This window comes from Mesoplodon mirus, assembly GCF_964341445.2.
Source record: "Mesoplodon mirus genome assembly, contig: SUPER_14_unloc_3, whole genome shotgun sequence".
NCBI classification, from domain to species: Eukaryota; Metazoa; Chordata; class Mammalia; order Artiodactyla; family Ziphiidae; genus Mesoplodon; species Mesoplodon mirus.
In genome coordinates, this window is record NW_028295758.1 from 1,777,952 (window position 1) to 1,850,040 (window position 72,089).

Sequence of the window (72,089 nt, forward strand, 5' to 3'; positions counted from 1 at the left end):
TTCTCGAACATTACTGGCAAGGCTACTTATAACAGACATCAAACTACTTATTATAACAGGGGAGATAAAAGTCAACTGGTACAGTTTGTGAGAATGAAGTCTTTAGACTACTAACAGGACAAAAGTGTAGACAGTAGGGATTGTTTATCAGACACTAAATGTAATACAGAGAGAAACTAAAGGATCTCATTCCAAAAACACATAAACTTGCCTCATGGATGCTGAAACAATCTTGCGGTTGGAGACAGCAATGATTTCACACATTTTACAATATTAGAAGGTCTGGCCCCCCTTCCTCTGGAAAAGTGAAGATGCTGATTTTTTTTTTCATCCTCTCTGCTTCAGATGGATCTGAGAAACTCAGACGTGTTTGGCATGACGTGTACCACCATTAAATATGCTTCAAGGAGTTACAATATCAACGGATAATGAATAACGTAAAATTAACCATGAGTAAAAGACAGACCAAATTTGATACTTCCACGAATTGAGAACTAAGAGCAAATTCACAGCAAGTAAGAGAAAACTCCAACAAAGGAACCTGGAAAAAGCTCCAAAAGATTGAGTTATAACGTAAAAAAGAATTTTCAAGAAAACGTGTCAATTAAGCTTTTGGCAAGATTTAAGAGCAGAGGCAAAGCTCTCAAGTTCATGGTGGTGTTAGAGGATCCAATCCCCCTGCTGTGCCTGAGGTAGGCAGTGAAGGAAGAAGATAAAGACATGATGCTTCGTGGGAGCAGGAAGATACACAAAGAGCTGCCAATGAGCTCCATCAGCAAGTGGCCCCCCAGCCCACTGGCAGCACAATGGGAACCAGACACCTGCGCACAATGCCTGAAGCACACACCAGAAGGATGCTCTGCGTCCAGAGACATGCCAAGCTTCAGCGGCAAAGACCTCTCCAGGTGGGAAAAATGTAATTGACCTATGTGCTTTTCTTCTTTTTATTCCTCTTTTTATTGATGTCAGGTCACTGAATATTCATATCATAAAAGCTATGTTCCATTTCATAGAGATAGCCATTTCAGGGTTTGGGATTTAGACAAATGATCTACTTCACAACAACCATCCATAAGACCCACATCACTTTACTTCTCAGTATTCAACCTTCCTAAATCCTCCCAGATGGCTACATTTTACCAAAAGACGTCTCTCCATTCACAGGAGCAGGGCTTCATGGGGGAGCAATTGCTCACACTTTCTGTGACTCGCCAACCACGTTTCTTGTGAGTAAAGGTCACCACGGCTTAATAACACTTTCTGTGTAGAATACAGAGAGGAACACAATTGCATTTTATAATCAGATCTACGTTTGTCCTTGTGACATAGCAACAGAGGAGAATAAAACATTCACTGACTGTCAAGCCTCAAAAGATGACTTTAAATCACCCAGCTTTATGTTTCAGTGGCCTTTTTTATTGAAACATAATCAACTCATATTTGATGAAACAGACACAAGACTATGGGAAGAACAACGATTCCAAATGTGGAGAAGGTCTGGACTTCTTACTGTTTGTTATTTCAGTAATTTAAGCATTTTGAGATTCAGGTCTATGAAACTCCTTTCTAACCCAAGTCAAGGACTTGGTCTCTCTCCAAAGTTTTTTAAAGAAAACACGGATTGAAAGTCAATGCACATCAGTCATGTGGGGGAAAGGCGGCTTTTGTAGTGAGATATGGATCTGAATCTCAGCCTTATCACTTATTAGTTACATGACCTGACATTCGTGTCGTTACCTCTCTGAGCCTCAATTTTCTGTCTGTAACATGGTGCTGATAATGCTTACTTCTGCTGCTTGCTGAGGATATTAAATGGGGTAATGAATCAACATTACCTGGCACAGAGCCAGGGGCATGGTCAATGTTTTAAAAATTGAAGGTAAAAAGAGGTTAGGACATTTCTGGCTTCTATATGTGCTGAGGAGAAGGAAGAAGGTGGGGAGAGAAGGAAAGAAAAGAAGGAGTATCACAGCACAATGCACTGATACCCCTAAGATACGTCACTATCCTAACATCCTTTCTAACAGAAACACAGAATAGAATCGAAGACCCATCTTATGCAGCCAACTCATAAAGCAGGTATAGGACTCCCACCATAACATCAGGAGTCCAACGGGTTCCACTGTAATTAACTTGGATTTGTACTCAGACCATTCAGATGTGAGGATAAAATCATTTCTTAAATAAACTAAAGGGAACTTAAAGCTATCCCTCTACCCCCAGTCTCTACTGCAAGGGCTAAAGAATTTCCATATTCGTCTCCCTTTCCCACTCACTTCAGACATGCCATGTCCCACCAAGATGCAGTTATCCTACTTCCCTCTCTTCCATCTCTGTTTGGGTGAAAAAAATCATCCATTCCTGTATTGGTTCAGTCTTTTGGACCATTTCTAACCGATTTTCTTCATATCTCATCACAGAATGATAACTTTAGGCAAGGCTTGAAGAGTAAACTGCAGCCAGCTAGCAAATTCAAAACAAGCCCAAGGTCAGCAGCACACCAGTGAGACCAGGGTTCATTACTTAAACGTTAGAATCATTTCACATGAAAATGAAAAGGGGGGTTAATCAGTTAATGAATCTGGCACAGCAGCATCCAGAGCAGCAGGGGAGGACAAAACACTGAATGAGTTCAGAAACCAAGGAGACATTATAAACAAAGAGGGCCATTGCCTACATGTCCCTGCTTCTCTCCTTAAGATCTGAATGTCCTTTGAATCCTAACATTTAAGAGTGCAACCCTTTCCAGCTCTGGGAGGCTTGAATGCCTCTAGTGAAATGCCAGCGTTAATGAGAGTCTAATATACCTTTCCACCTGCAGCACCTGTGCAGACAAATTGTACCAGGCTTCAGACAAGCTGAAAAGCCTCCGTGTGCTGTAGATGGAACAGCTGGTAGAGTCAGTGTTCATTTGCTGAATGGTTCCTCTAGTCCCAGCTTGAGCTGGATAGGAAACTCTACAAAGGTAGCTAACTCGGAGCTTCCACGCAAGAAACATCTGTCAACTCAACAACTTTGTGTGAGACGCCTGCCTTCTCGGCTGTGGCGAATGACGACAAAGACTGCCACCAGATAGACTGACAATGGTAGTCAACACGTCCTTTCTGAAATGACACAGCAAGACTCCATCGCCACTAGCTCCAGTTTTGAAACAACATCTGGCACAGAACCAGGGTCATTTACCCACCCCCCTCCTTGGAATAAAATGAACACTTGGTTATTCACAATGCATTTGGTCCCCTTCCATTGAGAGGTATTTTAGCTACCTATTTGTTCTATCTATTGAGTTTATTCTGCATCATTGTATCTACTCTACAAAGCCTGTAAGCATTATTATCAAAAAGAAAGATGAAAAACACCTTTTCAGGAACAGAGTGGTAGAAACCTTCAAACCACCCAACTAACTTCAAAGCATTATCTAACTCCCAGAATTACCCCAGTGGGTACAAGCACATACTATGGAGAGAGTGTATTTTTCAATAAAATATTCCCTTTGTGGGCTGAAACATGCCCTATCTTCTTATGAAATTATTAGTTCGTTATTAAAATTCTTCAATTGAACTATTTCTTGAGATCTGTTCCTCTGCTGACTCATACCCGCTATCACTGATCCTAATCCCACCCTGTACCAGAGATTCTCAGTAAAAGGAAACGAGAAGATTGTACATACACAAAGCCTACGTTCACACCTTCTCTCCAAAACTAATACACCAATAAAGCCAATAAACCAGTTGAAAATCAACAAAGAGAAAAAGAGATCCTTCCATGCTCCATGCCCACCTGATCTCACATTGTCCTACTTCTACTCTCAGCTTTGTCTTCCATTTCTAGATCTTTTCCTACCTTTTGGGAAAATCTGAACTTATCTTCTGAATGAGAAAACTAAATGCCTTTAGTGAATACTCACCCCTACATCTTCCTTCACTACACAAACTTCATCATGCATTTTCAAGGCAAGCACCTTATCTGAGCTCCCCCTGACTCTCCACAATGAGGGAAGGGGACTGTCCAAAATTTCCCATCAGAATGAAGTTGGATGCAAACAAAGAGCCATCCGAACTTTAAGGCTACAATAGGTTGTTCTGAATTTCACTCTTTGAGGAAAAGCATTTCTTTAAATGATGGTCCTTTAAAATGTTAATCTATTGCCAATATGCTTCAGCATCACTTTAGGGAAAATCAAATGACACTCTGTTTCCTATAGACACTTTACAGTCTACAAGCTGAGGTGATTAACGCTTGATATTCAGTACAACATGGTGGCCCAAAAGCTAATAAGAAGCTTATTATGAATGACTTCACAGCCTAAGACAGTAGCCTACAATTCCTTCCCATTACTGGTTCTGTCCTCCAAGTCTAATGAGTATTCCTGCACATAACTTTACACTTTGATTTTTTATCATTACCAAGCCATCAGACATGGATTAGGAGCAAAGTCAAAGTAATAGGAGGTTATATCCCAATATTATTTTTGAGCAACTAACAGTTCTCACTTGAATGAAATGAATTTTATTTTACACCAAACTCAATGATATAGCTGTCGTCTGGAACTTCAGTGCTATACTCTACTTCCTGGAAGTTTAGCTCATTGGATTCCTGGATTTCAGCACAGAAACCCTGAGTTCCACTCTTCAGGCCTGCCATTGAGTTACTATGTAATCATGCCTAAGTCATTTTTTGATTTGTTTGCTTTTTCTCCATTGGTAAAATGGCAATAATCCAAATTCTCCAAGCCAGGGACCTCATTTTAGGATTTATTTTTAAGCTATGTTTCTAGAAGCCCTAAAATTCTGCATAGTTGTTTCAGGTGTTACATACAAATAATTTAGTCCAAATTTTTTATTTTTAATGTATATTTTAACACTGTGGGAATATTCTAGGAGTCACTGACTCACAAGTGATATATATTAGGTTTTAACACATTTTGGTGAACCCCCTTGCAAGGCATGTCTGGTTAACTCATTCTTGTCTGCAAATCTCAGTGTAAGACTCCTACCAAATTTGTGTATATAAATGACCTTACTTTAAATATGTTAGTTATTAGTAAGTGTGTAGATTGGCCCTGGTCATTTTTTTAAAACAGCAGTACCTGCTTTGCTCTCATTTCTAAACATGTGTAATCAAGTCCTCATGTCTGTGAAAGCCTTTGTCAAAGCCTACATGCTAAACCAGTCCATATTGGGCATGTGCAGTACCTAGTCTTAGCATGCAACCTTTGGGCAATGAGGCAAGATGGTGCTAGTGGTATAGTGAGAAACTGCTAGAGCCAGGTTACAAGGGCTGCTTGATTAATGGCAGATTTTGCAATCATGTTGGGGAATCATGCTGGATTTTCAGGGTGACAAACAGTTTTCAGGATCCCAAAGGGTTAGATGAGACACCATTCTGGGTTTCATGCAACTGGATAGGACCTCAGAGAATGGAAAATCCATGTTCCTTGAACATCGCACAGACTGGCCTATTGGTACAATTGGCTAAGTACATATCATCTAAGTTTATCACGGTAAACTGTCCCTTCTCTAAGATTTATATAATAAGAGAATTCCGTTTTCCCCTATCAGTAACCCACTTCTACAATAACATGCCCCTCCAATTTCTATACCATGTAAAATTCAGACTCATCTACCTGGAACCCAGTCTTATCACATAATAGTCAATTACTCAATAACTAATTTCTAACAGATAATGTTTTAATATTACTTAGTTATAAATCTTTTAGTACTTATTAGAAGTTTTGTGTGCTTCTTCCCTGACTTTGATGCTTATGATAAGAAATACGAGGGCTTCCCTGGTGGCGCAGTGGTTGAGAGTCCACCTGCCGATGCAGGGGATGCGCATTTGTGCCCCGGTCTGGGAAGATCCCACATGCCGCAGAGCGGCTAGGCCCGTGAGCCATGGCCGCTGAGCCTGCGCGTCCAGAGCCTGTGCTCCGCAAAGGGAGAGGCCACAGCAGTGAGAGGCCCGTGTACCGCAAAATATAAAAATTAAAAAAAAAAATACAAGCAGTAGTTAGGCATTGTTGGTGATGCAATTTTGAAATGGGATTTCTTACTATACCTCCCATGGGTTTCTGGGTAAATAATAACTGCAGAGTGTCCTGAGAGCACACAGCAGTCCATTACCATTTTCAGCTACCTGCCTGTCAAATCAGTATTTTCATAATATAGTTTATACTTTGGAGTTCTAGAGAAAATTATATTTGTAAAAGGAATCAATCACTGGGGGGAAAAAAGTTTGAAAGCTGATATTTTGACGACACAACCGCTGGCGTCATTTGTAAATCAACCTGATAGATAAAACCAAAACATCCAACGTGTATTCCATGCTGTATTTTGTCTGAGTTATGAGTAGGCATACCCCCTGAGAGGGAGACTGCTTACTTCAGCCCAACTCAAAACACAGATGGAACAGCTCTCCAAAATCAATTATGCAGTCAATGCATGAAAATAGAAAAAGTAAGTTTTGTGGGGAGACAGAAAATTTGGGTTTCATCTGAATCAGAAAGAATACACAGAGGTCTCATGATGATACTATCATGTCACTGATATTTATTATAAATATTGGATGCCTCTGGCCTGGTTGTATATTTATGATAAGGAATTAAACCAGTTGTTAAATGCCGAGCTGTGATTACACATGGGTTCTGGTCAGATTCAATCTTTTCTTTTCTTTTCTTTTTTAACATCTTTATTGGGTTATACTTACTTTAAAATGGTGTGTTAGTTCATGCTTTATTAAGAAGTGAATCAGCTATATATATATACATATATCACCATATCTCCTCCCTCTTGTGTCTCCCTCCCACTCTCCCTATCCCACCCCTCTAGGTGGTAACAAAGCACCGAGCTGATCTCCCTGTGCTATGCGGCCGCTTCCCACTAGCTATCTATTTCACATTTGGTAGTGTATATATGTCCATGCCACTCTCTCACTTCATCCCAGCTTACCCTTCCCACTCCCCGTGTCCTCAAGTCCATTCTCGACACCTGTGTCTTTATTCCTATCCTGCCCCTAGGTTCTTCAGAACCTTTGTTTTTTTTTAGATACCATATATACGTGTTAGCATAGGGTATTTATTTTTCTCTTTCAGACTTACTTCACTCTGTATAGCAGTCTCTAGCTCCATTCACCTCACTACAAATAACTCAATTTTGTTTCTTTTTATGGCTGAGTAGTATTCCATTGTATATATGTGCCACATCTTCTTTATCCATTCATCTATCGATGGACACATAGGTTGCTTCCATACCCTGGCTGTTGTAAATAGAGCTGCAATGAACATTGTGGCACATGACTCTTTTTGAATTATGGTTTTCTCAGGGTATATGCCCAGTAGTGGGATTGCTGAGTCGTATGGTAGCTCTATTTTTAGTTTTTTAAGGAACCTCCATACTGACCTCCATAGTGGCTGTATCAAGTTACATTCCCAACAACAGTGCAAGAGGCTTCCCTTTTCTCCACAGCCTCTGCAGCATTTACGGTTTGTAGATTTTTTGATGATGGCCATTCTGACTGGTGTGAGGTGATACCTCATTGTAGTTTTGATTTGCATTTCTCTAATGATTAGTGATGTTGAGCATTCTTTCATGTGTTTGTGGGCAATCTCTATATCTTCTTTGGAGAAATGTCTATTTAGGCCTTCTGCCCATTTTTGGATTGGGTTCTTTGTTTTTTTGATATTGAGTTGCATGAGATGTTTGTGAATTTTGGAGATTGATCCTTTGTCAGTTGCTTCGTTTGAAAATATTTCCTCCCATTCTGAGGGTGGTCTTTTCATCTTGTTTAGGGTTTCTTTTGATGTGCAAAAGCTTTTACGTTTCATTAGGTCCCATTTGTTTATTTTTATTTCCATTTCTCTAGGAGGTGGGTCAAAAAGGATCTTGCTGTGATTTATGTCATAGACTGTTCTGCCTATGTTTTCCTTGAAGAGTTTTATAGTGTCTGGCTGTATATTTAGGTCATTAATCCATTTTGACTTTCTTTTTCGTATGGTGTAGGGAGTGTTCTAATTTCATTCTTTAACATGTAGCTGTCCAGTTTTCTCAGCACCACTTATAGAAGAGGCTCTCTTCTTTCCATTGTGTATTCTTGCCTCCTTTCTCAAAAATAAGGTGACCAAATGTGCGTGGCTTTATCTCCGGGCTTTCTGTCCTGTTCCACTGATCTATATTTCTGTTTTTGTGCCAGTACCATACTGTCTTGATTACTGTAGCTTTGTAGTATAGTATGAAGTCTGGGAGCCTGATTCCTCCAGCTCGTTTTTCTTTCTCAACATTGCTTTGGCTATTCAGGGTCTTTTGTGTTTCCATGCAAATTGTGAAAATTTTTGTTCTAGTTCTGTGAAAAATGCCATTGTTAGTTTGATGGGAATTGCACTGAATCTGTAGATTGCTTTGGGTCGTATAGTCATTTTCACAATGTTGATTCTTCCAATCCAAGAACATGGTATTCCTCTCCATCTATTTGAATCATCTTTCATTTCTTTCATCAGTGTCTTACACTTTTCTGCATACAGGTCTTTTGTCTCCTTAGGTAGGTTTATTCCTAGGTATTTTATTCTTTTTGTTGCCATGGTAAATGGGAGTGTTTCCTTCATTTCTCTTTCAGATTTTTCATCATTAGTGTACAGGAATGCAAGAGGTTTCTGCCCATTTTGTATCCTGCTACTTTACCAAATTCATTGATTAGCTCTAGTAGTTTTCTGGTAGCATCTTTAGGATTCTCTATGTAAAGTAGCATGTCATCTGCAAACAGTGACAGCTTTACTTCTTTTCCAATTTGGATTCCTTTTATTTCTTTTTCTCCTCTGATTGCTGCGGCTAAAACTTCCAAAACTATGTTGAATAATAGTGGTGAGAGTGGACAACCTTGTCTTGTTCCTGATCTTAGAGGAAAGGGTTTCAGTTTCTCACCATTGAGAACGATGTTAGCTATGGGTTTGTCATACATGGCCTTTATTATACTGAGGTAAGTTCCCTCTATGCCTAGTTTCTGGATGCTTTTTATCATAAATGGGTGTTGAATTTTGTCAAAAGCTTTTTCTGCATCTCTTGAGATGATCATATTGTTTTACTCCTTCAATTTGTTAATATGGTTTATCACAATGATTGATTTGCGTATATTAAAGAATCCTTGCATCCTGGGATAAACCCCACTTGATCGTGGTGTATGATCCTTTTAATGTGCTGCTGGATTCTGTTTGCTAGTATTTTGTTGAGGATTTTTTCATCTCTGTTCATCAATGATATTGGCCTGTAGTTTTCTATCAATGTGACATATTTGTCTGGTTTTGGTATCAGGGTGATGGTGGCCTTGTAGAATGAGTTTGGAAGTGTTGCTCCATCTGCTACATTTTGGGAGAGCTTGACAAGGAGACGTGTTAGCTCTTCTCTAAATGTTTGATAGAATTTGCCTGTGAAGCCATCTGGTCCTGGGCTTTTGTTTCTTGGAAGATTTTTAATCACAGTCTCAATTTCAGCACTTGTGATTGGTCTGTTTATATTTTCTATTCCTTCCTGGTTCGGTCTCGGAAGGTTATGCTTTTCTAATAATTTGTCCATTTCTTCCAGGTTGTCCATTTTATTGGCATAGAGTTGCTTGTAGTCATCTCTCACGATCCTTTGTATTTCTGCAGTGTCAGTTGTTACTTCTTCTTCATTTCTAACTGTTGATTTGCATCTTCTCCCTTTTTTTCCTGATGAGTCTGACTAATGGTTTATCAATTTGGCTTCTCTTCTCAAAGAACCGGCTTTTAGTTTTATTGATCTTTGCTACTGTTTCCTTCATTTCTTTTTTGTTTATTTCTGATGTGATCTTAATGATTTCTTTCCTTTTGCTAACTTTGGGTCTTTTTTGTTTTTCTTTCTCTAATTGCTTTAGGTGTGAGGTTAGGTTGTTTATTTGAGATTTTTCCTGTTTCTTGAGGTAGGATTGTATTGCTATAAACTTCCCTCTTAGAACTGCAGTTGCTGCATCCCATAGGTTTTGGGTCATCATGTTTTCATTTCACATAACTGATGTGTCTTAGATGCTTAACATGAAAACAAATATTCTAAAATCAGCAGTGTCCTTTTGCTTTTTGTATCACTTCTATATTATATCATTATTTAAACAATACTGTAGCCAATTAATGTGCATAGGGAAAAATCAATCGACCATAAAGAAAGCTTAAGTTTTTCTATTATTTAATATCTTTTCATAGAAGGCAACTTGACAACTGTTTTCTCTCAAGAAAATGACTTCCTAGGGGTTCTCCCAGAATCAAACCCAGTCATAAACATTCCAGTTCAAATAGTTAATATGAGAAATGGAAGAAACGCCAATAGGAAAGTGAGATAGGGAAGAGAAGGCAAGCATTAAATACTGTGTTATAGCCAGGTAAGAGTGTGGAAAAGTGGAGGTAATCCACAGAGAAACTCTGGGAAACACAAGCTTCCAACTTGAAGGGCCAGGGAGCTGGGGCATTTAGATACCCACTCCCATCAGTCCTTGGTTGAGGACTGCTGCTGGGAAGCTATTAATTCCCCTCACTTCCTTCCTGCCGTCTATACAGACAGAGCAGACTTCAACAGCTTCAGAAGTTCCTGGGCTGGAAAATGCCAAATAATGGCAATTGAAAGTTTGCCACATGCACAAAATGGTAGGGTCTAAGAAATATAGGAGGGACATTGAACAAATTGCCAATAGCAGGCAACCGGCAAATGCAAATTCAGAGGGCTTCACAAGTCATCTTAGCAATTAGAATAGATAATAAGAAACCTCTCTCAACAGGAGCCTGAGATGCACTATTCTTATCATTTGAATAATGAGTGCTGGTTTCCATTTATTAAACAGTTCTTATGTGCCAGGTACTGTACCAATGGCCCAACGTCCATGATCTCATTTAATGCCCACAACAATCTTATTAGTACATCACCAGTTTATAGAGGAGGAAGCTGGACTCAGAGGCATTAAGTAATTTACTGAAGTAACAGACACCAGCCCAGGTCTCTCAGTTGCCAAAATATTTTCTCTTTCTGCCTCCCACTGTTTTCAGCGTCCCTAGATGGACAGATATATTTTCTTTAGCTTGAGTATGTCATTAGCTCTGGAAATTCTATCTAAAAAACGTCACAGTCCGCCCCTTTCAGAGAAAGACCTGTGTCTTCATATCTTGGAAATTCCAGCCTGTGTACCAAACATGGAGAGACTTCCCACCTGGTGCCCCTGTCATCTCTGCCACGTGGACTTTTACGAGAGGCTCTCATTTGGTGCTCTGCACCTGCCCCATGGTGGTTAGCACTTTCAAAGAGCTGCAGGCTCCAGGAATCACAAAACCATCTCTGCTTCTATGTCCTTTCCCACCTGATTTCCATTTGCTCTGCCTGGTCATGATGGGAAGTTTCTTTTTTTGTAGCATCATTCCAGTCTGACTTTTCTTTCACCTCTTCACATTCCACATTCCATCAAGTGGCAATTTTATTCTACGATCACCAGTTAGAACTTTAAAATAGATTTTCAAAGAATATCTGACTGTTAGAACTTCAAATAGCTCAAATATAACCATTTTCTTCAATAAACCTAAATTGTAATCTCTTTTAAATAGTATTTTGAGCAAAATAATAATTCATGCTCACTTGTATTAGTCCCTTTTCACTCCTGAGTCTCCAAGTCATTCTTAAAACCTTCAAACTTTAAGTCCTCTAATGCTATCACAGCACACTTTTAATTACTGGTATCAAAAGAAAGGGACTATCATAGGGGAAAAGCCTTCTATGTTATTTTACCAGCTTAATTTCTACACAAAAGCTTTCAAGTAATCAACAAAAAGAAGAAATGCGAATCCAAATAAGCCACAAACTAGGAAGACAGTCCAAGAATGAACAATGAAGGTCAAATCCAAGTACAACAAACCCCATGGAGAATACTGATGTTTTGCTGCAGTGACATTTCATGGTTAATTGGTGGTTTGTTAAAGATTACATTTCCAAGATCAAAAAGAATAATGATAAAACACACTCAGACATGGAAAGCAAGGGCTCTATAAACAGTAGCTCTTTGGAAATTATAAATGGTACTAAATGACTAATGAGGAAGATAGAGAGCTTACCAATTCTCAGGGAATTTTGTAACTTTCAAACCACAGACTGTTGTGGGCAGGATTTGATCAAAGGTCTCTAGAGTACACTTTCATCCTCATGAGGTTGGGGTCAGGAAGAGGAGAAGGTAAAGAGGACCAGGAGCTATAAGGCTGTGACTTGGAAAGGCCTTTTGCAGTCATCTACTTCCAGCATCCTGCCCCAGAATTCCTCAAATTCCATGTTTTCCCATAAGCTGTTATTTCCATCCAGGTGTTACATGTACCAGACCCCTTTTCTACAGCAATGGCCCTTTCAGGTCTTGAGGGAATTTAAAATCATACAAAGAAAAATCTGCCTTGCAGAATCTTAGGAGATTTCACTGATTTCACATTGCTCTTAATGGAACGAAGGCATGGCATCATCTGCCTAGCCTCATATAAAAAAGGAGGAAAAAACCAAAAAACATTCATTGCCCCATTGAATCTGGTGCCCTACATAGTCCCATGTGTGACACTGGTCCCACACAGAAAAATTTGAGCTTACTGTCCACGCTGGTGCTCAGTTAAACCCACCCTATACACAGTCACCTAAGTGGCTTTTCTAGGACACAGTCTGATGGAGGCACTCCTCTGCCTTCACCTTCAATGAATCCCCATTGCTTACAGAACAAAGTCTAAATGACAGAGCCATGGCTCTCGTTCCAGCCATATCTCCTATCAACCCCCTTTCTCAGAGTTCATGCCCCAGCCATGCTGAAGAACATACAATATTCTCTTTATCTTAAGGATTTTGTACAGAGTGGTCCCTCTGCCTGAAACTTCCTTCCTTCCTTCCATCTTTGCCTGGGAAGGTCCTGGAAAATTGCTACTCACCCTGCTCATCTCCACTATCACTTCGTTCAAGAAGTCCCTCTGGGTCTCCCATTCCCGACCACCACAACTGGACTTAGTTAAATTTACCCTCCTGTTTACACCCACAAACACCTACTTCCTCTATCAAATGACTTATTTCCGATGTTGTAATTACCTATTTCTTTATCAGTCTCTCTGACTGAACTATACACTCCTTAAAGACCGAGAAGTTGTTTCCTTCACTATCGTATCACAAAACCTAACAGACTAACTGACACATGATAGGAACTCAGTAAATACGTGTTGGATGAATAAATGAATGAATGAACGAATGAACAACACACTAACCAGCTGTATGAGCTCAATCTCTAGTCCATGCCTCTGTCTCTTACCTGCAACCTAAAACAATCCCAGTACTTCTGGTTGTCTTCCTTGGTCCTGGAACATTTGTGAACTTGCAACATCATTCCCATCCCAGACAACGCCACTTCCAATAATTTGTTGTCCTTATCTATAGTAACACCAGTTACCAAATTTGGCCCATCTACTCCAACCACATCCCAAATCCTCTGAGCCAGGTGCAGCAGCTTCCTTTCACAATGCTAGGACCCACCACAAAACAGATGATAATCCCTTTGCACATGTCAAGGAGCAGCACCAAGGGAACAGTACCTGGGAAAGGCCATTGACAGCTCAGAATATCCAGGGCATTTCTAGAACCTCGGCACTGCTCTCGCTCTAGGAATGAAGGTCCAAAAAGCATCTCAGAGAATGTTCATAATTGTAAACAAGCTCCACCTTTGAAACACAATCTAGATAGAACCAAATATACAAGCCTGCACAATGGATGAAGCCAACGTCTCCTCCATGATTGCCCTTCTGACAACCTTATAGTCTCCTCAACCATAAAAGGTGAACTTCAAACTCACGACCTTGCCTTGTCACCAGAAACATCTAAGCTTGGATCAGTCTTTCCAAGACCAGATATTTGTTCTGTGAGCTACTAGAGACTTGTCACATACACAGAAGTATAAGAGGATTATTTCTATCTACCTGAGGACCTGGAGTCTTTCACATTGCTCCTGTTAAAACTCTCACAACAGCAAAACTTTACCTACAAAGGGTTCAAGCTATGACACTCCCAATTTCCACAAACCTCCTCAGCTCTTGTGAGTCACATGCAGCCAATTCCAGGAATTGGAAACATGGTTGTGAGGATGAAACTGACTTTGGGGCTCCCCTTGGATATGGTCTTCCAGACTTACCAAAAGGCCATTAAGAGGAAGGTTTACCCCACCTCAGGGAAACCCGAGGCAGTACTTGCAGTCAAGGGCTGGCCATGGCTTCTGAGCTACATCCAAAAAGAATTTCATACTGTACCTGGATATGCTGGAGCCATTTCTGACTGTCCGAGAGCCAGCATGTACCATTCCTGAACTGCCTCCATTGTGGATCATCAGTAGGGCTGTCAGATTTACTAAATAAAAATACAGGATACCCAGTTAAACTTGAACTTCACATGAATAGTAAGTCATCACTTTTAGTATAAGTAGATCCTATGTAGTATTTGGGGCATACTTATCTTAAAAATGTACTCGTTGTTTTTCTGACATTCATATTTAACTGAACAGCTTATATTTTACCTGTCAACCCTACTCATCAGAAATGATGGAGGCTTATAGAGATCCAAGAGATGCCTCAGAGCATCCTCAGCTTTTATTTCTATGTCCTGGACAGTGAGGACGAGCTTCCCACTCCCATTAATTGCCTGTAATGGCATATATTCTCCATTTTAGAGTCTTTTCTACTTGTCATTGTAATTATCTTCCTTATTTTAAAGAGATGTATGTTTTTTTCCAAACTTAATAGCTCATCCAAAAGTATTTGGAAGTTCATTCGACAAGGGAAAAACAACATGATTCTGACAAGCGAAGGAAGCCGCCTGGTGCTTAGTAAAGAAGTATTAGGGAGATTGAAAAAGCCAAACTTAATAAGCAAATCTCTCCAAGGGTATTTTCAGAGCTTGATACCCTCCCACACCCTGAAAATATTATTACATCAAGAATGTAGAACCTGCTAACCAAATGTAAGGCTCCCATATGATTCTATCAAACTGAGGATGCTTCTTTACTAAGCAGTGAGCACACGTGCTGCCCCAGGTACCTTGGCAGTTGCAACACAGAGCTCTTCCCTTTGGGATGGAAACAGCAAGTTTTCCTGTGGTCTTCACACTGGCCCCAAAAATACTACACTCCCAATTCTTGTCAACTTTAAGTATTTTTCTGCATATCTTCATTTTTCTGTTACTATTTGGACTACATCCTAGCCTTGACATTACATACATTGCATTCAAGAAGCTATTTTTAAAAGTTGGTAGGAAATCTTAAATCTATGGCTTGCAGTCCCTGGCTTACTTTCATCCAGGTGCATAAGGGTTTTCAAAAGTACTCAGGTTAGTTACCCCGTATCACAGTCCCACGCTTGTGTCACAGATATGAAAATGGAACATGATATTTAAGGTTTTAGTTGCCAAATCATCAAGCTTCCCAGACAGAGGCAATAGAGCAAAATGAGTACAGAGGCATGGATTTTGATTTGCTCCAGTGTATTGGGAAAGTCACTTGGCCTCTGTATTTATTTGTACTTATCTGCACTTATCTGTCACTTGGGGGTTATCATTGTACCTAGTCCATTGGTATGTTGTACAAATTAACTGTAACGTAGTTAGAAGAAACCGACACAGAGTAAGCACTCCACAGACATTGGCTATTAGCTATTGGAAATATTTCTCCATGAAACAGATGACTTTATCAGTGGATGACCCGGTGGGAGACAGTGAATCACAGAATCACAGCATGTTGAAGGTGACCTAGTTCACACTCTTATGTGAAAAAAAGAAAAGTGTGCATGGGTAGAAAATGTCTGAAACTTTACATAACAAATAGTACATCATGTTAACTTTGAGGATTAGAATAAATGAGGAAAGGAGGAAAGCAAAACTTGAGTGTAATTCAATTTCTACATCATTTGTGTTTCTACACAGAGACTCTGAATACACTGGAAGTGCAATTTTTTTTAATGTGGCGGGATAAAGGTTTTCAAGTTTTCCTGATCCATCCGTATTATTATTTCAGAATTGCTGGCATTTCTTGCCATCTTCAGATCTACACCCATTTGAGTCAGTGGGCCCTTCTGGATGGAGGAGATAATAGAGCAGAAGTGAAGTGAGAGAAAAGGACAGACAAGGTTTTCTCTTTTCTCTTCAAAGAGGAAAGGTCTTTGGAATGGGAACAACTCACAACCAAACTTTGGGGAAAGGATGTGATGGAAAATGAGACAAACATCCTACCCCTGTGATGAGAAGGATTCCCTGGGCTGGATGGAGGGAGGTCACAGGTGGATGGACAAGGAAACCAACTAGGGAGAAACACACACAAGTGCAGAGCAAACACCCCGAGGCCACTCAGCCTGACTCCATACAAACATGTGTCCAGCAGACAGCCCTTCACCTGTGGCTCCCCAGCAAGACAGGTACCTCGGGGGTGCCAACTCATTCTGAGTCCATTATGCCTGGCCATTCATAAACCGCTGTCTAACTTGTGAGGAATAAATTCTAAATGTTTATGAGGAAGTTGGGGAAGGAGATTGAAAGGTTACTTAAACGAAAAAAAAGAAGTTCAGGAAGGCAGGATGGTAGAGAGACAAGAAAAAGACCTTAAAAGATAGAAAGGATTTGCCAAAGAAGAGAAAGCAAAAGAAATGATTCCGAATGGGTTAACCTGCAGCTAGGAAGTTAAGGAAGATTATTGATGGGTGAAGACTATGGAATAAAGTGAATAAAATTTCTCAGAAGTTTCTGAGACTATGGTAAGACGCATGATTATCAAATTATGAATTGTCTGCAGTAGCATTCTAGGGGGACACTAGGAAGGGGAAGCAAATGTTCATGAGATGACAGTGGCAGGTGGAAAGTTGTTTCAGGGGAAGATCAGACGTGCAGAGTGTGTATCAGAGGAGGGCAAGTGTGAGCAAGCAAGGAAATACTAAGTGTATACGATTCCTTCACTGAGTGCACCCAGCCCCGTGGTCAGCCTTGAGAACAAGCAGGACTTCAGGTACTGGAGCTACATTTCAGTCATCAAGACTTGAGAAGACACCCTTAACTCAGGTCTTCTCTTCAAACTCCATCTTTCCTTCTTGACCTTCAATTGGCCTCTTCCCTTACCCTCAAGCTGTGGACTGAGGCCACAGAGCAAGATGGGTCACTAGTGTCCTCCATCCCCTGGTGACTGTGCTTCACATCAGTGGAGTACCAAAGGCAATAACCACGTAACAGACACAAGAGTGTATGAAGAAGAAGAGATTCTGATAAGGCTTTCTGTGACAGTGTGGGCCGAGTTGGCTGTATATGCCTGCTATCACCTGAATGATGAGCAACCTTAGGGGAGAAGTGCTCAGAAGGCAGAGCCTGGCTCTCGAGAGGCTCTGCGTCCTCACAGCCCACTCCAAGACCTCAGTTGCAGCTTCGGCCCCCAATCTCTCTCCTTCTGCCTACTCACAGTTTTTGAAGTCTTCTTTCCTCCACTTTTCTCTTGAGAGGTGGAGGAGGAAGATGAGCTTCAGGCCAGCTCAGACTCCCCTGGGATCCCAGCAGGATGCCTATCATTAACCTCCCACATTCTAGGAAGCTCCTAAGGTCTCCACACTTGGGGGAGTTTTCATTTCATCAGTGCTTCAAATTGCTGGCTGGAGATGGCCTGTTGAAAGGTGGCCAAAAGCAAGTAGGAACCTTTGGGCAGCCTGGCCCTTCTCGACTGTCAGACATCTTCAGGGATATTCTGGGAAACATTGCTTGTTTTAGAGAAGGGAGGGAAACAATCCAATTGTCCAATAATGCTTGAATGGAAAATAAATGATGCTATACGAATGTGACGAAATAATACCAAACAGTCAAAAATCAAAGACCTAGATCTATATGGACGGATGTCACTAAATCTTGAAAACATAATATTGTTTGAAAGAAAATAAGATAAAGAATCTTAGATTATGATAACAGGTATGTAAGTATTTAAATATTTAAATCAATTCAACATGTTGCTTCTATATATATAGATGCAAGAAAATAAATTTTATCCAATGAACACATTATTTACATTTAATATGTTCATTTATCTAGGAAACTCAAAATAACCCACAGATAAACTAGCAGGAACTAATAAGACGGTTCAACAAAGCACACACATACAAGATCAATAAATTTTAAAAGTCACTCACGCTCCTCTATACTGGTGATAGCAAATTAGAAACTGTAAAAGAAAATAAGAAAAAAAGAAGATCTAAAAATTGTCACAAGAGCCATATAAATTACTTAGAACTAAGCATACATAAAAGTAAATAAAACTGACAAACTGAGTACGACCACTTAAACTGCGCCCAACCCAAGGATTAGAAAACGACTGTTCTTACTTTATGAGAACACGCCCTCTTCCTAAGTAGCAGATCAGTACGTGAGAGTGAATCAAAGAAACACAGCATTTGAAAAGTCAACTAGGCCAAGCCTCTCGATCGCACAGACAGAAGCTGAAGCCCAGACAGGTTGAGTTACTTGGTAAAGGGCCCAATATCCTGACTCAAGGACTCGCATTTTTCACTCATTTTTAAGACACAATCAAATTCAGTACCTTGGAAAGAGATGGGAAAAAAATGAAGAAATCAATTATATAGTTACTCATCTTTAAGTACAGAAATAGCCGTGACAAAATTACACGTATTGAGGGAAAATTGAAGTGCAGAGATTAAAATGTCAATAATCCACAGGGAAACTGGAGACCATTTAAAATATTCATATTAAATCTCTCTAGAAAAGGCATTAAAAGATCTCCAATCAAAAGGTTCATTTTATAATAGATATGGTATCATACAACTTATAATAGATATGGTATGAACCTTTCCCTTTCACGGGAAAGCTTCGGCTGGGAAACAGGAATTGTTCTTGAAAATGGGGCCTGTGCTATTGCAGACACTGTGCTGAACTTAGGTCCACAGAATGCTCCGATGTCATCATTGAGGTCACAGAATCCTGCTGTGCGCCTGGCAACCTTGTAAACTTAACAGCCCTGGTGAGCACTAGGCAGTACTGCTGGTTCACTAAGTGGTACAAGTTTTTCAGCCATTTAGGAGACTTGACTATTTTTGTTTGTATTGAATCATTTGAACAGATTGCCCAAGAGGCAACAAGGGCCAACCTGTAGGGAAGAGGAGGAGTTGGACATCTCTTGAGGCATCTTCTAAGGGAGACTTCTAGTAGGTACCATGAAACGGCGACAAAAGAGGAAACATCTGGAAAATGAAGAGTCCCAGGAAACTGCCGAGAATGGAGGAGGTATGTCGGGGGCAACTTGCTGGGGCACATGGGTTTCTGCCAAACTAAACCTTCTCTAGGATGTGGGGGACTGAGAACGTGTCACCTGTGAAGCAGGGAGCGAGAGACCTCGTCTCACTGATGCTGCCGTATCCATCCGGAGGGTCCCTGTGGTGTGAGATGGCACAGAACGGCCAGATGCCCCCTGGGAGATGGGAGGTCAGCTCCGCTGGTCTGGGGACTCTCTCCTGGGGCTGCCGGGCCTGGAGCTTTGTCGGACTCACAGCAGGCTGCATCCTGCTTGCACAGACCTAGAGGTGCAGCTTTTCTCAGTCCCCGATTTCTCTCTTATGCTCTTGGATCTTTCCCTGGGGTCATGAGGTGGGGGATGTGAAGGATGCAAGGATGCTGAGAGAGACCCATGAGTTGCTTGGCCTCTTTTACCAAAGTGGAAAGAGAAGCCCCATGAGTTGAAGGCCCTGTTGAAAAGTATCTTGACAAGTGGAATGCATTTCGAAAGAAGATTGTTTGTCTAGGGATGGTGTCATATTGAAAGCAAGGAGGTTTTATTCCTTCAACAGGATGAATTGCCCAAAGGAGATCAAGGGAAGGGAAGGGTTTTCCAGAGACTGAGACCACGTGGGCGGGGGTGAGAAATGTCCTCAGGGTCCTGCAGGGAGCTCTGAGAGCCACGGGCCACGGGGTGCCTGCATGCATTAAATGTAGGCGAGTAGCTTGCCCTGGGCGGGGGTGGACACACCAGAGTTCCAGCTAGACGTCTCTGCCCCAGATTAGAGCCCAGTAGCTCCTACCAGGCCCAGGACACTGGAGACTGTAGGGTGGGCCCTGGCAATGGAGGTCTAGACAGCAGGTAAATTTTCAGGCAGTGGCTGGGACAGGCTGGGGAAGGCAATGACTGCCCCTGACCATTCAGAATATTTTGCTCTATGTTCCTGTGTGTGTGTGTGTGTGACTGTGTCTGTGTGTGTGTGTGTGTTGTAGTGCAGAGATGAGCAGGATGAATGGGGATAGAGTGCTTATCAGATATAAAGTCTGCGTGGTAAAGTTCCTGTCACCCTGCCTGGACCTGGCTGACACTCGCTGTATGTAAGAGTGTATACAGAACTCTTGTTAGGGGTGTTTTATGAGACAGTAACTCATACACCCATGTGCACTCTGATACAGCAAAAATATCACACACCCCACATATAACTTCCTTAGTAAACCACACACAGCACATGGAGGTATATACACGCATCCCTCCTGTACTACGTTATCATACAACCCATCTGTACCACAATCCTGTCCTCCAACACCAAACGCTGGAGATGAATATGTATATAGACACACACACTATATATATAGGACACACACACACACACACTATATATATATGTATCTGATCAACTCTCGCACAAACACAGCTAACTTCAGCCATCGCTAAATACCTCTATAAGAACCAGTCACGTGTCATACACACAACACTTATAACACATTCTTGAGTAATGCCAGACCCGCTTTGTACAAACCAGAGTAAGCCACAGTCTCAGTAACCCATGTCAGGGTTGCCAGAGAAAATATGGGCTATCCAGTTCATTTTGAATTCCAGATTAGCAACAAGTAATTTTTCAGTATCCGTATGTCCCACATATTGTATGGGCCATACTTACACTAAAAGTAAGTAAGACCAAATACTGCATGGGAATACTTACACTAAAAAATTATTCTGGCTTTATCTGAAACTGAAATTTAACTGGGTGCCCTGTATTTTTCTTCGCTTAGTCTGGAAACCCTTATATACTTACCACCAGCTCAGGTATTATATATTTATTGTAGTTTTGTTTAGTCTGTGTCTTCCACTACTAGAATGTGCAGCATTACCAGAGACTACAACAATGCAAGAGTGCCAGATACACAGGAGTAGCTGCTTACTGAATCTTGGTGAATGAATGAATGAACAAACACCATAAATACAAGCCACACCATGTAATGAGGAAAAGTTACATGTCCCAGAATTCCTGACTTGTGAACAGAAACCATGCACACAAAGGCAAAAGACACAGATAAGACACAGCTGCACCGTGCTCCCCATGCTAACCCCACACTTACCACAGACTTAACAGATACACATCACTCACTCTTCCCACATACTCACAGTCACCACCGAGGCCTACATTACCAACAAAACAGTGACAGAGTAAGTACTGATTGGAATTAAATCCTGGAGTATACACTGGGAATCACACTCTCAACTGTGTGTATTCACTGCACCTGACACGTGTCACACACTCAGTAAATATTTGTGGACAGAGAACTGATGAACCCACCCTGAGCCTTTCATTCCTCCCTCAGGAATCTCGAAGTCACAAGAGGATCCCCCTCGGCTTGGATCCACTGTGGTGGCCCAAGGCTGCAGCCCAGGGGCAGTGGAGGTCTCCTCTGCCCCTAAGTACTTCTTCTGTACTTCTACTCCACGCAAGCTCAGCTACGCTGGTAAGGGCGCGGGGCTCCTCAGGTGAGGGGGTGCTTGGCTGTGAGGCAGGAGGCACACAGATCCCAGGGAGGCTGAGAGGAAATCCAGGGTCATCAGAGGTGATGAGGGCTCTGTGGAGGAGCCTGGGCAGGATGGCTGAGCTGTTCCGAGGGCGTGGATGCCAGCTGAGTCTGGGGGGGCGGTGTGAATACTGCTACTACCATGGTGGGGAAGTCAAGGTGCAGGGTCCGGAAATGTCTGGGCTTGAGGTGGAGGGAAGAGGGACCAGATTAAGCATCTTCAGAGGAAAATGTAGGCTTTGTCTTTGCCTTTGCTTCCAGAGAAGGACAGAGTTCTGCATCATACACCTCCAGACTGAGAGCAGGACCATCCAGCTCAGGTCCACACAGCTCACACATACATCTGCCCTCCAGGCACAGCCCTTCTCAGAGCACACATAAACCCCAAGCACCACAGCCCCATTCCACATGTAATGCACCACCGATATTACCAAAATCACACTCCTTGTCATACACGCATCCAGCCGCATCCCTCACATACCACAGCCCTCACCACCATACTCCACACCCCTGTATACAGACACCGCTCCAGTATCCCCCCCACACACATGAAAAGCCCACAGATGACACCAGATACACCGCTCCATCCTACGGCCAACAGACACCAAGCTCACGACATAGCTACGTCATGCAAATGTCCCTCTCTCGTCTACCACACCTGCTCCCTCAGCTTCCGGCACGGCCCATGCATGTTATTATGGTTTTAATTTCCTTTTTCAGCAATGCGGAGATTTCGAGACACTGCCTGGCCTACAGCACCCCTAGCCCAGGTTCAGGAAGAAGGGGAGACCGCTCCCCCATCACACTGTGTCTCCTCCTCACTCTCTTCACCCTGTAAGGACTATCTGCACCCAGACAAAGAGGAAAGGGGCATGAAAATATACTACATGCAGGTACAAGTGAACAAGGGTGTCGCTGTCTCCTGGAAGACAAAGAAACCCTTGGAGTTGCCTGAAAAGCAGCTGACGATAGAAGAAGTGACCCTTCCTGAGGATGTGTGCACAGTAGCCACGGACACTTCTTCTGATGTGTCCACCGAAAGCCTCCTGTCTGACAGTGAGCCCACTGGGGAGGAGAAAGAGTATGAGGAAAGGGCAGAGCCAGGCAGCCCTTCAGGGTCACCTGCCGTCGAGGAGAGACCCAGGGCCAAGACACCGGACTGGATGGTGACCATGGAGACCGGCTTCAGGTGCATGGCCTGCTGCCGGGTCTTCCCCACCTTGGAGATCCTCCAGCAGCACGTGAAGGGCGGCATCCTGCAGGGCTTCAGCTGCCGTGTCTTTCATCTCAACATGGCCCAGTGGATGGGCAATGTGGAATCCGAGAGCACACCTGAGGAAGAGGACGAGGAGGAGGAGGAGGAGGAGGAAGAGAAGCAAGAAGAAAAGGAGAATGAGGGAGAGCAGCCCACGGGGGAAGGCCCCAGCCCAAAGAGACCCCGCAGGCAGGGTCTTTTCTCTCCTTTGTGTTCCAAACAGCAACTGAGATTCATGGGACAGAAGATCCTGGAAGACGGTGTGGCCGTCCCTTGGAAGAGGTAAGGCTTGAGGCTGGCAGTCTTCTGAGCCTATGTCACGAGGGCCCAGAGAAGTCTAAGGGAAGGGGCCGCACACATGTGCTGGTTGACCTAATGGCTCTGCAGTTGCATCAAATGGGACACACCCAGCACTAACAAAGGCATTGACCTCTGTTGACGTAAACAAGAAGGTGGAGCCTTTTCCTAGGAGTTTTCTCAGGGTCTGCACGATGGACCTCAACTCTTAGAGGACGTACTGCCAGCAGCTCCTTCTCGGCAGAGAGAGCCAGGAGTGGTCTCAAGAGAGGACAGGGGCCCTTGCAGGACCAGAACTTTGAGGTCTGAGAGCCTTGGGCCTGAGCCGAGATCTCACCCTGACCACTGGACCGAGCCTTCTGTGACAAAGGGGAATATGAAAGAGAGTCACGTGGAAATGAGGTCCCCCGAGATATGGAAATGTTCCAGAACCTTCGTTGCGTGGTAGTTGATCTGGAGCCAAGCTCACTGTGGTGTGTGTGGCTCTGAGCATTAAGGCAATGCTGGAGGGTAACCCTGACCAGCAGAGCTTGGAGTGCTTCTTGTCTCTTCCTGTCCTACCTCATTTGTTTTATCCCTTCCAGGGAGAAGAAAGGACCCTCGGGAGAGTAGCAGACAGAATGCCGTGGTCTGAAGGAGGATGAAGGGACCGGCACTCAGTCTAACATCATATGACAATAGAAGCGTCCTATGCAATAAAGGGCATTTTCCAAACCTTTCCTGGAGCTTTTATTTAATGACATTTTTCTATCTATGCATCTATCTGTCATCTACATCTGTATCTTTCAAGGTTTGTGAACAAGCTTTCACATAAGCACTAGAGACGTCCGCCAGCATTTTCCAGAAGAGGCCTGCAAATTGCTGGGGACTCCTCACAAATAGGGAACGGCCACAACCCCTGCCACACAGACTATGCGCGTGGCCCTCCTGACGTACTCCCACTCTCTCTCTGAATTTCCCAACGTCTGAGATGAGGGTGCTGGCTGGAGGCAATGATCACGTGCAGGCTGAATCTTCTCCAGATTCTGATTCTCTTCCTGGGCATATCGTCCTCAAGCACAGTCTCCATGTCCCTGGCCACACTGATCTCTCTCCTTCAGTCCTTCCCTCCCTCCCTCTCCTGCCTCCCAGTGCAGAGAATACTTTTTTGCATTTGAGACGACATTTATTTTTGGTTCACAGAATTCTCACCTGTTCTACTGTGGCCTCCGTTGTGAACATTCCAAAGCTGAGAATTTTCTTTTTTTCTCCCTCATTTCTGCTGAGTCTTTACCTTCCTAATGTAGTGAACTCAGAGTGCCTAGCTGACTGGATGGGGAAAAAGATCCAGGGAGCAAAGAGAAATAATAAAAGAATATATCAGTTAATTTTTCATAGTGTTATCCAACTACATATTTTTAAAATTTTGGAATAATATTAGGAATCTTCTCTTTATAAAAAACTGAATTATCGGGCTTCCCTGGTGGAGCAGTGGTTAAGAATATGCCTGCGAATGCAGGGGACATGGGTTCGAGCCCTGGTCTGGGAAGATCCCACGTGCCACGGAGTAACTAAGCCCGCGCGCCACAACTACTGAGCCTGCGCTCTAGAGCCCGTGCCACATCTACCGAGCCCACGTGCCACAACTACGGAAGCCTGCGTGCCTAGAGCCCATGCTCCGCAACAAGAGAAGCCACTGCAATGAGAAGCCCGTGCACCACAGCCAAGAGGAGCCCCCGCTCACTGCAACTAGAGAACGCCCGCTAGCAGCAACAAAGACCCAATGCAGCCCCAAATAAATAAATTAATTTTAAAAAATTGAATTAGTTTCAAGGGTACAATGTATAAAAGTACAATAAAAGCCCCCCTTCATAAACCCCCAACCCCACTCTCAAGATGGAATCGATATGCTGTGATACAATTTATAGTCGTAGTACTACTCCTCCTCCCACCACATCCGAAATCCTCTGAGCCAGGTGCAGCAGCTTCCTTTCACAATGCTAGGACCCGCCACAAGACACATGATAATCCCTTTGGACATTTCAAGGAGCGGCACCAAGGGAACAGTACCGGGGAAATGCCACTGACAGCTCAGAATATCCATGGCATTTCTAGAGCCTCGGCACTGCTCTCGCTCTGGGAATGAAGGTCCAAAAAGCACATCGGAGAATGTTCATAGATGTAAACAAGCTCCACCTTTGAAACACGATCTACATAGAACCACATATACAAGCCTGCACGATGGATGAAGCCAAGGTCTCCTCCATGATTTCCCTTCTGACCACCTTATTGTCTCCTCAACCATAAAAGGTGAACTTGAATCTCAGGACCTTGCCTTGTCACCAGAAACATCCAAGCTTGTATCAGTCTTTCTAAGACCAGATACTTGCTCTCTGAACTATTAGAGACTTGTCACATACACACAGGTAGAACAGGATTATTTCTATCTACCTGGGGACATGGAGTCTTTCACATTGCTCCTGATAAAACTCTCACAACAGCAAAACTTTACCTACAAAGGGTTCAAGCTATGACACTCCCAATTTCCACAAACCTCCTCAGCTCTTGTGAGTCACATGCAGCCAATGCCAGGAATTGGAAACATGGTTGTGAGGATGAAACTGACTTTGGGGCTCCCCTTGGATATGGTCTTCCAGACTTACCAAAAGGCCATTAAGAGGAAGGTTTACCCCACCTCAGGGAAACCCGAGGCAGTACTTGCAGTCAAGGGCTGGCCATGGCTTCTGAGCTACATCCAAAAAGAATTTCATACTGTACCTGGATCTGCTGAAGCCATTTCTGACTGTCCGAGAGCCAGCATGTACCGCTCCTCAACAGCCTTCATTGTGGATCATCAGTAGGGCTGTCAGATTTAGTACATAAAAATACAGGATACCCAGTTAACCTTGAACTTCACATGAATAATAAGTCATTATTTTTAGTATAAGTAGATCCTATGAACTATTTGGGGCATACTTATCTTCAAAATGTACTCGTTGTTTTTCAAACATTCATATTTAACTAAACAGCCTATATTTTATCTGTCCACCCTACTCAGCAGAAATGATGGAGGCTCATAGAGATCCAGGAGACGCCTCAGAGCCTCCTCAGCTTTTATTTCTACGTCCTGGACAGCGAGCACGAACCTTCCACTCCGTCATTGGCTAGAATGGAGGATATTCTCTGTTTTAGAGATTTTTCTACTTCTCATTGTTATTATCTTCCTTATTTTAAAGAGATGTTTATTTTTCCCCAAACTTAATAGCTCATCCAAAAGTATTTCAAAGTTCATTAGACAAGGGAAAAACAACATGGTTCTGAAAAGTGAAGGAAACCGCCTGGTGTTTAGTAAAGAAGTAGTAGGGAGATTGAAATAGCCAAACTTAATAAGCAGATCTCTCCAAGGGTATTTTCAGAGCTTGATACCCTCCCACACCCTGAAAATATTATTACATCAAGAATGTAGAACTGCTAACCAAATGTAAGGCTCCCATATGATTCTATCAAACTGAGGATGCTTCTTTACTAAGCAGTGAGCACACTTGCTGCCCCAGGGACCTTGGCAGTTGCAACGTAGGGCTCTTCCCTTTGGGATGGAAACAGCAAGTTTTCCTGTGGTCTACACGCTGGCCCCAAAAATACTACACTCCCAATACTTGTCAACTTTAAGTATTTTCCTACATATCTCCATTTTTCTGTTACTATTTGGGCTACATCCTAGACTTGACACTACATAAATTGCATTCAAGAAGCTATTTTTAAAAGTTGGTAGGAAACCTTAAATCTATGGCTTGCAGTCCCTGGCTTACTTTCATCCAGGTGCATAAGGGTTTTCAAAAGTAGTCAGGATACTTACCCCGTATCACAGCCCCACGCTTGTGTCACAGATATAAAAATGGAACATGATATTTAAGATTTTAGTTGCCAAATCATCAAGCCTCCCAGACAGAGGCAATAGAGCAAAATGATTACAGAGGCATGGATTTTGATTTGCTCCAGCATCTTGGGCAAGTCACTTGGCCTCTGTATTTATTTGTACTTATCTGCACTTATCTGTCACTTGGGGGTCATAATTGTACCTGGTCCATGGGTACGCTGTACAAATGATCTGTAAAGTAGTTACAAGAAACCGACACAGAGTAAGCACTCCACAGACATTGGCTATTAGCTATTGGAAATAGTTCTCCGTGAAACAGATGACTTTATCAGTGGATGACTCGGTGGGAGACAGTGAATCACAGAATCACAGCATGTTGAAAGTGACCTAGTTCACACTCTTATGTGAAAAAAAGAAAAGTGTGCATGGGTAGAAAATGTCTGAAACTTTACACAACAAAGAGCTCATCATGTTAACTTGGAGGATTAGAATAAATCAGGAAAGGAGGAAAGAAAAACTTGAGTGTAATTCAATTTCTCTATCATTTGTGTTTCTACACTGAGACTCTGAATACACTGGAAGTGCAAATTTTTTTAATGTGGCGGGATAAAGGTTTTCAAGTTTTCCTGATCCATCCATATTATTATCTCAGAATTGCTGGCAGTTCTTGCCATCTTCGGATCTACACCCATGTGAGTCAGTGGGCCATTCTGGACGGAGGAGATAATAGAGCAGAAGTGAAGTGAGAGGAAAGGAGAGACAAGATTTTCTCTTTTCTCTTCAAAGAGGAAAGGTCTTTGGAATGGGAACAACTCACAACCAAACTTTGGGGAAAGGATGTGATGGAAAATGAGACAAACATCCTACCCCTGTGATGAGAAGGATTCCCTGGGCTGGATGGAGGGAGGTCACAGGTGGCTGGACAAGGAAACCAACTAGGGAGAAACACACACAAGTGCAGAGCAAACACCCTGAGGCCACTCAGCCTGACTCCATGCAAACATGTGTCCAGCAGACAGCCCTTCACCTGTGGCTCCCCAGCAAGACAGGTACCTCGGGGGTGCCAACTCATTCTGAGTCCATTATGCCTGGCCATTCATAAACCGCTGTCTAACGTGTGAGGAATAAACTCTCAATGTTTATGAGGAAATTGCGGAAGGAGATTGAAAGGTTACTTAAACGAAAAAAAACAGATGTTCAGGAAGGCAAGATGGTAGAGAGACAAGAAAAAGACCTTAAAAGATAGAAAGGATTTGCCAAAGAAGAGAAGGAAAAAGAAATGATTCCGAATGGGTTAACCTGCAGCTAGGAAGTTAAGGAAGATTATTGATGGGTGAAGACTATGGAATAAAGTGAATAAAATTTCTCAGAAGTTGCTGAGAATATGGTAAGCAGCATGATTATCAAATTATGAATTGGCTGCAATGGCATTCTAGGGGGACACTAGGAAGGTGAAGCAAATGTTCCTGAGATGACAGTAGCAGGTGGAAAGTTGTTTCAGGGGAAGATCAGTCTTGCAGAGGGTGTATCAGAGGAGGGCAAGTGTGAGCAAGCAAGGAAATACTAAGTGTATACGGTTCCTTCACTGAGTGCACCCAGCCCCGTGGTCAGCCTTGAGAACAAGCAGGACTTCAGGTACTGGAGCTACATTTCAGTCATCAAGACTTGAGAAGACACCCTTAACTCAGGTCTTCTCTTCAAACTCCATCTTTCCTTCTTGACCTTCATTTGGCCTCTTCCCTTACCCTCCAGCTGTGGACTGAGGCCACAGAGCAAGATGGGTCACTAGTGTCCTCCATCCCCTGGCGACTGTGGTTCACATCAGTGGAGTACCAAAGGCAATAACCAAGTAACAGACACAAGAGTGTATGAAGAAGAAGAGATTCTGATAAGGCTTTCTGTGACAGTGTGGGCCAAGTCGGCTCTATATGGCTGGTATCACGTGAATTATGAGCAGCCTTAGGGGAGAAGTGCTCAGAAGGCAGAGCCTGGCTCTCGAGAGGCTCTGCGTGCTCACAGCCCACTCCAAGACCTCAGTTACAGCTTCGGCCCCCAATATCTCTCCCTCTGCCTGCTCACAGTTTTTGAAGTCTTCTTTCCTCCACATTTCTCTTGAGAGGTGGAGGAGGAAGATGAGCTTCAGGCCAGCTCAGACTCCCCTGGGATCCCAGCAGGATGCCTATCATTAACCTCCCACCTTCTAGGAAGCTCCTAAGATCTTCACATTTGGGGCAGTTCTCATTTCAGCTGTGCTTCAAATTGCTGGCTGGAGACGGCCTGTTGGAAGGTGGCTAAAAGCAAGTAGCAATCCTTCGGGCAGCCTGGCCCTTCTCGACTGTCAGACATCTTCAGGGATATTCTAGGAAATGTTGTTTGTTCTAGAGAAGGGAGGGAAACAATCCAATTGTCCAATAATGCTTGAATGGAATATAAATGATGCTATATGCATGTGATCACATAATATCAAACAGTCAAAAATCAAAGACCTAGATCTATATGGATTCACGTGGATTAATCTTGAAAACATAATATTGATTGAAAGAAAATAAGATAAAGAATGTTAGATTGTGATAACAGGTATGTAAGTGTTAAAATATTTAAATCAATTCAACATATTGCTTCTATATATAGAGATGCAAGAAAATAAACTTTATCCAAAGAACACATTATTTACATTTAATATGCTCATTTATCTAGGAGACCCAAAAGAACCCACAGATAAACTAGCAGGAACTAATAAGACGGTTCAACAAGGCACACACATACAAGATCAATAAATTTTAAAAGCCAATCAGGCTCCTCTATACTGGCGATAACAAATTAGAAACTATAAAAGAAAATAAGAAAAAAAGAAGATCTAAAAATTGTCACAAGAGCCGTATAAATTATTTAGAGCTAAGCATACATAGAAGGCAATATAACTAACAAACTGAGTACGAACAGTTAAACTCTGCCCAACCCAAGGTTAGGAAAAGACTGTTGTTACTTTATGAGAACAGACCCTCTTCTTAAGGAGCAGATCAGTAAGTGAGAGTGAATCAAAGAAACACAGCATTTGAAAAGTCAGCTAGTCCAAGCCTCTTGATCGCACATACAGAAGCTGAAGCCCAGATAGGTTGAGTTACTTGCTAAAGGGCCCAATGTCCTGACTCAAGGACTAGCATTTTTCACTCAGTCACAAGACACAATCAAATGCAGTACCTTGGAAAGAGATGGGGAAAAAATGAAGAAATCAACTATATAGTTCCTCATCTTTAAGTACAGAAATAGCCGTGACAAAATTACACGTATTGAGGGAAAATTGAAGTGCAGAGTTTAAAATGTCAATAATCCACAGGGAAACTGGAGACCATTTAAAACATTCATATTAAATCTCTCTAGAAAAGACATTAAAAGATCTCCAATCAAAATGTGAATTTTATAATAGACATGGTATGATACAATTTATAATAGATATGGTAGGAACCTTTCCCTTTCACGGGAAAGCTTCGGCTGGGAAAAAGGAATTGTTCTTGAAAATGGGGCCTGTGCTATTGCAGACACTGTGCTCAACCTAGGTCCACCGAATGCTCTGATGTCATCACTGAGGTCACAGAATTCCACTGTGAGCCTGGCAACCTTGCAAACATAACAGCCCTGGTGAGCACTAGGCACTACTGCTGGTTCACCAAGTGGTACAAGTTTTTCAGCCATTTAGGAGACTTGACTATTTTTGTTTGTATTGAATCATTTCAACGGATTGCCCAAGAGCCAAGAAGGGCCAACCTGTAGGGAAGAGGAGGAGTTGGACATCTCTTGAGGCATCTTCTAAGGGAGACTTCTAGTTGGTACGATGGAACGGCGACAAAAGAGGAAACATCTGGAAAATGAAGAGTCCCAGGAAACTGCCGAGAACGGAGGAGGTATGTGGGGGGCAACTTGTCTGGGGCACATGGGTTTCTGCCAAACTGAAGCTTCTCTAGGAAGCGGGGGACTGAGAACGTGTCACCTGTGAAGCAGGGAGCGAGAGACCTTGTCTCACTGATGCTGCCGTATCTATCCGGAGGGTCCCTGTGGTGTGAGACGGCACAGAACGGCCAGATGCCCCCTGGGAGATGGGAGGTCAGCTCCGCTGGTCTGAGGACTCTCTCCTGGGGCAGCCGGGCCTGGAGCTTTGTCGGACTCACAGCAGGCTGCATCCTGCTTGCACAGACCTAGAGGTGCAGCTTTTCTCAGTCCCCGATTTCTCTCTTATGCTCTTGGATCTTTCCTAGGGGTCATGAGGTGGGGGATGTGAAGGATGCAAGGATGCTGAGAGAGACCCATGAGTTGCTTGGCCTCTTTTACCAAAGTGGAAAGAGAAGCCCCATGAGTTGAAGGCCCTGTTGAAAAATATCTTGACAAGTGGAATGCACTTTGAAAGAAGATTGTTTGTCTAGGGATGGTGTCATATTGAAAGCAAGGAGGTTTTATTCCTTCAACAGGAAGAATTTCCCAAAGGAGATCAAGGGAAGGGAAGGGTTTTCCAGAAACTGAGACCGCGTGAGCGGGGGTGAGAAATGGCTTCAGGGTCCTGCGGGGAGCTCTGAGAGCCACGGGCCACGTGGTGCCTGCGTGCATTAAATGGAGGCGAGTAGCTTGCCCTGGGAGAGGGGTGGTCACCCCAGAGCTCCAGCTAGAGGCCTCTGCCCCAGATTAGAGCCCAGTAGCTCCTACCAGGCCCAGGGCCCTGGAGACTGTAGGATGGGCCCTGGGAATGGAGCTCTAGACAGCAGGCAGATTTCCAGGCAGTGGCTGGGACAGGCTGGGGAAGGCAATGACTGCCCCTGACCATTCAGAATATTTTGCCCTATGTTCCTGTGTGTGTGTGTGTGTGTGTGTGTGTGTGTGTGTGTGTGTGTGTGTGGTAGTGCAGAGAAGAGCGAGATGAATGGGGGTAGAGAGCTTACCAGATATAAAGTCTGCGTGGTAAAGTTCTTGTCACCCTGCCTGGACCTGGCTGACACTCGGTGTACGTAAGAGTGTATACAGAATTCTTGTTAGGGGTGTTTTATGAGACAGTAACTCATACACCCATGTACACTCTGATGCAGCAAAAATATCACACACCCCACATATAACTTCCTTAGTAAACCACACACAGCACATGGAGGTATATACACGCATCCCTCCTATACTACGTTCTCATACAACCCACCTGTATCACAATCCTCTCCTCCAACACCAAACGCTGGAGATGAGATATGTATATAGACACACACACTATATATATAGGACACACACACACACGCACACACACACAGTATATACATGTATCTCCTCAACTCTTGCACAAACACAACTAACTTCAGCCATCTCTAAATACCTCTATAAGAACCAGTCACGTGTCATACACACCACACTTATAACACATTCTTGAGTAATGCCAGACCCGCTTTGTACAAACCACAGTAAACCACAGTCTCAGTAACCCATGTCAGGATTGCCAGAGAAAATATGGGCTATCCAGTTCAATTTGAATTCCAGATAAACAACAAGTAATTTTTCAGTATCCGTATGTCCCACATATTGTATGGGCTATACTTACACTAAAACTAAGTCAGGCCACATACTGCATGGGAATACTTACACTAAAAGATTATTCTGGGTTTATCTGAAACTGAAATTTAACTGGGTGCCTTGTATTCTTGTTCGCTAAGTCTGGCAACCCTTATATACTTACCACCAGCTGATGTATTATATATTTATTGTAGTTTTGTTTAGTGTGTGTCTTCCCCTACTAGAATGTGCAGCATTACCAAAGACTACAACAATGGAAGAGTGCCGGATACACAGGAGTAGCTGCTTACTGAATCTTGGTGAATGAATGAATGAACACACACCATAAATACAAGCCACACCATGTAATGAGGAAACGTTACATGTCCCAGAATTCCTGACTTGTGAACAGAAACCATGCACACAAAGGCCACAGACACAGATAGACACGTCTGCACTGTGCTCCCCATGCCAACCCCACACTTACCACAGACTTAACTGATACACATCACTCACTCTTCCCACACACTCACAGTCACCACCGAGGCCTACATTACCAACTAGACAGTGAGAGAATAAGTATTGATTGGAATTAAATCCTGGAGGATCCACTGGGAACCACACTCTCAACTGTGTGTATTCACTGCACCTGACACGTGTCACACACTCAGTAAATATTTGTGGACAGAGGACTGATGAACCCACCCTGAGCCTTTCATTCCTCCCTCAGGAATCTCGAAGTCACAAGAGGATCCCCCTCGGCTTGGATCCACTGTGGTGGCCCAAGGCTGCAGCCCAGGGGCAGTGGAGGTCTCCTCTGCCTCTAAATACTTCTTCTGTACTTCTACTCTGCGCAAGCTCAGCTACGCTGGTAAGGGCGTGGGGCTCCTCAGGTGACGGGGTGCTTGGCTGTGAAGCAGGAGGCACACAGATCCCAGGGAGGCTGAGAGGAAATCCAGGGTCATCAGAGGTGATGAGGGCTCTGTGGAGGAGCCTGGGCAGGATGGCTGAGCTGTTCCGAGGGCGTGGATGCCAGCTGAGTCTGGGGGTGTGTGTGTGAATACTGCTACTACCATGGTGGGGAAGTCAAGGAGCAGGGGCCGGAAAGGTCTGGGCTTGAGGTGGAGGGAAGAGGGACCAGATTAAGCATCTTCAGAGGAAAATGTAGGCTTTGTCTTTGCCTTTGCTTCCAGAGAAGGACAGAGTTCTGCATCATACACCTCCAGCCTGAGAGCAGGACCATCCAGCTCAGGTGCACACAGCTCACACATACACGCGCCCTCCAGGCACAGCCCTTCTCAGTGCACATCAACCCCAAGCACGTGCTCCACAGTACTCTCCTGCACCACAGCCCCATTCCACAAGGAATGCACCACCGATATTCCCAAACTCACACTCCTCATCGTACACGCATCCAGCCGCATCCCTCACATACTACAGCCCTCACCACCATACTCCACACCCCTGTATACAGACACCGCTCCAGTATACCCCCCCACGCACATGAAAAGCCCACAGATGACACCAAATACACCACTCCGTCCTACGGCCAACGGACACCAAGCACACGACATTGCTATGTCGTGCCAATGTCCCTCTCTCGTCTACCACACCTGCTCCCTCAGCTTCCGGCATGGCCCATGCATGTTATTATGATTTTAATTTCCTTTTTCAGGAATCCGGAGATTTCATCGAGACACTGCCCAGCCTAGACCACCCCTAGCCCAGGATCAGGAAGGAGAGACCGCTCCCCCATCACACTGTGTCTCCTCCTCACCCTCTTCACCCTGTAAGAACAATCTGCACACAGACAAAGAGGAAAGGGGCATGAAAATATACTACATGCAGGTACAAGTGAACAAGGGTGTCGCTGTCTCCTGGAAGACAAAGAAACCCTTGGAGTTGCCTGAAAAGCAGCTGAGGATAGAAGAATTGACCCTTCCTGAGGATGTGTGCACAGTAGCCACGGACACTTCTTCTGATGTGTCCACCGAAAGCCTCCTGTCTGACAGTGAGCCCACTGGGGAGGAGAAAGAGTATGAGGAAAGGGCAGAGCCAGGCAGCCCATCAGGGCCACCTGCCGTCGAGGAGAGACCCAGCGCCAAGACAGCGGACTGGATGCTGACCATGGAGACCGGCTTCAGGTGCATGGCCTGCTGCCGGGTCTTCCCCACCTTGGGGATCCTCCAGCAGCACGTGAAGGGCGGCGTCCTGCAGGGCTTCAGCTGCCGTGCCTTTCATCTCACCATGGCCCAGCGGATGGGCAATGTGGAATCCGAGAGCACCCCTGAGGAAGAGGACGAGGAGGAGGAGGAGGAGAACGAGGAGGAGGAGGAGGAGGAGGAGGAGGAGGAGGAGAAGGAGGTAGAGAAGCAAGAAGAAAAGGAGAATGAGGGAGAGCAGCCCACGGGGGAAGGCCCCAGCCCAAAGAGACCCCGCAGGCAGGGTCTTTTCTCTCCTTTGAGTTCCAAACAGCAACTGAGATTCATGGGACAGAAGATCCTGGAAGACGGTGTGGCCGTCCCTTGGAAGAGGTAAGGCTTGAGGCTGGCAGTCTTCTGAGCCTATGTCACGAGGGCCCAGAGGAGTCTAAGGGAAGGGGCCGCACACATGTGCTGGTTTACCTAATGGCTCTGCAGTTGCATCAAATGGGACACACCCAGCACTAACAAAGGCATTGACCTCTGTTGACGTAAACAAGAAGGTGGAGCCTTTTCCTAGGAGTTTTCTCAGGGTCTGCACGATGGACCTCAACTCTTAGAGGACGTACTGCCAGCAGCTCCTTCTCGGCAGAGAGAGCCAGGAGTGGTCTCAAGAGAGGACAGGGGCCCTTGCAGGACCAGAACTTTGAGGTCTGAGAGCCTTGGGCCTGAGCCGAGATCTCACCCGGACCACTGGACCTAGCCTTCTGTGACAAAGGGGAATATGAAAGAGAGTCACGTGGAAATGAGGTTCCCCGAGATATGGAAGTCTTCCAGAACCTTCGTTGCGTGGTAGTAGATCTGGAGCCAAGCTCACTGTGGTGTGTGTGGCTCTGAGCATTAAGGCAATGCTGGAGTGTAACCCTGACCAGCAGAGCTTGGAGTGCTTCTTGTCTCTTCCTGTTCTACCTCATTTGTTTTATCCCTTCCAGGGAGAAGAAAGGACCCTCGGGAGAGTAGCAGACAGAATGCCGTGGTCTGAAGGAGGATGAAGGGACCGGCACTCAGTCTAACATCATATGACAATAGAAGCGTCCTATGCAATAAAGGGCATTTTCCAAACCTTTCCTGGAGCTTTTATTTAAGGACATTTTTCTATCTATGCATCTATCTGTCATCTACATCTGTATCTTTCAAGGTTTGTGAACAAGCTTTCACATAAGCACTAGAGACGTCCGCCAGCATTTTCCAGAAGAGGCCTGCAAATTGCTGGGGACTCCTCACAAATAGGGAACGGCCACAACCCCTGCCACACAGACTATGCGCGTGGCCCTCCTGACGTACTCCCACTCTCTCTCTGAATTTCCCAACGTCTGAGATGAGGGTGCTGACTGGAGGCAATGATCACGTGCAGGCTGAATCTTCTCCAGATTCTGATTCTCTTCCTGGGCATATCGTCCTTAAGCACAGTCTCCATGTCCCTGGCCACACTGATCTCTCTCCTTCAGTCCTTCCCTCCCTCCCTCTCCTGCCTCCCAGTGCAGAGAATACTTTTTTGCATTTGAGACGACATTTATTTTTGGTTCACAGAATTCTCACCTGTTCTACTGTGGCCTCCGTTGTGAACATTCCAAAGCTGAGACTTTTCTGTTTTTCTCCCTCATTTCTGCTGAGTCTTTACCTTCCTAATGCAGTGAACTCACAGTGCCTAGCTGACTGGATGGGGAAAAAGATCCAGGGAGCAAAGAGAAATAATAAAAGAATATATCAGTTAATTTTTCATAGTGTTATCCAACTACATATTTTTAAAATTTTGGAATAATATTAGGAATCTTCTCTTTATAAAAAACTGAATTATCGGGCTTCCCTGGTGGAGCAGTGGTTAAGAATATGCCTGCGAATGCAGGGGTCATGGGTTCGAGCCCTGGTCTGGGAACATCCCACGTGCCACGGAGTAACTAAGCCCGCGTGCCACAACTACTGATCCTGCGCTCTAGAGCCCGTGTGCCACATCAACCGAGCCCACGTGCCACAACTACGGAAGCCTGCGTGCCTAGAGCCCATGCTCCGCAACAAGAGAAGCCACTGCAATGAGAAGCCCGTGCACCACAGCCAAGAGGAGCCCCCGCTCACTGCAACTAGAGAACGCCCGCTAGCAGCATCAGAGACCCAATGCAGCCCCAAATAAACTAATTAATTTTTAAAAATTGAATTAGTTTCAAGGGTACAATGTATAAAAGTACAATAAAAGCCCCCCTTCATAACCCCCCAACCCCACTCTCAAGATGGAATCGATATGCTGTGATACAAGTTATAGTCGTAGTACTACTCCTCCTCCCACCACATCCGAAATCCTCTGAGCCAGGTGCAGCAGCTTCCTTTCACAATGCTAGGACCCGCCACAAGACACATGATAATCCCTTTGGACATTTCAAGGAGCGGCACCAAGGGAACAGTACCGGGGAAATGCCACTGACAGCTCAGAATATCCATGGCATTTCTAGAGCCTCGGCACTGCTCTCACTCTGGTAATCAAGGTCCAAAAAGCACGTCAGAGAGTGTTCATACTTGTAAACAAGCTCCACCTTTGAAACACAATCTGCATAGAACCACATATACAAGCCTGCACATTGGATGAAGCCAACGTCTCCTCCATGATTGACCTTCTGACCACCTTATTGTCTCCTCAACCATAAAAGGTCAACTTCAGACTCACGACCTTGCCTTGTCACCAGAAACATCCAAGCTTGGATCAGTCTTTGTAAGAGCAGATATTTGCTCTCTGAACTATTAGAGACTTGTCACATACACAGAAGTAAAACAGGATTGTTTCTATCTACCTGGGGACCTGGAGTCTTTCACATTGCTCCTGTTAAAACTCTCAGAGCACCAAAACTTTACCTACAAAGGGTTCAAGCTATGACACTCCCAATTTTCACAAACCTCCTCATCTCTTGTGAGTCACCTGCAGCCAATTCCAGGAATTGGAAACATGGTTGTGAGGATGAAACTGACTTTGGGGCTCCCCTTGGATATGGTCTTCCAGACTTACCAAAAGGCCATTAAGAGGACGGTTTACCCCACCTCAGGGAAACCCGAGGCAGTACTTGCAGTCAAGGGCTGGCCATGGCTTCTGAGCTACATCCAAAAAGAATTTCATACTGTACCTGGATCTGCTGATGCCATTTCTGACTGTCCGAGAGCCAGCATGTACCGTTCCTGAACTGCCTTCATTGTGGATCATCAGTAGGGCTGTCACCTTTACTAAATTAAAATACAGGATACCCAGTTAAACTTGAATTTCACATGAATAATAAGTCATCACCTTTAGTATAAGTAGATCCTATGTACTATTTGGGGCATACTTACGTTAAAAATGTACTCGTTGTTTTTCTGACATTCATATTTAACTGAAGAGCCTATATTTTATCTGTCAACCCTACTCAGCAGAAATTATGGAGGCTTATAGATATCCAAGAGATGCCTCAGAGCATCCTCAGCTTTTATTTCTATGTCCTGGACAGTGAGCCCGAGCTTCCCACTCCCATTAATTGGCTATAATGGAGTATAGTCTCCATTTTAGAGGGTTTGCTACTTGTCATTGTTATTATCTTCCTCTCACAGCAGTGAGAGGCCCGCATATTGCAAAACAAACAAACAAACAAACAAACAAAAAGGAATAAGCTTGAATAATTCCTCCAAATCTCAGTGGTTTAAAACAACAAAGGTTCATTTCCCACTCGTTGTACATGCCCATCATGGGCTGCCTAGGAGTTCTGCTCTTCGTTTTCCTTATTCCTGCCCCCTGCTTGACAAAGCCACCTCTCTCAGTCATCTTTGTAGAGAGAAAGAATTCTGGAGCCTCACACTGGCAGTGTGAGTTCTCGCCCAAAAGTAACACACATTACTTCCACCCAAAATTGTTGACCACAATCTTATTTTTAGGGAAACCACTGCCCAAAACTGCCTGCCCTGACCAGGCCCGACAGTAACCACTTTCACGAGTTATCTTAAAACAGGAGGTCCTGGTAAGGAACGCGGAACTAACCAACTACCACCAACCGGAAGAATTAGGGAAAGGTCAAAAGGAGAGAGGAGACTCCTGTCCATATGTCCTACCAACCTCCCAGAATCCTTCTCTCTGGAACCTATCTTAGCTGAGCAATGTGTGCACCACCAGAAAGGATCCTGAGTCAGAATGACTGACCGAAGACAACCCAGAAACTAACCCCATCACCATAAAACCTGAGACTGCGAGCCACATGGCAGAGCAGTTCTCCTGGGTTCCCTTCCCCTCCTGCTCTGCACCCGGACACCCCTTCCCAATAAAGTCTGTTGATTTGTCAGCACGTGTGTCTCCTCAGAAAATTCTTTTCTGAGTGGTAGGCAAGAGCCCACTCTTGGGCCCTGGAAGAGGTCCCTCTTCCTGCAACATTATCATGTGTCTCTCCATTTTCTAAACTCCTTAGGCGAAAGTAATTGTGAACAATACTACTGAATAGTACAGAAACCATACAGAAAAATTCTAATCCCTCCCTGTTAAATAGGAGACTTGACAAAACCACCAAGCTATGCATTCACAAAACTGGGTCTAGAACTCACATCTCTTAGGTCATGATTCAGAACCTTTTCCCACTATGCTATATGTTAGGATTTTTACACCAAGACAATGTAGTTGGGTTAATAATGCCTTTCATTTTTTGTTTTTGTTTTTTTTTTCATAAATGGATTCAGGAGGGAGGCTTTGGAAGCCCCTAAAACACTTGCCTTAACCTGAAAAGCAACTGGAAAATAATCCCACTGCCTTTTGAAATGTTTGACCTAGTAAAGATTAGATGTCTGCGAGGCTTTTATGTTCTGAATATAAGGAATAAAAAGGAAACAATCTTCCTAAGACTTTAGGAAACAGGCGGAAAAACTCTTGACTCCCACTTTGCTATTTTGATTAGCTCGTTGACACTTCAGTTCTTTGACTAATAGCAGTGGCAACAGCTGGAGTTTAGCCAAGATATAAGTATATATAATAGGGTGGCGGCCCCTGCAGAACCACATACCACTGTAAATGCTTTAGCTCAATCCTACTTGCTCATAGGTCTGTGCAAAGTAACAAATGGTTCTGAAACATTTATTCCAAATAGCTTTCTTATTATTACTTTAAAGATAACTTGGCTGCCAAATACTTGCTCCCTGGTGAAAAAGAATGCATATATGGGAGGAGGATTTATGTATCAAGATATGCTGCTTATTTCCCTCCTGCTGATACAATGCACATCTAATGAATTAGAGGTAATCTTCCTCTCTTCCCCAAATTGTAGATAAATGAGTATGTCGTTTCTCCCTCCCTTCAATTCATCCTGGTCATAGTTATTTTCTTTAAGAATATTATTCCCCTGCTTAAATCTTAAATGGCTTCCCAATGCGAGAAGAATAAAACCGAAAAGAGTCAACCGAACGTTCAAAGCCCCGTAGGGTTGAAGACCCTGCCGAGTTTTCCAGACTAAGCGTAACACTCACCTTCCCGCCTCCACTCAACTAGGCCAGACTTCCCTCCCTCCATCAGAGGACAGGCGCTTGCTCAACTCATTTCTTTCAAGAGTATAATTTTTCAAAGTACAAATTGTTTTTAAGTTCAATTAAAATCCCACTTTCTACAGGAAGCCCTTCCAGATATCCCAGTGAGAATGGACCACACATTTTCCCAGCATGTTAGTTGTACCTCTGTGATAACTCTTTTCACATCCTTCAATCGGGCAGACTCTTAATGAATGCGTCTGATTTCCCCCACAACATAGAGTAGGAGCCCTTGGCAAGTAAGAGGCCATGATTCCTTATCTCTGGATTTTCCACATCTCCTTGCACTGAGTATGATCCCTAGCAGGACCCTGTGGGCTCCTGGGCACAAAGCCTGTATCGGTGTCCCCCATTTCTTGATTACAGGAAATGGCTTCATTCAGCCTCCATGACCTTCCCTGAGTTCCAAGGAGCAGGTTCAAACAGTTGCTAATTAGAGAAGGGAGGGGATGCGAGGCAAGGGAGGAATAGTCAAAAGAAACACTAGTGCAGCCTTCGGGCAGGGTCTTGGTTCCCCCTTAAGGGATACACATAACAATATCTTTGAGCTGTTTTGCAGATACTGAAACCCCCACTAGGTGGGAGAAGTTAATGGTGTGCTACCCACAAACACACAGACCCCAGAACCAGTTGGAACCGTAAGGTTGATGATGCTGACACCCACTTACCTCACCACCAACCAATCAGAGAAATGTCCATGAGCTGATCATGCTCTCCTCTTTGAACGATTACTATAAAACTCCTCACTACCCTCTCCAGGTCAGGGACACAGAGTTTTGAGGGCAATCGCCTGCTCTAGCCCCCTTTGCCTGGCAAAGCAATAAAGCTATTCTTTTCTACTTCACCCACAACTCTGTCTTGAGATTTAATTCAGTGTCAGGGTACGGAGGCCGGATTCGGCTTCAAGTATGAGCTCCCCTACTTGTTCCTCTATCCCGCAAAAAAAAAAAACAAAAGCTTAAATAAATTACCAAAGTACTGGATCTTCTTCCTCCCTAGGCAAAACAATGTCCTGACCAGTGGCCTCTCTTCCTTTCCCCCATACCAGCACAGGAATGCCATCTCTGCATTTATGCTTGCCTGTCACCATGTTCATGTAACTGAACAGAAGTGACAGCCCTCGGGCTTCCCTGGTGGCGCAGTGGTTGGGAGTCCGCCTGCCGATGCAGGGGACACGGGTTCGTGCCCCGGTCCGGGAGCATCCCGCATGCCGCGGAGCCGCTGGGCCCGTGAGCCATGGCCGCTGGGCCTGCACGTCCGGAGCCTGTGCTCCGCAAAGGGAGAGGCCACAACAGTGAGAGGCCCACATACCGCAAAAAAAAAAAAAAAAAAAAAAAAAATACTATACACCATGCCCAAATGAAATGAAGTGATGATGAAACATATGAAAATCAATCATTGTAATACAGCAAAATTAACAGAAGGAAAGACAAAACCACGTGATTATATCAACTGATGTAGAAAAAACATTTGACAAAAGTCTAATACCCTTTCCTGATAAAAACACAGTGAACTATTAATAGAAGGAAAGTACTTCAACATAATAAAAGCCATATATGAAAAACCAACAGCTAACATCATACTCGGCAGTGAAAGACTTAAAGCTTTTCCTCTAAGACCAGGAAGACGGAAAAGATACCCACTCTCATCACTACTATTCAACATAGTACTAAATGTCCTAGCCAGAGAAATCAGACACACAAAAAAATAAAATAAAAGGCATCCAAATTTGAAAGGAAGAAGTAAAATGATCTCTGTTTACAGATGACATATTAGGCACAAAAATTCCTAAAGATTACACACACACACACACACACACACACACACAAACAAACCTGCTGAACCCAAGAAATAATTTTAGCAAAGTTGCAGAATACAAAATTAACAAACACAATGCAGTTGCATTTTTATACATTAACAATGATCCATCTGAAAGAGAATTAAGAAAATAATCTCACTTACAGCAGCATCAAGAAGGAGAAAATGCTTAGGTATAAAATTAGCCAAGAAGGTGAAGAACTTGTACATTGAAAACTACAACACACTGCTTAAAGATATCAAGGAAGATTGTATTTGTATATAAATGGAAAGACATCCCATGCTCAAGGATTGGAATATCGTTAAAATGGCCACGCTACCCAAAGAAATCTACAAATTGAATGCAATTCCGATCAAAATCCCAGTAGCAGAAAAATATCTTATGATTCTTATGGAGCCTCAAGTAGCCATAACAATCTTGTAAAAGAACAAAGTTAGAAGCCTCACACTTCCTGATTTCACAACACAGTACAAAGCAACAGCAATCAAAGTGGTATGGTACTTGTAGAAAAACATTTAGACCAGTTTAACAGAGTAGAGAGCCTAGAAATTAACCCTTGCTTATATGGCCAAACGATATTTGACAAAGGTGCCAAAAATACACAATGGGGAAAACACAATCTCTTAAACAAATGATATTGGAAAACTGGATATCTACTTGCAAAAGAATAAATTAAAGAACGAAGTACAGGGGTTCCCTGTGGCGCAGTGGTTGAGAGTCCACCTGCCGATGCAGGGGACATGGGTTCGTTCCCCTGGTCCGGGACGATCCCACATGCCACGGAGCGGCTAGGCCCGTGAGCCATGGCCGCTGAGCCTGCGCGTGCGGAGCCTGTGCTCCACAACAGGACAGGCCACAACAATGAGAGGCCCGCGTACCGCAAAAAAAAAAAAAAAAAAAAAAAAAGAAAGAAAGAAGTACAGGACCAAAACTATAAAACTCCTAGAAGCAAGCATAGGGTAAAAATTTTAGGACATTACATTTGGCAATAATTTCTGGGATACGATACTAAAAGCACATACAACAATGCAAAAGTAGACAAATAGGACTACATCAAATTTTAAAACTTCCATGCAGGTAAGGAAACAATCAACAGAATGACAAGGCAACCTATTGGAATGGGAAAAATATTTGAAAATCTTATGTCTAATGTGGGATTAATATCCAAAATATCTGAGGAACTTCCACAACTCAACAAAAAAACCCACAAATAACTGATTTTTTAAGTGCAAAGAACTTGAACAGACAAGTCTCCAGTGAAGATATACAAATGGCCAACAAGCACATGAAAAGATGCTCAACATCACTAAACTTAAGAGAAATGCAAATCAAGGCCACAATGAGACATTATCTCACACCCATTGGGATGGCCACTGTCAAAAGAACAGAAATAACAAGTGTTGGAGAGGACACGGAGAGGTAAGAACCCTGTGCCCTCTTGCTGGGAATGAGAAATGGTGCAGCCACTAGAGAAAATAGTACAGAAGTTCCTCAAAAAATTAAAAATAAAATTACCATATGATCCAGCAATCCCACTTCTGGGTTTATATGCAAAATAATTCAAAGCAGGATCTCAGAAATAAATCTGCACACTCTGCAACATTATTCACAATAGTCAGGAGGTGGAAGCAAACAAAATATTCCTTCACAGATGAATGGACATACAAACAATGAAATATTATACAGCCTTAAAAAAAAAGAAGGGAATCCTGTCAAATGCTACAACATGGATGAATCCTGAGGACATGATGCTAAGCAAAATAAGCCAGTCACAAAAGGACAAATACTGTATGATTCCTCTCATATGAAGTATGTAGAGTACTCAAAATCATAGAAACAGAAAGTAGAAAAGTGGTTGCCAAGGAAGGGCTGGAAGAAGGAGGGTGGGGGAATTAGTGTTTAATGGGTATCGAGTTTCAGTTCTGCAAGATGAAAAAGTTCTAGAAGTCTGTTGCACAACAATGTGAATACACTTAAAACACTAAACTGTATGCTTAAAATGACTTAGATGATAATCACTGTCATGTGTTTTTAGTACAATTTTTTAAATATATACTGACGTCTGAGTGCTAACCACAGAGAATATCATTTAATTTGTCTGGGATGCAGACTGGACACTGGGATTTTATTTTATTTTTTTTAATTTTTTTTTGCGGTACGCGGGCCTCTCGCTGTTGTGGCCTCTCCCGTTGCGGAGCACAGGCTCCAGAGGCACAGGCTCAGCGGCCATGGCTCACGGGCCCAGCCGCTCCATGGCATGTGGGATCTTCCCGGACCGGGGCACGAACCCGTGTCCCCTGCATCAGCAGGCGGACTCTCAACCACTGCGCCACCAAGGAAGCCCGACACTGGGAGTTTTTAAAGGCCTCCTGTAATTCATCAGTGCCATACAGGACCATGGGCCTAGTGTCACATGTTATGATTTTTCCAAGACAGGCTAAAATCAAGATTTTTATCTTTATTTGTAATGTTTATATAAACACTGCTGTTTTTTTTTTTTAATGCTGGCAACTAATTTTTTAAATTCTGTGCAAACCAAACACACCACTCTTGCTGCCTCTTGGGCTACCGATCTCCAAGTTCCTTTCTAGCTTACAATGTCTGTGGATCAAAATTAAGTTTCCTGTGTCTCAGTAGGTGGCCTCCTTACCAGGGGACTCTCCTCTGGTTTTTGAATCTTCCTATGTGAAATACTCATCAATAAAATGGGTCACTATGCATAATGGGGTGTCCCAAGAAGTGTATCATGTATCATGGTTACAAGTCCTTGGCATGTGTGGGTTATCGTTTTGGTCAGTAAAGTCGATTGGAGGTTTCTGAACAACAATTTCAGGCAGAGAAACCTGGTTCTTTTGAGGGGGTGGGGGATGTTTGTTTATTTGATTTCCAGTTTGAGAGAACCCTGTAGTTTAAGCTGAATAGTACATGGATTCCTAAATACACTTACCATACAAAAGTTGAATTGCTTTCATGTAAGTAGGACTGGAGAAGTGGGAAGTGAATGACTGTAATTCATCTCCTGCCTTATAAACAGGCTTTTCTTTTTTTTTTTTTTTTCTTTTTGCGGTACGCGGGCCTCTCACTGTTGTGGCCTCTCCCGTTGCGGAGCACAGGCTCCGGACGCGCAGGCCCAGCGGCCATGGCTCACGGGCCCAGCCGCTCCGCGGCATATGGGATCCTCCCAGACCGGGGCACGAACCCGTATCCCCTGCATCGGCAGGCGGACTCTCAACCACTGCGCCACCAGGGAGGCCCAACAGGCTTTTCTGTCCTGAGCAAACTCGGCTCCACAGAGCCTCCATCCAGGTTCAAAGGGAAAGGTTCAAGGGCTGGAGGAGGGAAAGCAGTGAGCTGAACATCTTCATTCCCTGCTCCTGAGTAACCACTGCTCTTACCCACTGTACTGAGCTTCTACTTAAGCTTTTGTTAGAAAAGGGGTTCAAGTGCTTTAAAGAAAGAAGTTAAAAAAACCCTGACCTAGATGAGGCTATCTAGAATACTCATTAATTTTTCAGATAACACTAATAGAAAAGTAACTGCACAAATAGAAAATACAAGCACCAATGAACAGTGAATACATGGATGGAAAAGAAAGTGGAATTCTGAGGCTATCCAACAAACCAAATCATACGTTATTGTTTATAACACAACTTCAACCTAGAGAAAGCCTAAGTAAAAGCATGGGGATGTAAGGTCCCTTGCAGCCTGCCCACTCACCTTCCGCGTGGAGCAACACTCCAGGCTAGATTTTAGTGTCTGTGAGAGTGAAAAGCATGCTTAGCAGTGAGGTTAAGTAAAGGTCTATAACATGAATCTTGAGGAAAGAGTAAAATAACCAAGATTATTCTTTCAAGATAAAAACACTGTAAAAGATTGAATCTAAAAAGACAAAGGCTGCAGAAGCAGCCAAAGAAAAAAATAGGTAAATTGGACTATATCAAAATTTAAAACTTTTATGCATCCAACTTTTGTACTATCAACAAAGTGAAAAGGCAGCTCTTGGAATGAAACAAAATATTTGCAAATTATATGTCTGACAAAGGGTTAATATCAAGAATATAAACAGAACTCCTACAACTCAACAACAAAACAAACAAACAACTCAATTTAAAAATGGGCAAAGGACTTGAATAGGAATTTCTTCAAAGAAAATATACAAATATCTAATAAGCGCATGAAGAGATGGCTTTACATCTCTAATATTAGGGAAATACAAATCAAAACCACAGTGAGACACCACTTCCCATTCGTCAGAATGGTTATTATCCAAAAAACAGAAAATAACTATTGGTGAAGATGCGGAGAAATCGGAACTCTTGTGCGCTGCTGGTGGGAATATAAAACAGTGCAACACTGTGGAAAGTAGTATGGCAGTTCCTCAAAAAATTAAAAATAGGATTACTATCTGATCCAACAATTCCACTTTTGGATATATACCCAAAAGAATTGAAAGCAAGGATGTGAAAAGATATTTGCCCAACCACATTCATAGCAGTAGTATTCACAATAGCCCAAAGGAGGAAACAACCCAATTGTGCATCAACGCACGCATGGATAAAGAAAATGTGGTGTACACCTAGCGTGAAGTATTATGCAACCTTAAAAAGGAAAGAAATTCTGACACATGCTACAACGTGGATGAACCTTGAAGATAGTATGTGAAGTGAAATAAGCCAGTCACAAAAGGACAAATACTGTATATTACCTCACCTATATACGATACCTAGAATAGTCAAATTCATAGAGACAGAAAGTAGAATGATAGTTGCCAGGGGCTGGGGGAAGGGAGGAAAGAGGAGTTATTGTTTAATGAGTACCGGGTTCCCATCTTACGAGATGAAAAATGTCCTCGAAGTGGACAGTAGTGATGGTTGCACAACAGTGTGAATGCCACTGAAGTGTATACCTTTTTATAAAATGGTTAAAATGGTAAATTACATGTTATGTATATTTTACCACAATGTTTTCAAACATTTTTTAAAAACAAAGACTATAAAATCATGAAAGCATGTTAGCCCACATGCCAAGTGAGTTTCATGAGATGCCAGCCACACGGACTTAACGTATTTCTTCTTTACAATATCATCCCACTTCATTTGATAGACATGAGAAGCTGTGATCCATCAGGGTGAACTCTGAGTGCACCTGCAATGGCAGGACTGGTCATAGGGACTGTGACTTAGGAAGGAAATCAATGGAAACATTAAAGAAAGCTTAGAAGGGCTGGTTGAACACAATGAGGTGAGCAGGAATACTGAAAACATTTCAGCCCAAAGGGATTTTAGTGAACCTGATGATTCTCGAACATTACTGGCAAGGCTACTTATAACAGACATCAAACTACTTATTATAACAGGGGAGATAAAAGTCAACTGGTACAGTTTGTGAGAATGAAGTCTTTAGACTACTAACAGGACAAAAGTGTAGACAGTAGGGATTGTTTATCAGACACTAAATGTAATACAGAGAGAAACTAAAGGATCTCATTCCAAAAACACATAAACTTGCCTCATGGATGCTGAAACAATCTTGCGGTTGGAGACAGCAATGATTTCACACATTTTACAATATTAGAAGGTCTGGCCCCCCTTCCTCTGGAAAAGTGAAGATGCTGATTTTTTTTTTCATCCTCTCTGCTTCAGATGGATCTGAGAAACTCAGACGTGTTTGGCATGACGTGTACCACCATTAAATATGCTTCAAGGAGTTACAATATCAACGGATAATGAATAACGTAAAATTAACCATGAATAAAAGACAGACCAAATTTGATACTTCCACGAATTGAGAACTAAGAGCAAATTCACAGCAAGTAAGAGAAAACTCCAACAAAGGAACCTGGAAAAAGCTCCAAAAGATTGAGTTATAACGTAAAAAAGAATTTTCAAGAAAACGTGTCAATTAAGCTTTTGGCAAGATTTAAGAGCAGAGGCAAAGCTCTCAAGTTCATGGTGGTGTTAGAGGATCCAATCCCCCTGCTGTGCCTGAGGTAGGCAGTGAAGGAAGAAGATAAAGACATGATGCTTCGTGGGAGCAGGAAGATACACAAAGAGCTGCCAATGAGCTCCATCAGCAAGTGGCCCCCCAGCCCACTGGCAGCACAATGGGAACCAGACACCTGCGCACAATGCCTGAAGCACACACCAGAAGGATGCTCTGCGTCCAGAGACATGCCAAGCTTCAGCGGCAAAGACCTCTCCAGGTGGGAAAAATGTAATTGACCTATGTGCTTTTCTTCTTTTTATTCCTCTTTTTATTGATGTCAGGTCACTGAATATTCATATCATAAAAGCTATGTTCCATTTCATAGAGATAGCCATTTCAGGGTTTGGGATTTAGACAAATGATCTACTTCACAACAACCATCCATAAGACCCACATCACTTTACTTCTCAGTATTCAACCTTCCTAAATCCTCCCAGATGGCTACATTTTACCAAAAGACGTCTCTCCATTCACAGGAGCAGGGCTTCATGGGGGAGCAATTGCTCACACTTTCTGTGACTCGCCAACCACGTTTCTTGTGAGTAAAGGTCACCACGGCTTAATAACACTTTCTGTGTAGAATACGGAGAGGAACACAATTGCATTTTATAATCAGATCTACGTTTGTCCTTGTGACATAGCAACAGAGGAGAATAAAACATTCACTGACTGTCAAGCCTCGAAAGATGACTTTAAATCACCCAGCTTTATGTTTCAGTGGCCTTTTTTATTGAAACATAATCAACTCATATTTGATGAAACAGACACAAGACTATGGGAAGAACAACGATTCCAAATGTGGAGAAGGTCTGGACTTCTTACTGTTTGTTATTTCAGTAATTTAAGCATTTTGAGATTCAGGTCTATGAAACTCCTTTCTAACCCAAGTCAAGGACTTGGTCTCTCTCCAAAGTTTTTTAAAGAAAACACGGATTGAAAGTCAATGCACATCAGTCATGTGGGGGAAAGGCGGCTTTTGTAGTGAGATATGGATCTGAATCTCAGCCTTATCACTTATTAGTTACATGACCTGACATTCGTGTCGTTACCTCTCTGAGCCTCAATTTTCTGTCTGTAACATGGTGCTGATAATGCTTACTTCTGCTGCTTGCTGAGGATATTAAATGGGGTAATGAATCAACATTACCTGGCACAGAGCCAGGGGCATGGTCAATGTTTTAAAAATTGAAGGTAAAAAGAGGTTAGGACATTTCTGGCTTCTATATGTGCTGAGGAGAAGGAAGAAGGTGGGGAGAGAAGGAAAGAAAAGAAGGAGTATCACAGCACAATGCACTGATACCCCTAAGATACGTCACTATCCTAACATCCTTTCTAACAGAAACACAGAATAGAATCGAAGACCCATCTTATGCAGCCAACTCATAAAGCAGGTATAGGACTCCCACCATAACATCAGGAGTCCAACGGGTTCCACTGTAATTAACTTGGATTTGTACTCAGACCATTCAGATGTGAGGATAAAATCATTTCTTAAATAAACTAAAGGGAACTTAAAGCTATCCCTCTACCCCCAGTCTCTACTGCAAGGGCTAAAGAATTTCCATATTCGTCTCCCTTTCCCACTCACTTCAGACATGCCATGTCCCACCAAGATGCAGTTATCCTACTTCCCTCTCTTCCGTCTCTGTTTGGGTGAAAAAAATCATCCATTCCTGTATTGGTTCAGTCTTTTGGACCATTTCTAACCGATTTTCTTCATATCTCATCACAGAATGATAACTTTAGGCAAGGCTTGAAGAGTAAACTGCAGCCAGCTAGCAAATTCAAAACAAGCCCAAGGTCAGCAGCACACCAGTGAGACCAGGGTTCATTACTTAAACGTTAGAATCATTTCACATGAAAATGAAAAGGGGGGTTAATCAGTTAATGAATCTGGCACAGCAGCATCCAGAGCGGCAGGGGAGGACAAAACACTGAATGAGTTCAGAAACCAAGGAGACATTATAAACAAAGAGGGCCATTGCCTACATGTCCCTGCTTCTCTCCTTAAGATCTGAATGTCCTTTGAATCCTAACATTTAAGAGTGCAACCCTTTCCAGCTCTGGGAGGCTTGAATGCCTCTAGTGAAATGCCAGCGTTAATGAGAGTCTAATATACCTTTCCACCTGCAGCACCTGTGCAGACAAATTGTACCAGGCTTCAGACAAGCTGAAAAGCCTCCGTGTGCTGTAGATGGAACAGCTGGTAGAGTCAGTGTTCATTTGCTGAATGGTTCCTGTAGTCCCAGCTTGAGCTGGATAGGAAACTCTACAAAGGTAGCTAACTCGGAGCTTCCACGCAAGAAACATCTGTCAACTCAACAACTTTGTGTGAGACGCCTGCCTTCTCGGCTGTGGCGAATGACGACAAAGACTGCCACCAGATAGACTGACAATGGTAGTCAACACGTCCTTTCTGAAATGACACAGCAAGACTCCATCGCCACTAGCTCCAGTTTTGAAACAACATCTGGCACAGAACCAGGGTCATTTACCCACCCCCCTCCTTGGAATAAAATGAACACTTGGTTATTCACAATGCATTTGGTCCCCTTCCATTGAGAGGTATTTTAGCTACCTATTTGTTCTATCTATTGAGTTTATTCTGCATCATTGTATCTACTCTACAAAGCCTGTAAGCATTATTATCAAAAAGAAAGATGAAAAACACCTTTTCAGGAACAGAGTGGTAGAAACCTTCAAACCACCCAACTAACTTCAAAGCATTATCTAACTCCCAGAATTACCCCAGTGGGTACAAGCACATACTATGGAGAGAGTGTATTTTTCAATAAAATATTCCCTTTGTGGGCTGAAACATGCCCTATCTTCTTATGAAATTATTAGTTCGTTATTAAAATTCTTCAATTGAACTATTTCTTGAGATCTGTTCCTCTGCTGACTCATACCCGCTATCACTGATCCTAATCCCACCCTGTACCAGAGATTCTCAGTAAAAGGAAACGAGAAGATTGTACATACACAAAGCCTACGTTCACACCTTCTCTCCAAAACTAATACACCAATAAAGCCAATAAACCAGTTGAAAATCAACAAAGAGAAAAAGAGATCCTTCCATGCTCCATGCCCACCTGATCTCACATTGTCCTACTTCTACTCTCAGCTTTGTCTTCCATTTCTAGATCTTTTCCTACCTTTTGGGAAAATCTGAACTTATCTTCTGAATGAGAAAACTAAATGCCTTTAGTGAATACTCACCCCTACATCTTCCTTCACTACACAAACTTCATCATGCATTTTCAAGGCAAGCACCTTATCTGAGCTCCCCCTGACTCTCCACAATGAGGGAAGGGGACTGTCCAAAATTTCCCATCAGAATCAAGTTGGATGCAAACAAAGAGCCATCCGAACTTTAAGGCTACAATAGGTTGTTCTGAATTTCACTCTTTGAGGAAAAGCATTTCTTTAAATGATGGTCCTTTAAAATGTTAATCTATTGCCAATGTGCTTCAGCATCACTTTAGGGAAAATCAAATGACACTCTGTCTCCTATAGACACTTTACAGTCTACAAGCTGAGGTGATTAACGCTTGATATTCAGTACAACATGGTGGCCCAAAAGCTAATAAGAAGCTTATTATGAATGACTTCACAGCCTAAGACAGTAGCCTACAATTCCTTCCCATTACTGGTTCTGTCCTCCAAGTCTAATGAGTATTCCTGCACATAACTTTACACTTTGATTTTTTATCATTACCAAGCCATCAGACATGGATTAGGAGCAAAGTCAAAGTAATAGGAGGTTATATCCCAATATTATTTTTGAGCAACTAACAGTTCTCACTTGAATGAAATGAATTTTATTTTACACCAAACTCAATGATATAGCTGTCGTCTGGAACTTCAGTGCTATACTCTACTTCCTGGAAGTTTAGCTCATTGGATTCCTGGATTTCAGCACAGAAACCCTGAGTTCCACTCTTCAGGCCTGCCATTGAGTTACTATGTAATCATGCCTAAGTCATTTTTTGATTTGTTTGCTTTTTCTCCATTGGTAAAATGGCAATAATCCAAATTCTCCAAGCCAGGGACCTCATTTTAGGATTTATTTTTAAGCTATGTTTCTAGAAGCCCTAAAATTCTGCATAGTTGTTTCAGGTGTTACATACAAATAATTTAGTCCAAATTTTTTATTTTTAATGTATATTTTAACACTGTGGGAATATTCTAGGAGTCACTGACTCACAAGTGATATATATTAGGTTTTAACACATTTTGGTGAACCCCCTTGCAAGGCATGTCTGGTTAACTCATTCTTGTCTGCAAATCTCAGTGTAAGACTCCTACCAAATTTGTGTATATAAATGACCTTACTTTAAATATGTTATTTATTAGTAAGTGTGTAGATTGGCCCTGGTCATTTTTTTAAAACAGCAGTACCTGCTTTGCTCTCATTTCTAAACATGTGTAATCAAGTCCTCATGTCTGTGAAAGCCTTTGTCAAAGCCTACATGCTAAACCAGTCCATATTGGGCATGTGCAGTACCTAGTCTTAGCATGCAACCTTTGGGCAATGAGGCAAGATGGTGCTAGTGGTATAGTGAGAAACTGCTAGAGCCAGGTTACAAGGGCTGCTTGATTAATGGCAGATTTTGCAATCATGTTGGGGAATCATGCTGGATTTTCAGGGTGACAAACAGTTTTCAGGATCCCAAAGGGTTAGATGAGACACCATTCTGGGTTTCATGCAACTGGATAGGACCTCAGAGAATGGAAAATCCATGTTCCTTGAACATCGCACAGACTGGCCTATTGGTACAATTGGCTAAGTACATATCATCTAAGTTTATCACGGTAAACTGTCCCTTCTCTAAGATTTATATAATAAGAGAATTCCGTTTTCCCCTATCAGTAACCCACTTCTACAATAACATGCCCCTCCAATTTCTATACCATGTAAAATTCAGACTCATCTACCTGGAACCCAGTCTTATCACATAATAGTCAATTACTCAATAACTAATTTCTAACAGATAATGTTTTAATATTACTTAGTTATAAATCTTTTAGTACTTATTAGAAGTTTTGTGTGCTTCTTCCCTGACTTTGATGCTTATGATAAGAAATACGAGGGCTTCCCTGGTGGCGCAGTGGTTGAGAGTCCACCTGCCGATGCAGGGGATGCGCATTTGTGCCCCGGTCTGGGAAGATCCCACATGCCGCAGAGCGGCTAGGCCCGTGAGCCATGGCCGCTGAGCCTGCGCGTCCGGAGCCTGTGCTCCGCAAAGGGAGAGGCCACAGCAGTGAGAGGCCCGTGTACCGCAAAATATAAAAATTAAAAAGAAAAAATACAAGCAGTAGTTAGGCATTGTTGGTGATGCAATTTTGAAATGGGATTTCTTACTATACCTCCCATGGGTTTCTGGGTAAATAATAACTGCAGAGTGTCCTGAGAGCACACAGCAGTCCATTACCATTTTCAGCTACCTGCCTGTCAAATCAGTATTTTCATAATATAGTTTATACTTTGGAGTTCTAGAGAAAATTATATTTGTAAAAGGAATCAATCACTGGGGGGAAAAAAGTTTGAAAGCTGCTATTTTGACGACACAACCGCTGGCATCATTTGTAAATCAACCTGATAGATAAAACCAAAACATCCAACGTGTATTCCATGCTGTATTTTGTCTGAGTTATGAGTAGGCATACCCCCTGAGAGGGAGACTGCTTACTTCAGCCCAACTCAAAACACAGATGGAACAGCTCTCCAAAATCAATTATGCAGTCAATGCATGAAAATAGAAAAAGTAAGTTTTGTGGGGAGACAGAAAATTTGGGTTTCATCTGAATCAGAAAGAATACACAGAGGTCTCATGATGATACTATCATGTCACTGATATTTATTATAAATATTGGATGCCTCTGGCCTGGTTGTATATTTATGATAAGGAATTAAACCAGTTGTTAAATGCCGAGCTGTGATTACACATGGGTTCTGGTCAGATTCAATCTTTTCTTTTCTTTTCTTTTTTAACATCTTTATTGGGTTATACTTACTTTAAAATGGTGTGTTAGTTCATGCTTTATTAAAAAGTGAATCAGCTATATATATACATATATCACCATATCTCCTCCCTCTTGTGTCTCCCTCCCACTCTCCCTATCCCACCCCTCTAGGTGGTAACAAAGCACCGAGCTGATCTCCCTGTGCTATGCGGCCGCTTCCCACTAGCTATCTATTTCACATTTGGTAGTGTATATATGTCCATGCCACTCTCTCACTTCATCCCAGCTTACCCTTCCCACTCCCCGTGTCCTCAAGTCCATTCTCTACATCTGTGTCTTTATTCCTATCCTGCCCCTAGGTTCTTCAGAACCTTTGTTTTTTTTAGATACCATATATACGTGTTAGCATAGGGTATTTATTTTTCTCTTTCAGACTTACTTCACTCTGTATAGCAGTCTCTAGCTCCATTCACCTCACTACAAATAACTCAATTTTGTTTCTTTTTATGGCTGAGTAATATTCCATTGTATATATGTGCCACATCTTCTTTATCCATTCATCTATCGATGGACACATAGGTTGCTTCCATACCCTGGCTGTTGTAAATAGAGCTGCAATGAACATTGTGGCACATGACTCTTTTTGAATTATGGTTTTCTCAGGGTATATGCCCAGTAGTGGGATTGCTGAGTCGTATGGTAGCTCTATTTTTAGTTTTTTAAGGAACCTCCATACTGACCTCCATAGTGGCTGTATCAAGTTACATTCCCAACAACAGTGCAAGAGGCTTCCCTTTTCTCCACAGCCTCTGCAGCATTTACGGTTTGTAGATTTTTTGATGATGGCCATTCTGACTGGTGTGAGGTGATACCTCATTGTAGCTTTGATTTGCATTTCTCTAATGATTAGTGATGTTGAGCATTCTTTCATGTGTTTGTGGGCAATCTCTATATCTTCTTTGGAGAAATGTCTATTTAGGCCTTCTGCCCATTTTTGGATTGGGTTCTTTGTTTTTTTGATATTGAGTTGCATGAGATGTTTGTGAATTTTGGAGATTGATCCTTTGTCAGTTGCTTCGTTTGCAAATATTTCCTCCCATTCTGAGGGTGGTCTTTTCATCTTGTTTAGGGTTTCTTTTGATGTGCAAAAGCTTTTACGTTTCATTAGGTCCCATTTGTTTATTTTTATTTCCATTTCTCTAGGAGGTGGGTCAAAAAGGATCTTGCTGTGATTTATGTCATAGACTGTTCTGCCTATGTTTTCCTTGAAGAGTTTTATAGTGTCTGGCTGTATATTTAGGTCATTAATCCATTTTGACTTTCTTTTTCGTATGGTGTTAGGGAGTGTTCTAATTTCATTCTTTAACATGTAGCTGTCCAGTTTTCTCAGCACCACTTATAGAAGAGGCTCTCTTCTTTCCATTGTGTATTCTTGCCTCCTTTCTCAAAAATAAGGTGACCAAATGTGCGTGGCTTTATCTCCGGGCTTTCTGTCCTGTTCCACTGATCTATATTTCTGTTTTTGTGCCAGTACCATACTGTCTTGATTACTGTAGCTTTGTAGTATAGTATGAAGTCTGGGAGCCTGATTCCTCCAGCTCGTTTTTCTTTCTCAACATTGCTTTGGCTATTCAGGGTCTTTTGTGTTTCCATACAAATTGTGAAAATTTTTGTTCTAGTTCTGTGAAAAATGCCATTGCTAGTTTGATGGGAATTGCACTGAATCTGTAGATTGCTTTGGGTCGTATAGTCATTTTCACAATGTTGATTCTTCCAATCCAAGAACATGGTATTCCTCTCCATCTATTTGAATCATCTTTCATTTCTTTCATCAGTGTCTTACACTTTTCTGCATACAGGTCTTTTGTCTCCTTAGGTAGGTTTATTCCTAGGTATTTTATTCTTTTTGTTGCCATGGTAAATGGGAGTGTTTCCTTCATTTCTCTTTCAGATTTTTCATCATTAGTGTACAGGAATGCAAGAGGTTTCTGCCCATTTTGTATCCTGCTACTTTACCAAATTCATTGATTAGCTCTAGTAGTTTTCTGGTAGCATCTTTAGGATTCTCTATGTAAAGTAGCATGTCATCTGCAAACAGTGACAGCTTTACTTCTTTTCCAATTTGGATTCCTTTTATTTCTTTTTCTCCTCTGATTGCTGTGGCTAAAACTTCCAAAACTATGTTGAATAATAGTGGTGAGAGTGGACAACCTTGTCTTGTTCCTGATCTTAGAGGAAAGGGTTTCAGTTTCTCACCATTGAGAACGATGTTAGCTATGGGTTTGTCATACATGGCCTTTATTATACTGAGGTAAGTTCCCTCTATGCCTAGTTTCTGGATGCTTTTTATCATAAATGGGTGTTGAATTTTGTCAAAAGCTTTTTCTGCATCTCTTGAGATGATCATATTGTTTTACTCCTTCAATTTGTTAATATGGTTTATCACAATGATTGATTTGCGTATATTAAAGAATCCTTGCATCCTGGGATAAACCCCACTTGATCGTGGTGTATGATCCTTTTAATGTGCTGCTGGATTCTGTTTGCTAGTATTTTGTTGAGGATTTTTTCATCTCTGTTCATCAATGATATTGGCCTGTAGTTTTCTATCAATGTGACATATTTGTCTGGTTTTGGTATCAGGGTGATGGTGGCCTTGTAGAATGAGTTTGGAAGTGTTGCTCCATCTGCTACATTTTGGGAGAGCTTGACAAGGAGACGTGTTAGCTCTTCTCTAAATGTTTGATAGAATTTGCCTGTGAAGCCATCTGGTCCTGGGCTTTTGTTTCTTGGAAGATTTTTAATCACAGTCTCAATTTCAGCACTTGTGATTGGTCTGTTTATATTTTCTATTCCTTCCTGGTTCGGTCTCGGAAGGTTATGCTTTTCTAATAATTTGTCCATTTCTTCCAGGTTGTCCATTTTATTGGCATAGAGTTGCTTGTAGTCATCTCTCACGATCCTTTGTATTTCTGCAGTGTCAGTTGTTACTTCTTCTTCATTTCTAACTGTTGATTTGCATCTTCTCCCTTTTTTTCCTGATGAGTCTGACTAATGGTTTATCAATTTGGCTTCTCTTCTCAAAGAACCGGCTTTTAGTTTTATTGATCTTTGCTACTGTTTCCTTCATTTCTTTTTTGTTTATTTCTGATGTGATCTTAATGATTTCTTTCCTTTTGCTAACTTTGGGTCTTTTTTTGTTTTTCTTTCTCTAATTGCTTTAGGTGTGAGGTTAGGTTGTTTATTTGAGATTTTTCCTGTTTCTTGAGGTAGGATTGTATTGCTATAAACTTCCCTCTTAGAACTGCAGTTGCTGCATCCCATAGGTTTTGGGTCATCATGTTTTCATTTCACATAACTGATGTGTCTTAGATGCTTAACATGAAAACAAATATTCTAAAATCAGCAGTGTCCTTTTGCTTTTTGTATCACTTCTATATTATATCATTATTTAAACAATGCTGTAGCCAATTAATGTGCATAGGGAAAAATCAATCGACCATAAAGAAAGCTTAAGTTTTTCTATTATTTTATATCTTTTCATAGAAGGCAACTTGACAACTGTTTTCTCTCAAGAAAATGACTTCCTAGGGGTTCTCCCAGAATCAAACCCAGTCATAAACATTCCAGTTCAAATAGTTAATATGAGAAATGGAAGAAACGCCAATAGGAAAGTGAGATAGGGAAGAGAAGGCAAGCATTAAATACTGTGTTATAGCCAGGTAAGAGTGTGGAAAAGTGGAGGTAATCCACAGAGAAACTCTGGGAAACACAAGCTTCCAACTTGAAGGGCCAGGGAGCTGGGGCATTTAGATACCCACTCCCATCAGTCCTTGGTTGAGGACTGCTGCTGGGAAGCTATTAATTCCCCTCACTTCCTTCCTGCCATCTACACAGACAGAGCAGACTTCAACAGCTTCAGAAGTTCCTGGGCTGGAAAATGCCAAATAATGGCAATTGAAAGTTTGCCACATGCACAAAATGGTAGGGTCTAAGAAATATAGGAGGGACATTGAACAAATTGCCAATAGCAGGCAACCGGCAAATGCAAATTCAGAGGGCTTCACAAGTCATCTTAGCAATTAGAATAGATAATAAGAAACCTCTCTCAACAAGAGCCTGAGATGCACTATTCTTATCATTTGAATAATGAGTGCTGGTTTCCATTTATTAAACAGTTCTTATGTGCCAGGTACTGTACCAATGGCCCAACGTCCATGATCTCATTTAATGCCCACAACAATCTTATTAGTACATCACCAGTTTATAGAGGAGGAAGCTGGACTCAAAGGCATTAAGTAATTTACTGAAGTAACAGACACCAGCCCAGGTCTCTCAGTTGCCAAAATATTTTCTCTTTCTGCCTCCCACTGTTTTCAGCGTCCCTAGATGGACAGATATATTTTCTTTAGCTTGAGTATGTCATTAGCTCTGGAAATTCTATCTAAAAAACGTCACAGTCCGCCCCTTTCAGAGAAAGACCTGTGTCTTCATATCTTGGAAATTCCAGCCTGTGTACCAAACATGGAGAGACTTCCCACCTGGTGCCCCTGTCATCTCTGCCACGTGGACTTTTACGAGAGGCTCTCATTTGGTGCTCTGCACCTGCCCCATGGTGGTTAGCACTTTCAAAGAGCTGCAGGCTCCAGGAATCACAAAACCATCTCTGCTTCTATGTCCTTTCCCACCTGATTTCCATTTGCTCTGCCTGGTCATGATGGGAAGTTTCTTTTTGTGTAGCATCATTCCAGTCTGACTTTTCTTTCACCTCTTCACATTCCACATTCCATCAAGTGGCAATTTTATTCTACGATCACCAGTTAGAACTTTAAAATAGATTTTCAAAGAATATCTGACTGTTAGAACTTCAAATAGCTCAAATATAACCATTTTCTTCAATAAACCTAAATTGTAATCTCTTTTAAATAGTATTTTGAGCAAAATAATAATTCATGCTCACTTGTATTAGTCCCTTTTCACTCCTGAGTCTCCAAGTCATTCTTAAAACCTTCAAACTTTAAGTCCTCTAATGCTATCACAGCACACTTTTAATTACTGGTATCAAAAGAAAGGGACTATCATAGGGGAAAAGCCTTCTATGTTATTTTACCAGCTTAATTTCTACACAAAAGCTTTCAAGTAATCAACAAAAAGAAGAAATGCGAATCCAAATAAGCCACAAACTAGGAAGACAGTCCAAGAATGAACAATGAAGGTCAAATCCAAGTACAACAAACCCCATGGAGAATACTGATGTTTTGCTGCAGTGACATTTCATGGTTAATTGGTGGTTTGTTAAAGATTACATTTCCAAGATCAAAAAGAATAATGATAAAACACACTCAGACATGGAAAGCAAGGGCTCTATAAACAGTAGCTCTTTGGAAATTATAAATGGTACTAAATGACTAATGAGGAAGATAGAGAGCTTACCAATTCTCAGGGAATTTTGTAACTTTCAAACCACAGACTGTTGTGGGCAGGATTTGATCAAAGGTCTCTAGAGTACACTTTCATCCTCATGAGGTTGGGGTCAGGAAGAGGAGAAGGTAAAGAGGACCAGGAGCTATAAGGCTGTGACTTGGAAAGGCCTTTTGCAGTCATCTACTTCCAGCATCCTGCCCCAGAATTCCTCAAATTCCATGTTTTCCCATAAGCTGTTATTTCCATCCAGGTGTTACATGTACCAGACCCCTTTTCTACAGCAATGGCCCTTTCAGGTCTTGAGGGAATTTAAAATCATACAAAGAAAAATCTGCCTTGCAGAATCTTAGGAGATTTCACTGATTTCACATTGCTCTTAATGGAACGAAGGCATGGCATCATCTGCCTAGCCTCATATAAAAAAGGAGGAAAAAACCAAAAAACATTCATTGCCCCATTGAATCTGGTGCCCTACATAGTCCCATGTGTGACACTGGTCCCACACAGAAAAATTTGAGCTTACTGTCCACGCTGGTGCTCAGTTAAACCCACCCTATACACAGTCACCTAAGTGGCTTTTCTAGGACACAGTCTGATGGAGGCACTCCTCTGCCTTCACCTTCAATGAATCCCCATTGCTTACAGAACAAAGTCTAAATGACAGAGCCATGGCTCTCGTTCCAGCCATATCTCCTATCAACCCCCTTTCTCAGAGTTCATGCCCCAGCCATGCTGAAGAACATACAATATTCTCTTTATCTTAAGGATTTTGTACAGAGTGGTCCCTCTGCCTGAAACTTCCTTCCTTCCTTCCATCTTTGCCGGGGAAGGTCCTGGAAAATTGCTACTCACCCTGCTCATCTCCACTATCACTTCGTTCAAGAAGTCCCTCTGGGTCTCCCATTCCCGACCACCACAACTGGACTTAGTTAAATTTACCCTCCTGTTTACACCCACAAACACCTACTTCCTCTATCAAATGACTTATTTCCGATGTTGTAATTACCTATTTCTTTATCAGTCTCTCTGACTGAACTATACACTCCTTAAAGACCGAGAAGTTGTTTCCTTCACTATCGTATCACAAAACCTAACAGACTAACTGACACATGATAGGAACTCAGTAAATACGTGTTGGATGAATAAATGAATGAATGAACGAATGAACAACACACTAACCAGCTGTATGAGCTCAATCTCTAGTCCATGCCTCTGTCTCTTACCTGCAACCTAAAACAATCCCAGTACTTCTGGTTGTCTTCCTTGGTCCTGGAACATTTGTGAACTTGCAACATCATTCCCATCCCAGACAACGCCACTTCCAATAATTTGTTGTCCTTATCTATAGTAACACCAGTTACCAAATTTGGCCCATCTACTCCAACCACATCCCAAATCCTCTGAGCCAGGTGCAGCAGCTTCCTTTCACAATGCTAGGACCCACCACAAAACAGATGATAATCCCTTTGCACATTTCAAGGAGCAGCACCAAGGGAACAGTACCTGGGAAAGGCCATTGACAGCTCAGAATATCCAGGGCATTTCTAGAACCTCGGCACTGCTCTCGCTCTAGGAATGAAGGTCCAAAAAGCATCTCAGAGAATGTTCATAATTGTAAACAAGCTCCACCTTTGAAACACAATCTAGATAGAACCAAATATACAAGCCTGCACAATGGATGAAGCCAACGACTCCTCCATGATTGCCCTTCTGACAACCTTATAGTCTCCTCAACCATAAAAGGTGAACTTCAAACTCACGACCTTGCCTTGTCACCAGAAACATCCAAGCTTGGATCAGTCTTTCCAAGACCAGATATTTGTTCTGTGAGCTACTAGAGACTTGTCACATACACAGAAGTATAAGAGGATTATTTCTATCTACCTGGGGACCTGGATTCTTTCACATTGCTCCTGTTAAAACTCTCAGAACACCAAAACTTTACCTACAAAGGGTTCAAGCTATGACACTCCCAATTTTCACAAACCTCCTCATCTCTTGTGAGTCACATGCAGCCAATTCCAGGAATTGAAAACATGGTTGTGAGGATGAAACTGACTTTGGGGCTCCCCTTGGATATGGTCTTCCAGACTTACCAAAAGGCCATTAAGAGGAAGGTTTACCCCACCTCAGGGAAACCCGAGGCAGTACTTGCAGTCAAGGGCTGGCCATGGCTTCTGAGCTACATCCAAAAAGAAATTCATACTGTACCTGGATATGCTGGAGCCATTTCTGACTGTCCGAGAGCCAGCATGTACCGTTCCTGAACTGCCTCCATTGTGGATCATCAGTAGGGCTGTCAGATTTACTAAATAAAAATACAGGATACCCAGTTAAACTTGAACTTCACATGAATAGTAAGTCATCACTTTTAGTATAAGTAGATCCTATGTAGTATTTGGGGCATACTTATCTTAAAAATGTACTCGTTGTTTTTCAGACATTCATATTTAACTGAACAGCTTATATTTTACCTGTCAACCCTACTCATCAGAAATGATGGAGGCTTATAGAGATCCAAGAGATGCCTCAGAGCATCCTCAGCTTTTACTTCTATGTCCTGGACAGTGAGCACGAGCTTCCCACTCCCATTAATTGCCTGTAATGGCATATATTCTCCATTTTAGAGTCTTTTCTACTTGTAATTGTAATTATCTTCCTTATTTTAAAGAGATGTATATTTTTTTCCAAACTTAATAGCTCATCCAAAAGTATTTGGAAGTTCATTCGACAAGGGAAAAACAACATGATTCTGACAAGCGAAGGAAGCCGCCTGGTGCTTAGTAAAGAAGTATTAGGGAGATTGAAAAAGCCAAACTTAATAAGCAAATCTCTCCAAGGGTATTTTCAGAGCTTGATACCCTCCCACACCCTGAAAATATTATTACATCAAGAAGGTAGAACCTGCTAACCAAATGTAAGACTCCCATATGATTCTATCAAACTGAGGATGCTTCTTTACTAAGCAGTGTGCACACGTGCTGCCCCAGGTACCTTGGCAGTTGCAACACAGAGCTCTTCCCTTTGGGATGGAAACAGCAAGTTTTCCTGTGGTCTTCACACTGGCCCCAAAACTACTACACTCCCAATACTTGTCAACTTTAAGTATTTTTCTGCATATCTTCATTTTTCTGTTACTATTTGGACTACATCTTAGCCTTGACATTACATAAATTGCATTCAAGAAGCTATTTTTAAAAGTTGGTAGGAAACCTTAAATCTATGGCTTGCAGTCCCTGGCTTACTTTCATCCAGGTGCATAAGGGTTTTCAAAAGTACTCAGGTTAGTTACCCCGTATCACAGTCCCACGCTTCTGTCACAGATATGAAATTGGAACATGATATTTAAGGTTTTAGTTGCCAAATCATCAAGCTTCCCAGGCAGAGGCAATAGATCAAAATGATTACAGAGGTATGGATTTTGATTTGCTCCAGTGTCTTGGGAAAGTCACTTGGCCTCTGTATTTATTTGTACTTATCTGCACTTATCTGTCACTTGGGGGTTACCATTGTACCTAGTCCATGGGTATGTTGTACAAATTAACTGTAACGTAGTTAGAAGAAACCGACACAGAGTAAGCACTCCACAGACATTGGCTATTAGCTATTGGAAATATTTCTCCATGAAACACATGACTTTATCAGTGGATGACCCGGTGGGAGACAGTGAATCACAGAATCACAGCATGTTGAAAGTGACCTAGTTCACACTCTTATGTGAAAAAAAGAAAAGTGTGCATGGGTAGAAAATCTCTGAAACTTTACATAACAAATAGTACATCATGTTAACTTTGAGGATTAGAATAAATCAGGAAAGGAGGAAAGCAAAACTTGAGTGTAATTCAATTTCTACATCATTTGTGTTTCTACACAGAGACTCTGAATACACTGGAAGTGCAATTTTTTTTAATGTGGCGGGATAAAGGTTTTCAAGTTTTCCTGATCCATCCGTATTATTATTTCAGAATTGCTGGCATTTCTTGCCATCTTCAGATCTACACCCATTTGAGTCAGTGGGCCCTTCTGGATGGAGGAGATAATAGAGCAGAAGTGAAGTGAGAGAAAAGGAGAGACAAGATTTTCTCTTTTCTCTTCAAAGAGGAAAGGTCTTTGGAATGGGAACAACTCACAACCAAACTTTGGGGAAAGGATGTGATGGAAAATGAGACAAACATCCTACCCCTGTGATGAGAAGGATTCCCTGGGCTGGATGGAGGGAGGTCACAGGTGGCTGGACAAGGAAACCAACTAGGGAGAAACACACACAAGTGCAGAGCAAACACCCTGAGGCCACTCAGCCTGACTCCATGCAAACATGTGTCCAGCAGAGAGCCCTTCACCTGTGGCTCCCCAGCAAGACAGGTACCTCGGGGGTGCCAACTCATTCTGAGTCCATTATGCCTGGCCATTCATAAACCGCTGTCTAACGTGTGAGGAATAAACTCTCAATGTTTATGAGGAAATTGGGGAAGGAGATTGAAAGGTTACTTAAACGAAAAAAAAAGAAGTTCAGGAAGGCAGGATGGTAGAGAGACAAGAAAAAGACCTTAAAAGATAGAAAGGATTTGCCAAAGAAGAGAAAGCAAAAGAAATGATTCCGAATGGGTTAACCTGCAGCTAGGAAGTTAAGGAAGATTATTGATGGGTGAAGACTACGGAATAAAGCGAATAAAATTTCTCAGAAGTTGCTGAGAATATGGTAAGCAGCATGATTATCAAATTATGAATTGGCTGCAATGGGATTCTAGGGGGACACTAGGAAGGTGAAGCAAATGTTCCTGAGATGACAGTAGCAGGTGGAAAGTTGTTTCAGGGGAAGATCAGTCGTGCAGAGTGTGTATCAGAGGAGGGCAAGTGTGAGCAAGCAAGGAAATACTAAGTGTATACGATTCCTTCACTGAGTGCACCCAGCCCCGTGGTCAGCCTTGAGAACAAGCAGGACTTCAGGTACTGGAGCTACATTTCAGTCATCAAGACTTGAGAAGACACCCTTAACTCAGGTCTTCTCTTCAAACTCCATCTTTCCTACTTGACCTTCATTTGGCCTCTTCCCTTACCCTCAAGCTGTGGACTGAGGCCACAGAGCAAGATGGGTCACTAGTGTCCTCCATCCCCTGGTGACTGTGGTTCACATCAGTGGAGTACCAAAGGCAATAACCAAGTAACAGACACAAGAGTGTATGAAGAAGAAGAGATTCTGATAAGGCTTTCTGTGACAGTGTGGGCCGAGTTGGCTGTATATGCCTGCTATCACCTGAATGATGAGCAAACTTAGGGGAGAAGTGCTCAGAAGGCAGAGCCTGGCTCTCTATAGGCTCTGCGTCCTCACAACCCACTCCAAGACCTCAGTTGCAGCTTCAGCCCCCAATCTCTCTCCCTCTGCCTACTCACAGTTTTTGAAGTCTTCTTTCCTCCACATTTCTCTTGAGAGGTGGAGGAGGAAGATGAGCTTCAGGCCAGCTCAGACTCCCCTGGGATCCCAGCAGGATGCCTCTCATTAACCTCCCACATTCTAGGAAGCTCCTAAGATCTCCACACTTGGGGGAGTTTTCATTTCATCAGTGCTTCAAATTGCTGGCTGGAGATGGCCTGTTGAAAGGTGGCTAAAAGCAAGTAGGAACCTTTGGGCAGCCTGGCCCTTCTCGACTGTCAGACATCTTCAGGTATATTCTAGGAAACATTGCTTGTTTTAGAGAAGGGAGGGAAACAATCCAATTGTCCAATAATGCTTGAATGGAAAATAAATGATGCTATACGAATGTGACGAAATAATACCAAACAGTCAAAAATCAAAGACCTAGATCTATATGGACTGATGTCACTAAATCTTGAAAACATAATATTGTTTGAAAGAAAATGAGATAAAGAATCTTAGATTATGATAACAGGTATGTAAGTATTTAAATATTTAAATCAATTCAACATATTGCTTCTATATATATAGATGCAAGAAAATAAACTTTATCCAAAGAACACATTATTTACATTTAATATGCTCATTTATCTAGGAGACCCAAAATAACCCACAGATAAACTAGCAGGAACTAATAAGACGGTTCAACAAGGCACACACATACAAGATCAATAAATTTTAAAAGTCAATCACGATCCTCTATACTGGTGATAGCAAATTAGAAACTGTAAAAGAAAATAAGAAAAAAAGAAGATCTAAAAATTGTCACAAGAGCCATATAAATTACTTAGAACTAAGCATACATAAAAGTAAATAAAACTGACAAACTGAGTACGACCACTTAAACTCCGCCCAACCCAAGGATTAGAAAACGACTGTTCTTACTTTAGGAGAACACGCCCTCTTCCTCAGTAGCAGATCAGTACGTGAGAGTGAATCAAAGAAACACAGCATTTGAAAAGTCAACTAGGCCAAGCCTCTCGATCGCACAGACAGAATCTGAAGCCCAGATAGGTTGAGTTACTTGCTAAAGGGCCCAATGTCCTGACTCAAGGACTCGCATTTTTCACTCATTCGTAAGACACAATCAAATTCAGTACCTTGGAAAGAGATGGGAAATAAATGAAGAAATCAATTATATAGTTCCTCATCTTTAAGTACAGAAATAGCCGTGACAAAATTACATGTATTGAGGGAAAATTGAAGTGCAGAGTTTAAAATGTCAATAATCCACAGGGAAACTGGAGACCATTTAAAATATTCATATTAAATCTCTCTAGAAAAGGCATTAAAAGATCTCCAATCAAAATGTTCATTTTATAATAGATATGGTATGATACAACTTATAATAGATATGGTATGAACCTTTCCCTTTCACGGGAAAGCTTCGGCTGGGAAACAGGAATTGTTCTTGAAAATGGGGCCTGTGCTATTGCAGACACAGTGCTGAACTTAGGTCCACAGAATGCTCTGATGTCATCATTGAGGTCACAGAATCCTGCTGTGCGCCTGGCAACCTTGTAAACTGAACAGCCCTGGTGAGCACTAGGCAGTACTGCTGGTTCACTAAGTGATACAAGTTTTTCAGCCATTTAGGAGACTTGACTATTTTTGTTTGTATTGAATCATTTCAACAGATTGCCCAAGAGGCAACAAGGGCCAACCTGTAGGGAAGAGGAGGAGTTGGACATCTCTTGAGGCATCTTCTAAGGGAGACTTCTAGTTGGTACCATGAAACGGCGACAGAAGAGGAAACATCTGGAAAATGTAGAGTCCCAGGAAACTGCCGAGAACGGAGGAGGTATGTGGGGGGCAACTTGCTGGGGGACATGGGTTTCTGCCAAACTAAACCTTCTCTAGGATGGAGGGGACTGAGAACGTGTCACCTGTGAAGCAGGGAGCGAGACACCTCGTCTCACTGATGCTGCCGTAACCATCCGGAGGGTCCCTGTGGTGTGAGATGGCACAGAACGGCCAGATGCCCCCTGGGAGATGGGAGGTCAGCACCGCTGGTCTGGGGACTCTCTCCTGGGGCAGCCGGGCCTGGAGCTTTGTCGGACTCACAGCAGGCTGCATCCTGCTTGCACAGACCTAGAGGTGCAGCTTTTCTCAGTCCCCGATTTCTCTCTTATGCTCTTGGATCTTTCCCTGGGGTCATGAGGTGGGGGATGTGAAGGATGCAAGGATGCTGAGAGAGACCCATGAGTTGCTTGGCCTCTTTTACCAAAGTGGAAAGAGAAGCCCCATGAGTTGAAGGCCCTGTTGAAAAGTATCTTGACAAGTGGAATGCAGTTCAAAAGAAGATTGTTTGTCTAGGGATGGTGTCATATTTAAAGCAAGGAGGTATTATTCCTTCAACAGGAAGAATTGCCCAAAGGAGATCAAGGGAAGGGAAGGGTTTTCCAGAGACTGATACCACGTGGGCGGGGGTGAGATATGTCCTTAGGGTCCTGCAGGGAGCTCTGAGAGCCACGGGCCACGGGGTGCCTGCATGCATTAAATGTAGGCGAGTAGCTTGCCCTGGGCGGGGGTGGTCACCCCAGAGTTCCAGCTAGACGTCTCTGCCCCAGATTAGAGCCCAGTAGCTCCTACCAAGCCCAGGACACTGGAGACTGTAGGGTGGGCCGTGGCAATGGAGGTCTAGAGAGAAGGTAGATTTTCAGGCAGTGGCTGGGACAGGCTGGGGAAGGCAATGACTGCCCCTAACCATTCAGAATATTTTTCTCTATGTTCCTGTGTGTCTGTGTGTGTGTGTGAGTGTGTGTGTGTGTGTGTGTGTGTGTGTGTGTCGTAGTGCAGAGATGAGCAGGATGAATGGGGGTAGAGTGCTTATCAGATATAAAGTCTTCGTGGTAAAGTTCCTGTCACCCTGCCTGGACCTGGCTGACACTCGCTGTATGTAAGAGTGTATACAGAACTCTTGTTAGGGGTGTTTTATGAGAGAGTAACTCATACACCCATGTACACTCTGATACAGCAAAAATATCACACACCCCACATATAACTTCCTTAGTAAACCACACACAGCACATGGAGGTATATACACGCATCCCTCCTGTACTACGTTCTCATACAACCCATCTGTACCACAATCCTGTCCTCCAACACCAAACGCTGGAGATGAGATATGTATATAGACACACACACTATATATATAGGACACACACACACACACACTATATATATATATATATGTATCTGATCAACTCTCACACAAACACAGCTAACTTCAGCTATCGCTAAATACCTCTATAAGAACCAGTCACGTGTCATACACACAACACTTATAACACATTCTTGAGTAATGCCAGACCCGCTTTGTACAAACCACAGTAAACCACAGTCTCAGTAACCCATGTCAGGGTTTCCAGAGAAAATATGGGCTATCCAGTTCAATTTGAATTCCAGATAAGCAACAAGTAATTTTTCAGTATCCGTATGTCCCAAATATTGTACGGGCCATACTTACACTAAAAGTAAGTAAGACCAAATACTGCATGGGAATACTTACACTAAAAAATTATTCTGGCTTTATCTGAAACTGAAATTTAACTGGGTGCCCTGTATTTTTCTTCGTTTAGTTTGGCAACCCTTATATACTTACCACCAGCTCAGGTATTATATATTTATTGTAGTTTTGTTTAGTGTGTGTCTTCCACTACTAGAATGTGCAGGATTACCAGAGACTACAACAATGCAAGAGTGCCAGATACACAGGAGTAGCTGCTTACTGAATCTTGGTGAATGAATGAATGAACACACACCATAAATACAAGCCACACCATGTAATGAGGAAAAGTTACATGTCCCAGAATTCCAGACTTGTGAACAGAAACCATGCACACGAAGGCCACAGACACAGATAAGACACAGCTGCACCGTGCTCCCCATGCTAACCCCACACTTGCCACAGACTTAACTGATACACATCACTCACTCTTCCCACATACTCACAGTCACCACCGAGGCCTACATTACCAACAAGACAGTGACAGAGTAAGTACTGATTGGAATTAAATACTGGAGTATACACTGGGAACCACACTCTCAACTGTGTGTATTCACTGCACCTGACACGTGTCACACACTCAGTAAATATTTGTGGACAGAGGACTGATGAACCCACCCTGAGCCTTTCATTCCTCCCTCAGGAATCTCGAAGTCACAAGAGGATCCCCCTCGGCTTGGATCCACTGTGGTGGCCCAAGGCTGCAGCCCAGGGGTAGGGGAGGTCTCCTCTGCCCCTAAACACTTCTCCTGTGCTTCTTCTCCGCGCAAGCTCATCTACGCCGGTAAGGGCGCGGGGCTCCTCAGGTGAGGGTGTGCTTGGCTGTGAGGCAGGAGGCACACAGATCCCAGGGAGGCTGAGAGGAAACCCAGGGTCATCAGAGGTGATGAGGGCTCTGTGGAGGAGCCTGGGCAGGATGGCTGAGGTGTTACGAGGGCGTGGATCCCAGCTGAGTCAGGGGTGGGTGGCGGGTGTGAATCCTGGTACTACCATGGTGGGGAAGTCAAGGAGCAGGGGCCGGAAAGGTCTGGACTTGAGGTGGAGGGAAGAGGGACCAGATTAAGCATCTTCAGAGGAAAATGTAGGGTTTCTCTTTGCCTTTGCTTCCAGAGAAGGACAGAGTTCTGCATCACAGACCTCCAGCCTGAGAGCAGCACCATCCAGCTCAGGTCCACACAGCTCACACACTCATGCGCCCTCCAGGCACAGCCCTTCTCAGTGCACACATGAACCCCAAGCACGTGATCCACAGTACTCTCCTCCTGCACCACCGCCCCATTCCACAAGGTATGCACCACCGGTATTCCCAAACTCACACTCCTCGTCATACACGCATCCATCCGCATCCCTCACATACCACAGTCCTCACCACTGTACTCCACACCCGTGTATACAGACACCGCTCCAGTATCCCCCAACACGCAGAAAAAAGCCCACAGATGACACCAGATACACCACTGCCTCCTACGGCCAACAGACACCAAGCTCACGACATAGCTACATCATGCAAATGTCCCTCTCTCGTCTACCACACCAGCTCCCTCAGCTTCTGGCATGGCCCATGCATGTTATTATGTTTTTAATTTCCTTTTTCAGGAATCCGGAGATCACATCGAGACACTGCCCAGCCTACCGCACCCCTAGCCCAGGTTCAGGAAAAAGGGGAGACCACTCCCCCATCACACTGTGTCTCCTCCTCACCCTCTTCACCCTGTAAGAACGATCTGCACACAGACAAAGAGGAAAGGGGCATGAAAATATACTACATGCAGGTACAAGTGAACAAGGGTGTCGCTGTCTCCTGGAAGACAAACAAACCCTTGGAGTTGCCTGAAAAGCAGCTGAGGATAGAAGTGACCCTTCCTGAGGATGCGTGCACAGTAGACACTTACCCCTCTGATGTGTCCACCGAAAACCTCCTGTCTGACAGTGAGCCCACTGGGGAGGAGAAAGAGTATGAGGAAAGGGCAGAGCCAGGCAGCCCATCAGGGTCACCTGCCGTCGAGGAGACACCCAGGGCCAAGACACCGGACTGGATGGTGACCATGGAGACTGGCTTCAGGTGCATGGCCTGCTGCCGGGTCTTCCCCACCTTGGAGGTCCTCCAGCAGCACGTGAAGGGCGGCGTCCTGGAGGGCTTCAGCTGCCGTATCTTTCATCTCAACATGGCCCAGTGGATGGGCAATGTGGAATCCGAAATCACCCCGAGGAGGAGGACAAGGAGGACGAGGAGGACGAGGAGGAGGAGGAAGAGAAGCAAGAAGGCCCCAGCCCAAGGAGAACCCGTAGGCAAGCTCTTTCCTCTCTTTTGATTTCCACACAGCAACTGAGATTCATGGGACAGAAGATCCTGGAGACGGTGTGGTCTTGGAAGAGGTAAGGCTTGAGGCTGGCAGTCTTCTGAGCCTATGTCACGAGGGCCCAGAGGTGTCTAAGGGAAGGAGCCGCACACATGTGCTGGTTGACCTAATGGCTCTGAAGTTGCATCAACTTGGGACACACCCAGCACTTCCAAAGGAATTGAGCTCTGTTGACTTCAACAAGAATGTGGAGCCTTTTCCTAGGAGTTTTCTCAGGGTCTGCACGATGGACCTCAACTCTTAGAGGACGTACTGCCAGCAGCTCCTTCTCGGCAGAGAGAGCCAGGAGTGGTCTCAAGAGAGGACAGGGGCCCTTGCAGGACCAGAACTTTGAGGTCTGAGAGCCTTGGGCCTGAGCCGAGATCTCACCCGGACCACTGGACCTAGCCTTCTGTGACAAAGGGGAATATGAAAGAGAGTCACGTGGAAATGAGGTCCCCCGAGATATGGAAATGTTCCAGAACCTTCGTTGCGTGGTAGTTGATCTGGAGCCAAGCTCACTGTGGTGTGTGTGGCTCTGAGCATTAAGGCAATGCTGGAGGGTAACCCTGACCAGCAGAGCTTGGAGTGCTTCTTGTCTCTTCCTGTTCTACCTCAGTTGTTTTATCCCTTCCAGGGAGAAGAAAGCACCCTCGGGATAGTTGGTAGTAAACCAGGGTATATCCTCCCTCAAGGGGACCCGGCCTGCCCTTCATTCAAGATGCTCTGGAAATGGGAACTGACTCATGTTATCGAATTGGCTGAGGGAGCACAATTCCCATGTTGATTCCGGTCAGACATATTCATCAGACCTAGAGCTTTTCTCCTGATTCAAATCAAGTAGGGTATTAGTAGACTTCCCATTTATTTCAGCCCTAGAGATAGCACATGAGCAAATATAAAAACTCTCTGTGTATCAAAGCATTCTAATGAGCCCTTTCATTTTGCTGTTCATTGTGAAAAACACGCTCACTTTATCTCTGCCAATGAAGTGTTTCCACTTGACCCATGATGCCCCACGATCCCATTAGCCTCACTGAATTTAGGGAGCCCATTATGATGACATAATTTCCCTCTCATTCCTGGCCTGCAGAGAAGAGCAGCTATAGAGCATTCCAAGACTGCTAACGCTCCCCTCACCAATACGTTTCTTAAACCTCTGGCAAAGCAAGT

General features: G+C 43.1%; 2 protein-coding genes across 2 annotated transcripts; both read left to right on the forward strand.

Annotated features, from left to right (window-relative positions):
- Positions 1–19,222: 19,222 nt before the first annotated feature.
- LOC309816148 (protein FAM170A-like) lies at positions 19,223–23,251 on the forward strand (the record flags this gene model as incomplete). The annotated part of the gene is made up of 3 exons (XM_082646806.1): positions 19,223–19,292; positions 21,624–21,764; positions 22,545–23,251. Coding segments are annotated over 3 exons (918 nt in total), but the record flags the coding sequence as incomplete, so codon positions are not given.
- Positions 23,252–34,537: 11,286 nt separating this feature from the next.
- LOC309816152 (protein FAM170A-like) lies at positions 34,538–40,687 on the forward strand (the record flags this gene model as incomplete). The annotated part of the gene is made up of 2 exons (XM_082646809.1): positions 34,538–35,190; positions 40,645–40,687. Coding segments are annotated over 2 exons (696 nt in total), but the record flags the coding sequence as incomplete, so codon positions are not given.
- Between the last annotated feature and the right edge of the window lie 31,402 nt (positions 40,688–72,089).